Below are 72,089 nucleotides of genomic sequence, written 5' to 3' on the forward strand. Positions count from 1 at the left end.
TTCTATACAATTAATCACTAAATGGTTAGTCAAAATTTAGGAATCAGCAAAAAAAATAAATATATATATATCATTTTGATGGATTATAGAAATCATCTTATTGTAACCAAATGACTCTTTTATAAAATATATATAGATGTACATATTTTGATAACAAGTTGTCAATGGTTATGTTTGAGACTGCATCCTTCGAGTAGAAAAACTGATGTATCATTGCCCCTGTACTTGTAGAGTTGGGGGTGGGACAACATCAACCACTAAATATCACGCTACATTGACTGATCACCTGTGAATGAATGTAAGCTCGAATCTGTGTTACTTTATTTGGAAGGCTTTATTCAGTGGCGATTGAGACGGACCAAACCGGGTTATGGATTCGTCATTACTCGGAATCAAGGCCTATCTCAATATGAGCTTAGCAATGGCCTGGCCTTGGGTCATCTGGAAATGATCAGTCAGGCCGAAATGAGCCATCATGAGCCAAACATGGGTCAGAAGCTCTCCCCCTCGCCTCAGCTGCCCAGTATGACGATCCCCTCTGCATCGGATCGCGGTGTAAATCAATATCTTCACCCATAGCTTCCCAATCGTTTCCCACTTTATGCCTATTTCTCTCTCTCTTATCGCCGCCACGATCCTGCATCCATCGAACAACACAGACTTGCTCTTTCCGCCCTTCACTTTACTCGGCAGAACCTCGGTGTTCACTTCTAGCAGCATTTTAGAAGCTCGCTGAAGACACGAGTTCATTTCATTACTCTTCCCTCTATTGATCACTAGATTTTTGATCCACCAATTGGGCTCTCCATTAGATTTGGAATTGGGCATTTGGTGATCCTCAAAGAACTTTAAGGCCTCGGCACAAGTGTCGCGGAGCCTTATTTCCCCAATTCCACTGGGCAGCATGGAAGGGTACATAACCAGGAGATAAAGCATGTACCTGGAGAGAAGCTTGCTCTCCCGATAATGAGAGAGGTCGGATTCGCTCTTCACTCTCTCTTTATCAGAGTAGTATGATAGTTCGGTGGCAATGTGCCAAGTTAGGACAACCTGGTCGAAATCCCCCTCGGAGGCCCACTTAACTTGAGCGAGGCCATAACCATCGAGTAGCCTATCGAGAATTTCCTGAAGATCCGTGTAGAGCGGCGCGTGGTGCTCCTCAACAGAGAATAGATCTTCCTTGACATGACGGAAGATCCAAGTCTTAATCTCGTTGGATACGTCTTCATGGAGGGTGTAGTGATACTTCTCTAGCTTCTCCCTGATCTTCAAGAACTCAAGCACATTTTGGCAAACCAAGGGCCTCTCTTTACTGCAAAAGCTGAGCAAGCTGAATTGGGCAATCGAATGTGACCACCTGGGTTGTCTAGGCAATCTTATAAAGTTCACGGCACGTCTCAAGGCATGGTTCTTGTCGTGCCTGTGCAACCAAACGTCGCTCCAATCCGAGGAAACCAGCATCAAAATCGAATAGGTTTCGAAGAAAACAATGACGGCCAGCAACAAGTAAGTGATGGCAAGATCAACCCTCGACAAGTGAGACTTTTGGGCCCAAGAGAAGAGCACCAGCACCAACAGAGTGGACGAGAAAGTGAACAAGCGGAGTCGGGGTCCCCACTTGGTGTAAAGCACCATAGCCTTCGTGTGGAGCAAATCGTAGATGAACCCGAGCTCGATCTCAACGATCGTAAAAGCTTTCTCATAATTGATCGCCTTGAATATGGACTTGCTAGTATTCCTCTCATCATGGCTGAGTATCAACTCAACAAAGAGGCACTTGAACATCTGAAGCAGGTCATAGGATTTCACAATGACCTCAGAATCATTCGTCGGATCATCAACATCACTATGAATACCTTCCGGCACTTGGACCTCTATCACCTCATCAGCTTCAACATAATACCCCTCGGCCTGCTTCAAAGTGTACTCCTCCATGAAGCGGGGGTAATTCGGACTCGGATCAGGCGGGGCCAGCATCGACTGCTTGAGCTTGTCGTTGCTTGCCATCCAAAGAGCGCACACTCTCTCCCCGTACTTGACGAGTCCGACCAATGCCATCACCGACGAGAGGTAAGAGAGATAAGAGCTTGTCCAGGCCATGAAGATGATATATGTTGTGGCTGACGTCTGAACCGCTAGGCCAAGGCAGTGCCTGAGCCAGAGTGCATTGTCCTCCAGAGAATAGGAAGTGATTGTGTCAGGGCCACCCAAGAGAATCAGAAGCAGTGGGGACCAGAATGCGAGCAACTTGTCGTTGTCGCCGAGGCGACCACCATTCCTCTCGTTCGCGTCTCCAAGCTTGCTGGAGAGGACGCCGAGGGCGACGGTGGCCACGGAGTCCGCGGTCAGGTACGCAGACCAGACGGCGATCCTGAGCTTGAGATTGTAGCTGGACTTCCGCTTGTGGCCCAAGAAAATGAGTACGATTTGGACCGCTAGTGTGAACACCACCATGGCTCTTAGCTCCCACGAGTTCCAAATTTTCCTCCAGAATTCCGCACGAAGCACCTCCATTATGATCTGTTTTCTGTTTCTGTCACACCCCGATTCCCAGCTGAAAAGGGGATGACACGACCGCCTTCCACTCGAAGGACGCAGCCTCAAACTATCCAAAAGCCAACTCCCAAAAGTCTCGTGGATATCGCTCTCATACTACTCATCGCTAGCTCAAGAACCTTAAAAAAGATTGGAAGGAAATGGGGTGAACAACACAGCTCAGTGAGTAATACATTTCTTCCAAGCGGATCGAACATTCACTATGCATCGTTATAAAATGATATGATAACTCTTCATCTCAAATTCAATATACAATATACATAAAATATCGAAAATACATGATAACTTTCCAACAAAACTCTATACGTATGAAATCAGTCATCAAAACATACTCAACAATAAAAAAACAAACATCAATGGTCTATTCCATTGATTAATTTCATTAATCACACGTCGATGGTCCATTTCATCGACTAATCTAATGCTCATCATCAAACTATAATCACGTTTAACGCCGTGACAAAGGCGACCAAGTTTACCTCCCTTGACTAGGTCTACCACCTATATCAGCCGGCGGTTCGGCCCAGAAGGACGTCCTGACAGTGTGCATACTCCCCCCTCAATGGGTTCTCATCATAGCGATATAAGCCATATTAACCAAAACATTTGTCCAACAATGCACAATCAACACCAAAAAGTTATTTCATAAACCGGTTTTACAAACCGAACTACATAACCTTTCACAATTCCATTTATCGGTTAGAATATATTTCATAAAACATTTTGTAATCAATACGTACAACTTTTACAATTCCTTTCATAAAACATTTCACCAAAGCATTCACAATTGGTCATTTTAGACCATTTCATAAAACCTTCTTAATCCCTTTTCAATCAATTAAAAAGGTAGTAAAAGTTTGATCCAATTTATGCAAGAAACATGCTCTTAATAACTCATACTATATTAAAACTCTACCATTTTCAAAATATAATTTTGTAAATTCATGAAAGAAATAGAACTACTCACCTGGAAATGCCTACGATCAAACAACAAAGATTACTCGAACCGTCGAACTCGCAATCCTATCAAATAAGCAAGAAACAACGTAAAACGCTACCTCAACTACGACTCGGCTAAAACTAGGTTTAGACGCTAACATAACGATTAAAAGGCACCCACAAATCGCTCATTTAAAGCAATTACTCAAAGCCGTCTGCAATGTGAAGCTTGAACGCAAAACTTGATCGCACTATAACTTCTTCCACCGAACCCCGTTCCAAGCGAGCATATAGTCAAAAGAAAGCTCATTCAAAAAACTACAATAACTCCAACTTGGCCGATCCAAAACCGAGCCGAAGAGCGACGAAAATTGGCATGGAAAGCTGCTGGTCGCTACTATTCACCACGCGCATGCAACTTCAAAAATTCGTATTGGGCAAATCGTAAGTCCAAATCAAGTTCCGTAAAATCTCACGGCCCCTCAACACCCTAAGCTACCAATTCTATATATATACGTAGCTCAACGACTCAAAAATCGGATTTCGCAGCTTGAATTTCAACAAACTCCAAAATTATGCCCTAATTCCGAAAAAATACTCCAATTGGACGAACGAGGGGTGCGAGTACTTACCAGGCGTTGCGATACGTAGTTGATCCGAATTGACGATGCTCCCGTGACATGAACCTTTCTTCTGTCTTCTTCTTTCTTTTCTTTCTTTCCCTTTCTTTCTTTTTCTTTCCTCTCTTCTCTCCCCTGCTCTGCGCGAACTCATTTAAAAAGAAAGGAGCCGAGCGTCCATTGGAACTATCCCGTCTCGAGCAACTCCCGCTTTTATCATTACAATACTATTCTCGAAACTTTCCCTCACATCACGGACTGTGATCAAACTGAACTATCTCGCTAGCCGTTTGACTGCCCGATATCTTTTTTTATTAAGCCGGTGTCAGCCTTTAGGGTACATCCTACCCTAATCTTTAGTGTTGAACCATAGCTTTTTGACTTTTCAACGTTTTGGGCTCTTTTTTTTTTTTTTAAACCAAATATTACAGTTTCTCTGAGAAAGAGAGAGGGACCAGTTGGAGGTAAGAATTTGGAAGTTAGTAGGAAATATGCTCACCTGGAGTTAGTTCACCCAGCTGCACTTTAAATATGCTCAAGCATTTGTTCACTTTATAATCAAAAGGAAATAGGCCTGAACACGTCATATTGAAGCCGAATTCCTTGTAAATTGGAAATGAGGAGTTTTCTCGTAAGTGACGTGCAGTGCTTCTTGATCTGGATCGAAAGTATTGTGAAAAACAATTCATCTAACAATGAATAAATAAAACAAAAAAAATGTGATTTAATCGATGTGCAATATATTTTTTCATTATAAATCAAGCAATACAATGCATACTACAACCACACTCGAATCACTTAAACACTCTAAATATTTCTTATCCCTAATGACACTCAATAACTCACATGATATCTTTTCTCACTATTTATTGCGAAACTATATCTCAATTTCGCAGAGGAATTACACAAAATCTTAATAAAAAAATTTCATGATTTCAAATACTCTTGATGTAATTTACGAGCACATTGCACAATTGATTGTCCCGGCCCAAAGCTCCTCTTGCATGCTACATAATGTAATTCACAAAAAAAGTCGCATATTGGATGTAATTCACCAAGAAGAATCACTACTTATATAAGAAGTGGATCCAAAACATGTTACCCACTCAAACTAGAAATCTTTGACCCAAAAAAAAGAAAACTAGAAATCCAAGTCCAATTAAAAAACCCACTTGTTTTTTCATAAGCTCAAAATCAAGATATAATCTTAACAAATAGGTTGGGTGAGGCGTGGTACGAGGCCTAGCTCCGGATGGCCATGCCTATAAAACTATTTGAATTTCTATACAAAATAAGCCGGATTAGGCAGGCTGAGGTGAGAAGCCAAGCCTAAGAAAATTGCATTCCTATATCTGTCTATTTTGCCCCTCGGCTCGAACGGACCGAAGCAGGCCCAATGAACTGACCTCATGTTGATCAATTCTAGTCTTGTCATTGACGAATGGTTGATAATCTTATAAAAATCGAGAAGTTAAAATATTTATTAATTCAAATGGCAAGGCTAGATTGTGAATAGCCTTTGTTGTGCCAAATCATTCAAGTTATATTACACAGGCGCAGTCTATATAGATCAATACTATTATAGCCATTGATTATGTGGGCCTCACAGCAAGACCCACACATTCGGTGGCTATGATGGTATTAATCTACATATAGTATCTACATGACTTCTTATAATGTTAGCCGATTTATCGATGATTGACTTGCGATGAGTTATGTCGGCGGCTTCTGACCCAATTTTTTCTATAATTTCTTTTTTCGCGACTTTTTTTTTGGTTTGAGGTCGGGTAAATTATCAATGATGACAAATTTGTGGAAGGTATCCGAGAAACATTTACAATAATGGAATTGGACAGGGCCAAAAGTAAAGTCTGGAACACGAAGGACGAATGTTGCGGTACTATTAAAGAGAAAAGACTAAAGCCACAAGAATGAAAAAAAAAAAAAAGAGAGAACAAAAACAAATGAAAAGTACTTCAGATTAAAGAAATGTTTACAAATAATTTTTTTTTAAAATGAAATTGGCATTTCAATAAATGAGGCATATTCAATCACTCCTTAGGAACTTATCACATCATTTTATAAATATATTTTTCTACATAAATTTTTCTAATTATTTGTTATCTACGTTGAAATAATGTCGGTCTTAGTTTCGGGAATTGGATTAGACCGGCAAGATGACAATTGATTTGGACCATGACTTTCACGGGAAGAGGATCACATTTATTTTTCCTTTTTCTTTTTTTTTCTAGGTCAAGCGTGATTGGTAAAGGGACCAAAAGATACTGACCCGCTTGTCCATTGATCAATTCTAGTCTTGTCACTGTTGAATGGCTGATAATGACACGAAAACCGTGAAGTCAAAATGTTTATTACTTCAAATAGCAGGTTTAGATTGTGAATAATTTTTGTTGTGGCTCATATGGTATTGGTGTACCTAAACTATTCATGTAATAACTTCTTGTAATGCTAGCCGATTTACTGACGATGAGTTATCACGGTGCGTTTGCGACACAAACTTTTCTATTTTTCCTTAATCAGGTTCCTTTCAATTTTAGGTCGGGTAAGCTAACAATGACGACAAGTTTGTGCAAGGCATCCAAGAAACGTGTGACATTAGGTCACTGGACAGCACCAAAAGTAAGGTCTGGAAACATGAAGGACAAATATTAAAGTACTATTAATTATTAAAGAGAAAAGACCAAAGTCACAAGAATTTGAAAAAAAAAGGTAAAGAAGAATAAAGGATGAAAGTACTTCAGAATTAAAGATATGTTTGCAAATAATTTTAAAAAAATATATTTTTTTATAAGTAAATTGTTCTAAATCTTCATTATTTTAGTTGAAATAGTGATGCCTTAGTCTCGGTGATTGGATTAGACCAATGATAACGAGCAGAATCTTTGAAATTTGCATTTCTTTGCTAGGCTTGGACCATGTCCATGACAATTGATTTGGACCACGACTTTTATGCGAAGAGAACCACATTCTTTTCCTTTTTGCCCTTTTGTCTTTTTTCTAGTGCAAGCAGGTGATTTGGTTAAGGGACCAAGAGATGCCGGATCGATGCTAGCATTGGTGTGGTTGCGTTCTCAAGAGCGGTCCATTTTCATGTTTCATTTCTCACATGTAGGAGGGAATCTGAAAGTTCCTGTCTCATCTGTTGATTTCTGTTGGATGTTTGTTTGTAAAACAAACAAAACAATGCTTTCTCCTTTGTCCCACGTAGAAAAGTTTTGGGTAAGTGGGCCATTTTATAACTGTGAGTGTCTTCTTACTCCTTAAAGTGAAGACAATGGGGTGTGTGCTAGTCTACACAATACCCGCGTGCGGGTGCACGAATAATTGCGCGATTTTGGCGCGATTATTAGGCGCACTTAGCATTTTGCACGCTTGCGCGGCCGCGGTTTAATTAGCTCTAATCCCTTTATTTTTTATTTTATTTCGTAAGGTTATCTCCTTAACCTTTATTAGTTGAAAGGTTGTTTTTTGTTTATTAAATAATTTTCGAAATTATGAAAATTCGGAATTTTATTTATATATATTTTTTATTTTATTTTATTCCGAATTTTACATGTGTCTTTTCAAGACAACTTTTGGAGATTATACTTGTTCAGTTTTCAACCTTTTCCGAAGGGTTGCATTTGTTTAGTTTGCAACTTCTTCCGAAGGAATATCTTTGTTAGCTTTGCAACCTTTCGTGAAGAGTTGCCTATGAAGACCGATTTCTATATATGTCAGTTTTCCGCAAGAAGGAAAAATCAATCAATTTTTCAAGTCTTCTTTCGAAAAACTACAGCCGTCATTTTTCAATTGTTTCCCAGAGAGACCCTGGAGAAATACTAGAATTGCTATCTAGTATTCTCATTTTGAGACTTTGTTGTATCCTGGAGGATTTTTGCCGGTGACCATTAGCAACATTGTGGGGCAAATAAATCCTTAAGGAAAGTGATATCACGCCTCAAAGTCCGACTTGATTGCTCTTTGATTCGAAGCCATTCAAATTTTACAACAATTTCCACCATAATGTGCTCCCAAGATTCAACATTAGTAAGTAAATAGTTTTTATCATAATTCTCTATAGAAGAACTCTTTGCCCGCCAACTATAAACATCTTCTAGGAATGGAAATCGAGGAAATAATGCACGTGTTTTAGTTTGAGAACAGGATGTACAAGGATTATCATTGCATTCGTTGAAGTGGATATAATTGTGGGAAAATTGCACAATTCCCCGGAGCTTTAGGGATAATAACTGTTACGCAGTACTCCTTGAACTTTCATTTTATTACGGCCATTAAACCCTCGGTTAGTTTGTGCAATGCATGCGACTTTTAAGAAAAAAGAAATGTATTTTCATTTCATTTTTTTATGGAATCTCTCATTTACCCATAATTGTTTTAAAAATGAAAAATATAGAAAATGAAGAAAAATAAATTAACTAAAATTTTAATAATATTGAAAAGCATGAAAACATTTTAACTTGATAAAAAATGTCAAATTACAAAAACCGGATAGGCATTATGTATTTTTAAAAGGTTAATTAATATAAAAATGATTGATCGATAAAAAATATTTCACTAGATCACCTTGTATTTCGATTAATTATGTCCTTGTACAGGTTGAGGACATCATTTCTTTTTATAATTTCTTACATATTTTTGTAACAAATCATTTTTTATATTAACTAACCATTTTAAAGATACATAATGACTAACCAGTTCGTGTTTATTCTCATTCTTGAAATATGTTACTTAGTTCTATTAGATTGCTTGCATGCATTCACCAAATTTCAACAATTTTCATTGTTAAATATTGTTTTTAATATTTATTTTTTCTATTATTAGTATTTTAGTTAATTTGGCTTACTCCCGTTTCCTATATTTTTTTTCATTTTACGGCAATTAAGGGTAAAAGGAGATTTCCCTAAAAAAAAAAAGGTGAAAATACACTTTTACCCCTTAAAAGTCATGCTTATTACACATGCTAGCGAATAAAAGTAACCGAGGGTTAACGTCCGCAATAAAATGAAAGTTCTGGGGATATTGAGTAACAACTGAAAGTTCGAAAGTAAATGCGCACTACTCCTAAAGTTTGGGGGTCCGTGTAATTTTCCCTTTGCATGTTATGCTGGAAAATATAATATTCGTATTAAGATCCTAAAATCCCCAACTAATCTCACCAGTTTATAGCCCACCTATCCTCATGCAATCATAATGACAAGCGTTCCAAGTTGTCACGCCCCGTACCCTACGAACACGTAACATCCCGCCGCGGTCGTTAAGAATGCGACTCCCAGGATTCGTCGCCGACCCGTTACCATCGAAATAAGAGAAAATACGCGGAAGCCAAACGAACACTCCATTCAACGAACATTCAAACGGGATAACAGAGAGAGAATTTAAACAAACCAACGAACTATTTTATAAACTTAACATCACATACATCGATAGAATATACAAGCCTTCCTAAAGGCCACAAACCCAGACCACGCATACTCAAAAAGGGATAGGGTGGTCGATCTGCTCCACTACTCTATTCAAAAGAGGAGCTCCCAAAAAAGATAGGGATCTCTAACCCTATCAAAAACCTCCACAACATCCTGGCGGTGCTCCTGGCGAAGCCGGGTCAGATGCCTCACTATAAGAGCCGGACGGCAAGGACTCCCATTCAGGTTCTGGCCACTCGACCCACGCTGGAGGCTCTGTCACCATCGGTTCTGGCTCCGGATTAACTACAGTTCCGTCAGGGGGATCAATCTCCATAAGATCCCATAATCCTAAACCATCGTCATGGGGAACATCAAACCCCTCGAGAGGACCAATATTCTGAGCTCCGTCTCTCAGAAACCAAGCCATGTACTTATGAGCTGTCAAGTACTGCTCTCCATCGTCGACCCAAACCGTGCTCTCATACTTCCGATACTCCCTACCCTCTCCTACTGGGTACTCAGTCACCCAATGCTCCATCTCCGTTGGTACCCCGAAACGAAGCGGAGGCTCAGTCATAATCAAGGTCGAGGGTCTGAAAATGTTTAACAACGGGGAATGAGATAAATCTCAATAAGTAAACTGCCTAAGCCTCGACTAGGGCAATACGTACCTCCGGCACCCTAATCATGCCATTCTAACCAAAAGGTTAAGTTCCTATCCAACGGACAATGGTACCACATACTATGCAAGTCTCAATTTGTATCACAACCATGGCAACTATCAATATGCATAACATCAATAATAATAATCCAGACATAATCAATCATTCACACGAGTCTCGATTATAAGATGAAATCACTTCGGCCCGTCCCATACCGTGCCTCACGATTTTATCCTATAATAAAGCTCAAAGCATACCATATGCACATAACACTCGAAGTTGTCCGGATTATTAACGACCCACCATAGGTCACACCGAACTCCCGCGGTCTTAGGCATAGCCAGCATCACCCCACTACTTTGGGCGTGGCAACGTCCGGATCGAACCCCCGACAAGTCGGGTACCGGACGGCATCCCATTTAGGAGCATCGATCCGGCCTCCACCGCGATCGGCAATGTCTGGGATCGAACCCCCCCCCGACAAGTCGGGTACCAGACAGCATCCAAACTTCCGCCGGGCATCGTCTAGAACTCGTCTTAGACGGAACTTATCATGGTCACACACGTAAATAACCACGCATTGCCAATTTTAATCTTTCTTAATTAGCCAATGCAAGTGTTTATGACGTGCAATGTACTACGAATAAATATGCCATGAATCGCACTCGTTTTCGCATCAAACATCGATATATGATCACGATACGCCATGCCAAGCCAACAATAGCCATAATTAACCACACGATCTTCGTTCTAGGCCACGAAATCATCATCAAACTATACGATCAAGACATAGTCAACTAATCAGCCATGATTAAATAAATTAACCATACGATCAAACCAATTAACCATGCGATCAATTTTAAACAACTAATCCACCACACGATCGTCATTAAACCTTTAATCGACACATAATCGACTAATTAGCCATGCGATTGCCAATCAAAGTCACCCGATCAATCTCAAATCTCTAATAAGCCATATGATTAACTTTTATCACATCTTAATTTAATCTAAACCGTAGGATCAAAATTAGCACATAATCATGATAATTAAGCCCTAAAATTAACCTTAACCATTCTAGAACCAATGGGGGCCATATGATCAAAGTCCAAGTCATCCAATTCAGCCACTACCACATGATTATTGCAGCCACAAGACTAACCCACGAATTTAATTAAAACAATCACTAACAACCATAATTAGCCAAATTAAGCACAATTAGCAACATTAAACATATGATTAAGCTCAAATAACATAATCTACCTATCTTAACATTCAAAACAGCCACATAATTATCAAATCCAGCCACCAACCATTTCTCAATTCAGCTTATGCCATAACCCCTAAATTAACCCCTAAAATAACCCCTAAATTACCCTAACAACCCCTAAACACTATCCATTGGTAACCTACTAACCTAATCAAGGTTTAGGGAGTTACTTACCACTAATATAAGCTAAGAATCAAGCTAAACCCAGCAGCACCAGTCCCGGCCAAGCCAAGAGCTCCGGCGAACGGCGGCGGCCCAAACGGCGATCCGGCGAACGGCGGCTGCTCCGGGTGTGAACGGCGGCTTGCGGGCGGCTCACGGTGGTCCACGGTGGTCCAAGGTGGTCCAAGGTGGTGGCGTGAGGGGCTGATGGGTGGTGGACGGTGGTGGGGAGTGTCTCGGCCAAGAGAGAGGAAGAGAGAGAGAAAAATGAAGAGAGAGAGAGAGCAAGGGAAAAGTGAGGAGAGAGAGAGTGTGTGAGCTGAACATATCTCACCAAAATGGAGGGCTAGGATGAGTCCTTGATGCCCAAGTATTGATCTAAGGGCTAGAAATGCATCTTGACAAAAGGCTTCTAGAAGGGCATTTTTGTAATTAACCAAAAAGGCAAGGGCAAAGTTGACCATGAAGATTTTCGGCCACTAGGGTAAAGATACCAATAAGTCCTTCCACTCAACAAATAAATTCTAGAACACATGGGGGTAAAATCGTCTTTTCTAATTTCCGAGCCTAATTTCCCGTTTTGCGAATTTCGAGCAAACCGATAATAAAGCGAGCTTAATGCGGCGTCGTCAATATAATAATTTTGATATCCTTGAAAGTTCGATACCCAAGTTCGGATTCCAATTCGTGGTCAAAATCGCTCAAACGCGACTTTCGTGTATCTCAAACTAACGGGCGGCTTTTAGGGTTTACGCGTGTCGACCCGTGATTGATTTGATATCAATCCACGTTTAAGTTTACTCGAGCCATGGTGACTTCGGTTGTCATGTAATTACGAGGGTCAATCACTAGTTCCGAACGACACGATCGTTAGAAATTGATTTTGGAACGTTTGGAATGCATACAGTGATTAAACGGCATCACCCGTGACTCAATTGTATAACATTGTTAAATTGTTCCTTAATCATTCTTGGATCTGCCTAAAATGGTCCTAAATATCCCCTCGTCAATTCTTATGGTCGAAGTATCGATCCAGGTTCGAGTTCTTGGGTCGTGCGTATCAAAATCCTAACTAGCCATTCCCTAACGGTTAGTATTCTCAAGAATGGCCAATTCCGAGTGAGATATAACAGAAAGTGCATTGATGATAATATCATTTCATAAATCCCGAAAGTGGGTCGAAATTCAGAATGTCACACAAGTCATAAGTGTGCCACGGATGCGTCTTGTGGCAATTGCCTTCACTTAAACTTAAGAGCGTGATAACACGTTGTGAAGTGTAATTTGATATTAAATCTTTGTCAACATTAAGATTCAACACTTAAGAAGGATTTATCTTTTTTATAAGTGAATGAGGATACCATATAGAATTTTTAGCATAGACATAGTCAACATACAAAATAATAATTCTTCGAATGTTGGTTTCTTCTTTATAACAAGGATACTCACCTTAAGCAGGTAAATCTTGAGCTCGTGAAATGAAACAATGTTGGGTTGGTGATATGTGTATGTTACAAACATTTAATTTGTTTAATGTTAGTTAGAATATTTTTTTAGAAAAATTTACTAATTTAAGAAGCTTTTCATTCAAGAAAGTTGGGTCGACACCCCGCTTCCCAACTGGCGCAGTCCAAGCTCTATCAGGCTTGGTAGTTCTATGTAGAAAATATAATATTTTTCAATCAATGGTTGGTATGAGCAATGATTTTAAGGCTCGATAATAGTCTAAATCCTTTGATCTTGTTCATTGGTACTGTAGAAATTTAGTTAAGTAACTCATTCCAAGTAGGAAATACTCAATAAATAATATATCGGGTATTTTGACTTTCATGGTCGGTTAATAGGTGTACTAAAAAAAACTGGTCGTGCGACATAGGACAGCCGGCGTCCATGTCAGCAATTTCTGGCCTAAATTGGCCGAATAGACTCAATTGGTAACAATGTGAAAAGGTTTAGGACTAAATTGGTTCGATCAAAAGGTTTAAGACTGAATTGGTACAAATGCAATAAGTTTAGGACTTTTTTTATACTTTTCCCAATTTCTTGTAAAGTGGTTTTTCTTTCTTCAGATATAATCACTTAAAATTGAAATGTGTGCCTTAATGCTAGTAGATGTATACGATATGATTAAATCAAATTTAATGTATACTTTTCCCAATTTCATGCTATATGCTTTGTACCCTCTCTCAAAAGTAGTTGGTATATGTATTTTAATATGATGAATGTTGGTGCTTCAATCAAGTTATGATTGGTTAGTTACTTCATGGGCGTTGGTAATGACTATGACATACAAGAATAAATGTTGGTAACTCGTTGAATAGTTAGTAATCTTGAAAGTATAAAGAAATCTTGGTACTTTTTTAAATCAAGCAAGATACTAAGATTAGGTTATATCTTAATGTGATGAATGTCGGTAGATCACTCAAATTAAAGTTGATAATTTCAATAAAAGTTCATAACTTCAAAAGTGTTGGTAAGTCATAAAAAAAAATATTGGTACATTATTAAAATAGTTTAGGGAGTGTTGATACTTTTCAGAACCAAGATAAAATAGAATGATTAAATTATGTTGTTATCTTGACAAATGTTGGTATATCGGTCAAATTAAGATTGATAATTTCTAATAAAAGTTAGTAACTTCCATGGTGTTGGTAAGCCATAAAAATAAATGTTGATAGATTGTCAAAATAGTTGGTAATTTCTTACGTATGAATAAATGTTGGTACCTGTCAAAACTTGTTGATAAGTTACTAACGCATTAAGCAATTTATCTGTCACTTTTTCGTTATTAGTGACATTTAACATTTACCAAGCGTATCAGTGATACATTAATATGGAACTGGGTTCATCTTTTAACTCCACGAAATGTTAGTTACATCCCAACGATTTAAGTTAAGATTGAAGTTATTTCTGTTTCTTTTTTAATGAGTAAACAAAAGAGAAACGACAAGATTGCAACATGACAACATGAATCAAGGGCACTTCAATGATACCTCAAGTGTACCGTATAACGTGATGACGTGCCATCATAATTAAGTACCAGAATATCATGACAAGTCGTAAAATTGATTTACGACATTACGGAAAAATGTCATAACCAAGTGTAAAAACAATTGTAAAAGAAAAGTGAGGGTACGGTACACTAATATACCTTAGAGATTCGGGGGTAATCAAGTTCATAATAAAAGAGAACTTCCAAATTCGACTGGACCAAACAATTAAAGCTCACAGGCGTTCGCATCGAGCATCCATATGAGTTGCCATCCAAGCTTTTGCTTTGATTTTAGGGACGGTCTCAAAGCTTCTTTACTAAAGAGAGAGAATCTTGGAATCTAAAAGCTGCTTTTGTGATGCTTGCTTTTGTGATGCTTGGACAAGGATGGCACTTAAAATATTTGTTTCGAGCTTGAGGAGATTTATGTTCTCTCTGACAAAGTCGGTCGCTTTATTCGGGAGTGGAAAAGAGTAAAAATCAGGTACATTAATGCCAGAGGCTTTACTTTAGTCTTTCTTTGTTTCTTTTTTAAGCTCAAGGAGATTTTTTTTTTACTCTATATGGAAATCTGGCAGTTTGTCAATGATACTTGTTATAGTTCAACTCTTGAATTTTTTCTTTGAAGGGGATGTTTTTGGGAATTAAGGGAAATTTATCTTAGATTAAGTAAACTTGGAAGAAAAACAAGAAAGTCTAACGTAGAATCAATATCTATAATAAGCCTAACGCAGAATCAATATCTTTTTGAACCGACTATCCTTCCATCATGTTGGATTTGAGAGCTTCCTCTTGAAACTCATAAAGGAACGTTGGTGGGGAGAGAAACAGAATACATCTTTGTGCATAAAACAAAAAGCTTTCGTTTATAACATGGGTATTTGAACTTTGCGAGTCGAGTAACTTCAATTGATACACGTAGCTGACCAAACAAAAAAAAAATTGATACACGTAAACCGTCCTCTTGGCTTATGGTACATGTAGGTATGAAAATGATTAACAAGTCAATTTAAAATCAATATCTTTTGGAACCAACTTTCCTTCTAGCTAGGAAAAGGATACCACAAGTGCCATAATTTTTGTACGGTACTCACTTGAGTGTCATAACTCTATTTTTGGTCACTTGAGTGTCATAACTTATATATGGTGCTTATTTGAGTGCCATAACTTTCTTTTCCAATCATTTGAATGCTATATAACTTTTTAATCGATCACTTGAGTGCCAAAACTATTTGAAAACGTCCACCATAAGTGTTATGCCATGTCAAATTTCGGCACTTGGGTGAATATTTTTAAAAAGTTTTGGCACTCAAGTAATCGATTGAAATTTATGACACTCAAATGAACGTTTTTAAGAAGTTATGGTATTCAAGCGGTCGAAAAAAAAGTTATGGCATTTAAGTGCGCGTCTTACAAAAGTTATGATACCTGTGGTGTTCTTAACTCCCTTCTAGCCTTAATGGCTTTGAGAGATTCCTCTTAAAACTGATTGGTAAGGAGAGAAAGAGAATTCATCCTTTTACATAAATTAAATTTTTTTTTTGACATGTGTATAGCTCCTCCATAGGGTGCCAAGAATGCCCTCTAAAGTTAATATGAGTGGTTGACGCTGTGATTTAAAAGCAGAATTTGCTTTATCCAAATTAAGTTATTAGCCACTTAGCTAACCATTAAGGGTTGAATAAATCAAAGGTTTCAAGCAATCATTCTTGAGATAACAATAAATTCAAGAGAAACAAGAAATAACATACCTCACGAGTTACAACATAAGCAAGTAACAAGAATGTACCCGTACTTACCAGTACCCACAAACATATGCAGTCGAGACAAGTGACAGCGATACATTAATCAAGGCGGTTTTATTTTTTCTTTTCTTCTTTTTAAACATAAGAAACTAATAGCAAAAGCCTCACCTATCAACTTTAGTTTTTGGGTTGAAAAGCAACACCCTTGACGACTAGCCCATTTTTCCAATTAGAACTGGTTTCGGATATAGAGAATGTGAGTTCTCCGATGTTTTTGGACGACGTCATGAATTCGCCCATCAAAATGTTCACCGGCTTTCCTCGGGGCGTTTGCTGCAAACTCTCCATGCGCCCCACTTTCGACTCATCCGGTAAAGTAATGTGGAGCTTCACAGGAACGCTCCAACCCCAACTTGACTCAGCCATTGATGCCACCAACGAGACTTCATACAAGGTGTTCGGTGAGAGCACGACCGTTCGGAACTTCCCAGTGATTTCCAGCCAGCACACGTTTCTCAGCTCAGCTTCCTCAACATCCACATTACTGTGAAAATTGAAGTTCAATGTCAGGAGTTGGACTATTGCAGAAGAAGAATTGCTAATGTGTTCATTACCCCGTCAATTTAGACGATGAAATGAAAGAAAAGACAATAGCTACACATGAATTGCTTCGATAGATTTTCCTAGTGCAGATCATATTTGCATATGAAGTGCATTACCGGAACGAAGGGACAATTGTGTTGCACGTGGAATAGAATAGCGAGGAATGAGGTAATCAAGAAACCACTGGCGAAATGAAATATTAAACGGGATCTCAAGAATGCAGAATGAAAACTACATTAGAATGTCCAAGTTAAAAAAACTTGAATGATGGATAGGAGGACTACATAAATGTAAAGCTCATTATACCCCATATAAAGATTCAAGAAATGTACTTCAACAATCAATTTGGTTAGCTTAGTTCATTTTCACCTCAGTGAAATAAGTTTTGGCTTGGACACTCGATATTTATTATTCATATTGAAGTCGCCTTTGTTAAGATGCACGTATTAAGATGTTAGCAATACAGAATCTCGAATGGCACATAGTTCATGTGATAGAAATAATTAGGGATAATTGTTCGGGAAGATGGTCCAAAAAGTCCAAAACCTATTATACAGCAGTCAATTCAGTCTTAAACTTTTCAATTTAGCTAATTTAGTCTTAAACCTTTTGATGATTTTCCAATATAGTTCTTCCGACCAATTTTGGCCGGAAACCGCTAATGTGAATGGTTTTTGCAATTTTTAATAAAATTTTTCAAATTTTTTTCTTTTCTTTCCCTTTTCTTTTCTTTCCTTTTTTTTTTTTCCTATTTTCCACAGCTGGTCGTCACGGCCTTGGCGATGGCTGGCGGAAGTCGCTAGCCACAAGCGAGGGTTGCAACGCCCTCGTCGGCCACAATGAGGACTCATAGGCCCTTGCCTAGATCGGGCGAAGGCTGTGTGGCTAGCGACCTCCATCGGCCATTGCTGAGGACCCGGTGACCGGCGAAGGGAAAGAAGAAAAAAAGAAAAAGGAAAAAGGAAAGAAAATAAAATAAGAAAAAAATTAGAAAATTTTAAAAAAAAATTACAAAAATCATCAACGTCAGCGATTCCTGGATAAAATTGGCCGAAAGGACTACATTTGAAAATCATAAAAAGATTTAGGATTAAATTGGCCAAGTTGAAAAGTTTAGGATTGAATTCATAGGTACAATTGTTTGAACTTTCCAACGAAAGTGAGTTTAACTAGGAATGTTGGTAAGTCTAGACTTGGACCTCGATGACTATATTGTCTCTACAATGAGGTATATTGGTCTTAGGACGCTCCCTAACAACTTTTAAGACTAAAAGGGGTTGTCTCCCCGCATCCAGTGCAGTACAAAACTTATCTTTACGATGGACACCAAATAGACAGACACAAAACACTAATTACTCACTGCATAACGTAAGGGACTGTGCATTTATCAACTGATCTCCTTATCATTCAACGTTATGGAAACTATATCAGAAACAATTACATGCTCGAAAGGCTAGTTGGAAAGGAATAAGAGCACGAGACATCATCGAAAAAGATACTTGAAAGTTAAAATTGTTCATATGATTTGCATCTCAACCTTCCATTTCTTTTTTCCGTTTTCCTTTTTTTTTTTTCGGAATATTGACTCTTACCCGGACTCTTTGACGATCTTCCATTGCCAGTACTGGCGGGTGTCGCCCCATGTAATTGCAAGCTCCCTCGCAAGCACCATGAAGCAATTCTTGTTCAGATGCCTGTCGACCCAGTACTTCCGCAACTATGAAATTTCAAATTCTTAAGTACAATTTCAACTTGCATCAAATCTATATTAAAAAAAAACTCCTTTTTTTATTTATTTAAGTTTAGAATGAAGGTAAGAAAATCGTGTGTGTGTGTGTGTGTGTGTGTGTGAGAGAGAGAGAGAGAGAGAGAGAGAGAGAGAGAGAGAGAGAGAGGCTCACTCTCTTCCCCTCTTGCTGCAGAAACACTCCGTCGTAGAGCTGATCGCAGAGCTTGTCGAGAGGGAAAGTTTGAATGGGCACGACAGAAGCTTTCACGATGGCCACGTAATTGTGCGGAGGTCTTGTTACTCTTGCCTTCCCTGTTTGCTTAGGCGTCTGTGAACCCATCTCTTTGGCTTCTTCATGGATCTCAGCTTCAGCTTCCATGTCGGGAGATAGCCAATGTTGCTCCTGTTAAGGGTGTAGAGAGAGAGAGAGAGAGAGAGAGAGAGAGAGAGAGAGAGAGAGGAGCTACACAGGTTTCTTTATCCCAAATAATATTGATGGAGCCACAATTAATAGTTGTAAAAATGATAATTCAAAAGTGAAGCCATTTCTCTGTGTTTTTCAGTAGAAAATTTTCTGTTGGTCCACTCTTCATCAAAACTTGAAATAAGCACGCTGTGATAGCATGTTGTGGGGCTGAACCATAATTTTTTGAACTTGTGAATTGTCCCAATTTGATTTGTGAGTAAATAGATCAAGAACTCGGGGAATTATCCCTTTAAAATTTGGTAAGGTTTATTAGTGACTTTCATAATAATTCCACCTATCACAATATTCATAAACTAAGTTCACATGGTTATCTGTGTAGGGTTCAACGTAGGGTTTCACAGTTGTTAAAACGCAGCGGAATATATTTGTAAACCGAAACCCTAGAACCCTAGACAGGATCCATTTGTATATTGAAATCGAGACAGAAATTCAATACGTACCTTTTGCAAATCGAGCGTAAATTGACAATTGATTATGTCTAGATTAGTGCTCAAGTGTTGCGCCTCTACCGGTATCCACACACACGAACGGAATTCTCCAACGATCCAAGTGCTAGCTAAAGATCTTGAAGTTCTTTTCTTGATTGCCTTTGATTTTCGAGACTCTCTCTCAAATATATGAATAGAGAACGATTCTCTATCTTAGGGTTTCTCCTGGAGGCACTCTCTCTAGGGTTTTCCCATTGGAGGCGTGAGACTCTCTCACTATCTATATATATATAGCCTCATAGGAAAATAAATTAAAATCTACTTCTTATTTTAAGTAGATCCCGGCGCACAGAAAATATTAATTCAGTTCGCTTTTGTGTGCGACCCTGTAGGTTCACTAAACATTAGCAGTGTGCTCAAAACCCTTTTTGGCCCACAAGTCATAAGCGGTCTCTAGCAAGACATTATGACTACCTAAGTATAATGAATGTCGATTTTCCGACACAACTTAATCCACAACTAATATTAGAGAATCAACCTTGATTAATTCCTAGGGCAGACCACTAACAATCTCCCACTTGCACTAGAACCAATCATATAAACTAAGTCCCTTTGTCACTTGATTTCCGAGTTAAGTATAAGGCAGGACAAATGTCATCCTTATATAACTTAAACTCATTTTCCCGATACCGCAATTAGACTGTCAAAACAAGTAGTTGACTCTTCAACTCATTTGAGCATGGCCATTCATTTCACAGTCTCAACTCTACGGGAGGCCAGGAAATCATACCCTCGTTATATGAGATGGACAAATCCCATCTTGTCTACTCATATCACTCAGCACGATTCATGACATGCCCAGCCATTACCTTTATAATCACCTATTACGGCTGACGTTTGGCAATGTTAAAGCATGCCAATCCATGTCTAGGAAACCATGGCAGACATTATACTCTATGGTTGTGATGAGAAACACTGATGACATTATATAACAATCCTACAGTATTCTCATAGTGGGTCTGTCCAATACAATGTTCTCCAACATGTATTCCATGTGATCAACTTTATATCTCTATATTCATGACCCGTGAAACTTGATCATCAGTTGATTCACATGCTAGTCTCAAACACCATTTGCTTCCCAATGCACAATGGCAATTGACTAGGGACATTTAGAATATTAATATCCACTCTATTGATAGAGTTTCACGATCAAATCACGTATTTGAAGGATATTCAATATTTAGGGGATAAAGATTTCGCATTCAATTATATACTCAAATTAAATCGAAATCAAATATAATATATATATTTTATTAATGAACAATGAAAATGTATATAACATATACTCCCAGTCACATCAAGACCAATTACTAATGTGTCTAAGGCCTAAAGCGTTACAATGACGCTCATGCTTACGTTGTGGAAGAGCCTTCGTCAACGGATCAGCTATATTCAACTCCGTTGCAACTTTGCACATCTTGACATCACCTCTTTCAATGAATTCTCGAATGAGATGATACTTCCTGAGTATGTGTTTGGTCTTCTGGTGAGACCTATGCTGTTTAGCCAAAGCTATGGCCTTATTGCTGTCACAATAGAGGTCCGTTGGATTTGAACTAGTGGGACTGATTCCCAGTTCTTCTATGAACTTTCGAATCCAAACAGCTTCCTTTGATGCTTCTGAAGCAGCAATATACTCAGCTTCTGTCGCAGAATCTGCAAGAGTGTCATGCTTGGAACTCTTCCAGCACACCGCTCCACCATTCACGCAAAAGACAAAACCTGACTGCGATCGAAGGTCGTCTTTGTTGATTTGGAAACTAGCATCAGTGTAACCACTTACAGTGATCTGTTCCTCACCTCCATAGACTAAGAATAAATCCTTAGTTCTTCTCAAGTACTTAAGGATATTTTTGACAAACAATCCGGTGAGGTTCCCCTGGATCGGCGGTATCTACTTGTCATGCTCAATGCATAAGCAACATCGGGACAAGTGCATAACATAGCATACATGATGGATCCCACAGCTGATGCATAAGGAATCCTACTCATGTGGTCTCGCTCATCTTGTGTTGAAGGACACTGAGTCTTGCTAAGACTTATGCCATGTGTCATCGGGAGAAAACTTTTCTTGGAGTCTTGCATATTAAACTTATTAATGACTTATAATGTTTGACCAGAATTAAACTCTCTCTCTCTCTCTCTCCTCAGCTCCCCCATTCGGCAGAACCACCCAGAGCAGCCCCCACCAGCTCTTTCTCCTCCATTTTCTCTCTTTTTCCTTTCTTGTTTGGCTCACCGGAGCTTGTCGCCGGCCACCGGAGCACCGCCGCCGACCACCGTGCCCCGCCGTGGACAACCTCAGCCCCCTCAGCCTCAGCCTTGCCCTGGCCGACCCTTTCTCTCTCCCTTTCTGTCTCTTTCTCCCTCTTTTTCTCTTTCCCGTCCGGCAAAAAGGGCCGCCAGAGCTTCGCCGGAGCTCGGATCGCTGTTCCGTCACCACCCAACCGTCTAGCCTTGCCGCACGACGTGGCCGTACCTGTCAGTACGGAAGTTACTGTTCATCGCGTCTGTACGGTCACTGTTCACGCCGTCCGTACGCCGTCGCCGGGAATTCCGCCGCCGGTTTTACTGTTCACCAGTGATCGGCCACCGTTCCCCGTCGTCGTGACCTTGGATTAGGTGAGTAAAATTCCTAAACCCGGATTATGACTGATAGTGCGTTTTCCTGGACTGGTTTAGGTATTATCGGTGTATAATTCGGACTGGATTGAGAACTGATTGGTGGAAATAAAATCCGAGGAATTTAGTGGGATTATTATAGATAATTATTGGGCTCGGATTGAGGAAATAGCGGCTGTCCATATTTTCGAGGAATGTACCGGATTATATTGGACAGCAAGAGTTATTAGCTGAATGGCCGGGATTACCCAGAATGATTGGCTGTTGATTGATTGGTGATCAATTGTGTTTAATTGTGAAATGCCATGTTGCGTGCTTGTGTGGCTGAATCGTGCGGAGTGTGATCGGCCAATTGATGGCTTGAATTGTGTATTTGGAATTGGGCCGCACGGTATTAATAGGCCAAGTAAGCACGTGAATTGTGAATTAGGCACTGTGGTATGACTTTGATTGAACTGTGTGCCTGTGCCTATGTTATGTGAATGCTCATGTTGCATTTCATGGCACGCATTATGAATGCCGAGAATGAGGCTTGTGATGAAATTGTGTGAGACTGCGTGCCTGTCATGAGCATGTGATCACCTAAAATACCCTGAAGCGTTTTACGCGGGGTTTAGATAATAATAGGTTGTGTGATCACCTAAGGGCCTTCGGGTCGTGACCTTCGGGTCGATACCGTCCTCATGCACTTTGAAGCAGGACGATGCCCGGTACGTCCGGAAAACGACCATCCTCATGCACTTTGAAGCAGGCTCTGGTTCGTAAGGAGATCAGTGTTGCGCCTCATGCACTTTGAAGCAGGCTAGAGACACTGGGCCAGATCGATTGCTGCGCCTCATGCACTTTGAAGCAGGCTAGACGCACCGGGCCGTGAATATTGTTGACTGGAGTCGTAATGAATAATAAATTGGGCGATTGCCAGTGTGCCAGTGTGGGCCAGTGGGCCAGGGGAAATGCACGTGACATGTCGACGACATTTGCATGCATGAACATGCATGGACTGGCATGCGAAAGTGTGAGAATCGGTGCATGAGCATGTGATTGGCATACGGGTGATTATGCGTGCCACGTATGTGCCGTGACTATTATATGTTGATCTGTCTAACCCGCAGGGTCAGAGAATGGTTTGATTATTGTGATTTAAATATTTGTTTCCGGTCAGGAGATTGCATGCTAGCCTAGCCTAGGTTTAGGGGTTGAACTCGCTGAGATTCGTCTCACGGTTGTGTAAACCGAAACTTTTCAGACCCCCGACCGTAAGGATGGAGAGACCACCGCCTCTTTTTGGGATACCTCTGCAGATCCGGCAGTATACTACTACCTATCCCTCAGGAAATGGGGAGGCTTTTGTGAGATATCGATCTGAAGTAGTTGTGAATATAGGCGAGTACTTTTATCAGAAACAAGAGTACGTGGCATGGTGCCACCGGGATGCCAACGGAAATGAGGGAGAGCCCCTTAGGACCTTTGATATTCCGATCGATGATACTGGGTTGATGCAGCCAATTATAGCTGCTGGTGAGGTGATAGACCCTGAGGCCACGCCCGAGTGGATGAGGCAGGAGGAAGAGATGGATGAGGAGCCTGAAGTACTAGCGGAGGACCCCGAGCCTATGGATGAGGAGGAGGATGACGAACCCGAGGCCATGGAGCAGGACATAGAGGAGGACGGAGAGGTTGCGGAGCTGGGATCAGACGAGGAGGGGTTCGAGGTTTACCTGGACCCGGAGTTGGAGCTGGACTCCGAGGACGAGCGAGCTCAGGCCATGGATTCGGAGGAGTCGGGGACTAGCGAGGATGCCTCCGAGAAGCTGTCAGATGATTCTATTGAGTCGTCTGATCCTGACTGGGAGCCATAGAGTCATCCCGTGTCCTTAGCTATTAGTGAGGGCCGCTACTTTTTGGACTGTAGCTCTCTTCCCAAGTTTTTAGCCTGACCTATCTAGCCGCTTACCACTTTTTGACCAAGTGGCTACTGATCGTGTGTACCTTTTGTTTGTCCTTGTAAATATTGTACGAATGGTTTTTAATAGTAATAGAAATGTGTAATTATTTTCTATGATGGTGTTTGATGTGTGGCTATCCTTGGCTCATATTATAGTTGTCTGGGTTTGTTTATTTTATACTTCCGCTTGTGCTTGAAATTTGTATGGGAGTGGGTCGGCGACGCTTCCTGGGACGTCGCAGTCAAACGACCGAAGGTGGGATGCTGGCGCTTCTTGGGGTACGGGGCGTGACACTTGAGGTCCCATGAGGCTGGCCGGCGATCAAATCTGGCCGGCGGCCGATGGCTGAGCTCCACCTCAAATGCTTTTTAAAAAAAAAATATTAGCAAAAGTCCTATACAAAATATAATTTTTACCAAATAGTATTTAGGCCAAAGCTGCTTTCAAATGTGATTTAAAATACACTTATCAAACACTATTTGCATTTCGAAAAATCCCTTTAGCCTAATGGCCTTTGCATTTTGCCAAAATCATTCTCCCAAAGCCGAATCAAACAGGCCCTTAATCTTACCCAGCCTTCTTGTAGTGGGGAAGAACTGTTCTTTCGCATCATTTAGAAGGGTGTTCGTGATGCTACAGACTTGACAAAGTTGATTGGAAGGTATTAGAGTCGAAAGACACAGATCAATTTCATGTCTCACAGGAATTTTATGCTTCAAATTTAATGCTCAAAAGTACTATTGATCATTAACATCTACTAAAGAACCAAGAAAAAACCAGCTTTGACTATCACAAATCTATACTGATGCTCTTACTCTGACTCCAATTTTATTTTTGATAATAAAACATGACAACTAATTACATAACATGGCAAACTACAAGCGATAATACAACAAGGGTATCGTCCATTTGACTATGTGAATCGTATTTTCATGGATGCTGCGTCGTGAATTCAGAGAGAGCAATGAAGTCTCTCACGATTTGTTATGACATGGCCCCTGGTGATATCCTTTATGGTGGGACATCCAGATAGTGCCATCGTAAGCTCGAGCTCATCCTTCAGCATCTCAGTGACCTTTCTAACTCCAGTTTCCCTTTTTGCCGCCAACCCATATACTATAGGCTTTCCTATCTGTAGTAAGAAGACCACTATTTAGGAGAATGTCAACATTTGTCCTAGGGCACTTGTTCAATTGTGATTCAGGTGTTTTGGCAATGTCAAAAGATAGTTTCTACTAACTTGGCACGATATTATCACCCAAATACCTCAAGGGTTTGTTACGATACCCCTTACTAATATAGCAGATAGTCCACATCAAGAAATATCAGGAATGTGCCAAACTAATTATAAAAGATTGTACCAGTACTGCTTGTGCCCCAAGGGCCAATGCCTTGAAAACATCTGTTCCTCGCCGCACTCCTCCATCAACAAAAACAGGGACTTTCCCTTTGACTGCATGAACAACCTACAAACGAAGGTTTAAAAAGTCATGACCAAAATGCTGTTTGATATAGATGACTTGCTGCAGCACAAGCTTTCATGCATTTGTAAAAATAGAGGGAAACAGAATGCCACTGTGCTTTATTTTCAGGGGGCAAAACCGGGTGCATTTACTCTTATCCAGTGTTTACAAATGCTCCAAAATTCTAGAATCTATTATTAAACCTGCCGGATAAAGGAGTTAGTAAAAATACGCACCTCTTCCGTAAGCGATATCGTGGCTGGACTATGATCTAGTTGTCGAGCTCCATGATTTGAGACAATTATCCCAAGACACACTGCTTCCATCGCCTTATTTGCTGCCAATGAGGGCATACAAGCTTGTTGATAAGGTTGTCGAGTATGCAACAACCAATAGTAGTAACAACAGATAGAGTATACTGAGAAGCAATACGAAATTCCAATAGATGAATAAGATGCTTCAATCCAATATCAGAGAACACAAGGTCTTAATAGCAGCCATGACAAAATGAAGACAGACAATATCCCATTACCATCAAAATTCCTAACTCATACGACTTCCCCAACAGAATGACTACGGTGTTTGAACTACCAAACTGAGGCATAATGTTGTTTCCTTTCAAGATGAACTGAAGAATCTTCAAAGTTTAATGCTAGAGGTCACAATCTACAAAGTAGATATACAATCAAACCCCAATTTATCACAAAATTCTCCTGCGCTGTACGGATTTTTTTCAGTTTTACAGTAAGCCTCAAACTGGTTTTCACACTATCCTCACCTTCAATGTCAATTTAATCGTACCCAACTGTTCGCTATGGTGTCAATGTATTGTATAATACTGATGGAACTGTTTATACGGTGATGAACTGGCAATGACGTGGTGCTCACTATAGACCTCATCTAAAATAAAACAACAGCATGCACACGAATCTGCACTATTGAAAAATCCTAGCGAATTCCATCAAATCTAGCACAAATGAGAATGCAAAAATAGATTTTGGCACAGGTGACGAGTTCTCAAGCTGTCATTCTTGACTTTCATTTTATTTTCCTTGTAAATGCAATGATCCATTTGCTCATGTATGCATATGTGGTTAAAATTTTTATCTATTAAAAGAATCAGTGCCAAATTAGATCAAAACAGACGGTCTTGTCAATTGCTACTTATGGCCACGCTACCTGAAAATTGGTTGACAGATTGATTCAAAGCAATTAATGAAGTTCAAGGTAATATCTTCTCAACTCTGGGATAAAATTAAAAGGATCCTTAAAGTACAAAATTTTCCAGGTCTTAAGCCATCTTAAAATAAGACTTCTCGTTTAAGCTAGTGTTTTTAAAACCAAACCAGAAGGTTTTTTAGCCACAGATTTTGGTCGATTTCAATCAGTTCAACCTGGTATGGGACAGCAATTCAGCTCAATCTCTAATCTGGTTTTGGAACACTGGCATAAGCAATGAATATTCTAAGTAATTAAGCTATAGTTCAAATTAAGATACAAAACAGTCTTCAGACGAATCCTCAACTGCTTTTCTATTAGAATACAATCCTAGATCTTACCATCTTCGTTTGTAAGAACTCCCATGATCAGAATCGGCAATTTTGTAATTGATCTCAACCATCCAATGTCCTGCAGCATTGTAATTTAGTTACGTGACAACCAAGATACCAAATAAAGCAAATAGAGACATTATAAAGATCCAGTTATCATTCGTAGATCATGATGACAAACGAAAATTGAATGAAAAAAGTCACCGTAAGATTGCTGTCAAAACTATTTCCACACTGGATGACACTACCTCACACATCTCATTCATTCAGAAAACACGATTCTTTTGATGAAACATCACCCAGAAAAAATTTCAAGGATTAATTACTAAGTAATTTAAGATGGTATGGAGGTTCATCTTTCAAGTCAAAGAAGCATCAAAAGTTGAATCAGCAAAAGCTTGTACGTTTGAACCCTCATCCTGCAAATTGCAGCGGAGGCAAAGGAAAAGGGGAGCGAGAGTGAGAGAGATGTTATGCCAAATTTCTGCAATTAACAAACTATAAAAATTTGAGTCATCTCTATAAGGTTATTTAGGCAGCGAAAATATCTTCAACGGTCAAGCATTGACCATACATTTTCTGTTGCCTCACGTTATCCGGACCCTTTGTTTCTTGTTACTTCACCTCAAGATACAGCGGTAAAAATTATGTTCTCTAAGCAAATGAACTATAAAAACAACTCCTCCAGACACAGATATAATCAAACGGAACAGTTATAGAGAAAAGAGAGCCAATGAATACAATACTCTTTGCCCCAAGGGCAAACTGTTGACACCTAAATTTTGGCGTATCATTTAGTGTAATTTGCATAGAAAATTAGGGATTAAATTTTTAACCCCTAAACAAAAATATTTAAATTGCATAAACATATAGTTTAGGTCCATTTAATTTAATTGCATTTTTTGCATCAGATTGGCAGTGGCGAATGAGCTTAAAATTTCATCGAACGAGACTCGGCTCGCTCGGAAGGCAAGGGCCGGGAATTACAAGTCAAACGGGCTCGGTTGTTTTAATTTGAGTTTAATTCAGCCCATTATGCTTAATTAAATAAAAGCCCAAGTTAAATCAGCCCATTTAAATTAAATTAAACCTAAGCCCAAGCCTAAGCCCATTAGGACTATAGAGCCCATCTAATTGACCTAGGTTAGCATTATATCAACATGTTTAGGTCAGATTTCAAAGGGGGGGGGGGAGAAAAATTTTCAGATCTGATTTTGAGAGCTCAAGTGCGAGAGTGAGAGCTCAAGTGCGAGAGTGAAAGAAAGGGAGAGAAGGGAGGCCGGCAACACCACCACCCGTGGTCGTGCCTCCCATCACGTCGGAGGACCGCCGACACCGTCCCGGTCAGCCACCATCACTCCTTCCCTGTCCGCAAGTTATAGCCGTTGAAGGACCATCGTCGCTGCTTTGCCTCGCCGAACGGCTGTCCCGAGAGGCGTCACTGCTTATTCTGCTTCTCCATGCACCAGCCACGTCTTCTCCGAGGTCAACCGAGGAGCTTGTCAACGCCTCCTCTCCATCCCGTTGGTCCACGAAGCAAGCGGCTACGGCTTTGAAGATTCCCCATGCACGGCGTGCATAAAGACGTCTTCGTTGACCGCTTTCCTCGCCAAGTGAAGACTCTTCCCTGTCCAGCGGCCAATCAACAGAAGCTGCAGGCGGTGCACGTCAGTGAGGCCACAGCAAGCACTTCGTCCAGCGCAAGATCAGTACCACATCACCCGGAACCGTTCGTGCATCGCTGTGAGCCCCCGCCAAGTTGTTGTTCAGCCGGTCATCGCCCCCGCCGTCTTCGACGCCCGTGAGCCACCGTGTCGTCGCCACCACCGCCGTCTCGATCCGCAAAGCCCGATCCCGATCCACAATTCGAATTTGGAAGTTATCTGCAAATTAGGTAATTCAACATTATCCGATATTTTCAGAATATTTAATTTCCTAATATGGGTGTTTGAATATTTCGTGAATATCATGTGGATATTTAGATATCTTAGGATAATGTTCGATATATCCGCAATATTTTTAAATATTCAAAATTAGGAAAACTTCCTAATTTAGCAACGTATCTGGACGACTATCCGACCTTATCCCTAAGGTTCGATACGCGGCGATACGGAAAATTATTATCTTATCCATAACCACTTGGGTACGATAATGATTTTTATCCGCTTTCCAAATTTGAATAATCGGCTTTCCGTCGATATCTATAACCCTATAGATATGACTGATAGTTTGATTTGTATGCCTAATCCGAGTTTGAAACAAATATGGCGGATCGCGTGGACGTTTTGAATGTGGTTGCTATCCTTATTTATTTAATTGCTTTCCTTTTTCAAATAAACAGAAAATTCAAAAAATATTAATTAGATATGAATTAGAGTTTTTGCATGTCTAGGAATCCTAAATATATCTAGAAGATAGAGTAGTTATTTAATTTAAATTAGGACTTGAGATGATTTATTTCCTAGTTTAAATTAAGTAATATTCTAATCTTAATAGATTATTCAGGTTATTTTATTACTTCGAATTTCCATGAAAATCCCAAGAAAAGAAGAATGAATTGTTTTAGGATAGATTAGGATAGATTGTATTCTTAATTTAAGTAATTCATTACTTCGAATTTTAATAAAAATCCTAAAAAGAAATCATGCTAGGGTAGATTAAGTCATCATAGTTTGCATGTTAATTTAGGCATTTTTCTTATTCCGAATTTAAATTGAGAAAATACCAAAAATAATCATTCGTCTTGTCATTAGAAATAGGTCACGTCGTCGCACGACATATAGTTTGCATGCTAGGTTGCATTAATCGCATGTCATTTTCGCATGTCATTGCATATAGGCTAGATTTCATTTAAATAAGTGAAAATCCAAAAAAGAAATTGAGTGAATTGCTTGTTAATTAGAAATCATATTAGGGTGTCAATGTGATTTTCTAGCTAACAATGCAGATGCTTACGTTGCTTCCAGGTAAGTAATTCTTCCAAACTTGCAATTTATTTAATGCTTTTCTGGGTGTTAAATTGGTGGTTTGCGCACCCACATGATCACCTCACATGCTAGTGACTAAGTTAAAATGAATCCAAACTGTCTACCAAAACATTTTTTTTTTTGAAAAGAAAAGGTACCGAAAGGGCGTTAGACTAGACCTAGCGTAACCAAGTCCCCGAGCTTAGAATCTCTGGTTCGTAGGAATAAAACATATCTCCCTATGTTTTATTTAGGTTTCTAATCGACCATCACAAATAGATTAGTGGCGACTCCAAGCATGAAAACTTTTGCATGTTAAAAACTTAAACCCTAAGTTGCGAATTGGTAGGGCTTGAGAGGGCCCGAGTTAGGCTTAGTCTTAATAATCCATTAGCCTGAGAGAAATTTTAGGTCGCGACAGTTTGGCGACTCCGCTGGGGACTTGAGTTAAATCTCTTAGTGGACTTAGGCCAGTTTTTCTTTTCAAAAAATATTTTTGTTTGGCAGCGAGGATCCCAGGTACGTCCCTAACATTTTAGGTGTTAAATGTTTTTGCAGAATGGGAGGTATAAGGGGAGACGTGATTGTTAACCCTTGTTTTGCAGGGAGGTGTTTGGATGTATGGTTTATTTTATGCACGAAGCGCTGTTTGATATAACATGTTGTGCATGCCTTGCATTTACACTACACCGCACACACTACCCGCTGCCAGACCTGGGTGGCACAGGTTTAGGATGGTAGCGAGAGACAGCGGACACCCCGACCACACCCACGTGGTACGGGTCGCCCTCCTTGGTCCCGAAAGTTCTTTCACGGTGTCATTGAGTTCCCACCACGGTTGCACCCTTTGCAACCCGGGTCGGCTCCTTGACTAAGCCGGAGTAAGGGGAACCCCGGCCTAACCACAACCATGACTGGTTTAGCCCGGTAATCCTCGCGTCTCCATTTTGCAAGCCAGAGTCTAGATAGAAATCGAACCTCACATTTCATGCGCATGTCTATGTGATTGCCATGGTCCTATCGGGTAAAGTAAGTTTTCTGAACCTTTATTTCGCAATTTATTTATGTTCCGTATTTTCTTTGGTCGGTCCATGACATTAGGTCGGTCGTGAGTCTTGGTCTATACACTATGGGAGGGGCAGACATCCGGATTCTTGATGCTCCTAAGGACGAGCTCCGTGCCTGGTGGAATCTACTCAGTCCGACCAACCGCAAGCTAGTTGAGGGCCACATCGGGAGGCTGCTCCCCCTACTGGAGGTCAAAGTCCGTACCGGCCTCGTTCGAGCATTAGCGCACTTCTGGTGTCCCGAGACCTCTACCTTTATATTCGGTAAGCACGAGCTCACCCCGACATTGGAAGAATATAGCGTGCTCATTGGAAAACCATTGGAGTCGGAGTTAGTCACACCACCTTTGGGAATTGATTCTACTTTAATGTTGGCTGAATTTTTGAATGTTGGAAAAGATGAATTGGGAAAGTTTTAAAAGCAAATCGCGGCACATGTCCTTTTTCATTCCTGAGTCAGTGTTTTGAAAAAGCCACATCTTTTCAAAAGGGAAAAATCTTTTTGTTAGCATTTTTCGGGTTCGTGATTTTTCCTCACTGTAAGAATGCATGTAGTCCGTCAATCGCATGGTTGGTCCAACAAGTCTGTCTTGAAAAGAATTTTGGCAACACCATTTTAGCCGAGACTTTCATTTCACTCACTAAATTTAAGCAACATGTTGACAAAGCGTTTCATGCCCCCCTCGAACTTTTGCAAATTTGGTTTTTGTCTCACATAAAAGGGTGTGGCGATTTACTCACAATATCCGAGCTTAGTGATTCTAGCCATCCCATTTTAAGCTATAAAGAAAAACAAGGAAATGCACCTGATTATCATTATTCCGAATGGATCATTTTCATGAAAAACGCTAGACCCCAAGGTTTCCATTGGCATGCTAATTGGTTCAAGGTCGAGGAAGCTCGGCTTACGTGTAATGGTGTTGGACCGGTGCCACTTTTGGGCTTCACTGGCACAATCGAGTACTACCCTGCCAGAGTGTCCCGACAGTACCAAATTCTCCAAGGACTCCCTCCGGCGTTACAGCCGGAACTCCTCCGGGTCGACTTCGCCGATGATGATAAAGACCACGAAGGGACCGTAGCTCAGCTCAATAAGATGTGGAAGAAGTGCCGTGTGTTAAAGATAGCTCGGCCCGAAGGAGAACTAAAGGGAGAGCAGAAGTCCTATTTCGCGACGACCCAGTACATTCGACGGCACAGAATCCCGCAGGATTTGCTCCCGAAGATACCCAAGGTGCCTCTCAAGTCCGCCAATCGCTCAGAGAACAAACGCCTCAAAAGGAAGGCCGAAGAAGCTGAAGAAAAGGCAGCCAAGATAGCTCGAGCTTATGAGCAATTGAAGAAGGAAGTCGCCTCCCATATGTCTATAGATCAAGCTAAATAATAAGCTCGAAGTTCTTTTCTCATTTCAGTTTCAGTTTTTAAATTTGTTTAGGAATTGAGTCATTTGTCTTTATATTCAGTTCAATTTCAAGTCATTAATTGGTGTAAAAATTTTCACCATTTCAATAAAGGGGTCTTTTCAATTCAAAGCGTTTAGACCAATGTCATGGATCGGCGTATGATTTTGCTTGGCACTTATGTATGCCTGTTTCGTTCCGAAATTAGGTAACTACGGACCGATCACGATCGCCCATTCGTACACGGTCGAGAGCCAGAATGGCCGATCAAATCGACTTGCAAGAGCGTGTTGTTGGTATGGAAGACCAGATGAAGCAACTTGTCATCGCGATGCAACAAATGTCCGCTGAGATCAAAGCTCTTCGGTCGATCCCTGTTCCGGCATCCCTCGAAACATCAGTCCCAAAGCAGAAAGTTAGAAAAAGTGTCGATGTTGACGGAGATGACGATATTCCTGATTTAGAAGATGACCCCGTCCAGATTATCGACAACAAAGACAAACCTGACGAACGAGTCAACAAGCTTGAAGAAAGAGTGAAGCAGCTGGAAGGTTCGCAGGATTCACCTTCGATCGATCTGTCCCTGTACTCACAGATCAAAATCCCAAAGAAGTTCAAAATGCCAGATTTTGATAAGTACAATGGCACCACATGTCCAAAAGCCCACCTGCAGCTCTATCACGTACAGATGACTTCGTATGTTGACAACGAACTCCTGATGATCCATGCCTTTCAAGCAAGTTTGACGGGTCCTGCTTTGAACTGGTATCTCATGAAGAAGATAAATGGCCTCAAACTTGGAAAGAAGCCAGTGAAGCATTCTTAAAGTAGTACAGATTCATAACGGACATCATTCCTACCCGTGATGATCTCGAACGTGCTCAGATGAAAAAGACTGAGTCCTTCAAAGACTATGCTATCAGATGGAGGAATTTAGCTGCTCAGGTTGTCCCAGAACCCATAGACAGTGAGTTGAAGAGGATGTTCGTAAAAACTCTCCCGTTCGAATACCGTAATCGGATGGTTGCCATTCCGGCTGACAACTTCAACCAACTCATCCCCATAGGCGAACAGATTGAGATAGGGCTGAAAGATGGATGGTTTGTCGAGCCGTCCTCCTCGACCAGAAGATTTGGTGCGAGAAAAGAGAAAGAACCGGCAGCATGAAGTGAATGTGGCTTATAACCAACCGAGCCGGCGGAATACTAACTCCGCCCCAGCAATCCAAGTAGCGGAAGCTCAGCAACAAAACTCGGGTCGTCAACCTTTTCAAAGGAGGAACAACAAGAGGCAATTCACCTCCCTCCCCGGGTCGTTGTCTCAAGTATTGGCAGTACTTCAGAAGAAAGGCTTGCTTACTACTGAGCCAAAGCGGCCCAATCCTGAGCGGTTCTATAACTTCGACCCGTCAAAGAAATGTGATTATCACATGGGTGAGCTGGGACACTCAACCGATGATTGCTATGTCCTCAAGCACCGAATCCAGAACCTCCTGGACACGAGGGCTTTCTCATTCCAACCCGCTAAGCCGAATGTTCAGAATAACCCACTCCCCGACCACGCGGGCAATGTGAATGCCATTTTTAGCTTCGATGTTGGTCGAATTAAGAATGTCAAGGTGTATACTACGGACGTCTATGGCGAGTTGGTGAAAGCCGATTATTACCCGAGTAACGAGACCCTTCCCCTGGCTGTCATGAGAGAAAGAATCTCAAGGATGGTAGAAGCTGGGATGATTGTTTATGCTGACCACACTGGCATTGTTTCCACTATTTCTGAAGTGGTTATTAATTGGGAAGAAGAGTTTGCTACATTGAACACCGGGAAGGACAAGTTCGACCCTTTGCTTGAAGACATGCCTCCGCTCGAAGACGCATCCGATGATGAAGAGATCGTAGTAAGCACGCCTACAGCTGATGAAGGGATAGTGATCGAGATACCTCAACCACATGAGTACAGTGATAATAAGGCGGTCCCTTGGTCTTACAGCCTCGATGTCGACTTGGTTACCAGATCTGGGCGTACCTATAGCCAAGCTAATGCCCAACCTGCAAAACCTGTTACTGATGAAGAAGCCAAAGAGTTTCTAGCTGTGATTAAGGCTAGCGAATACAACATAGTTGAACAATTGCGCAAGATGCCCGCGCAAATCTCTCTCCTTGAACTACTCCAGACATCTGTCAAGCATCAGAAGGCCCTAATGAAGGTGTTAAGTGAAGTCCACGTGCCAGAAACGATCGATCATGATAAATTGAAGGAATTTGTCGGTTCTATACTCCTCAAGGACCTCATAGCCTTTTCAGATGAAGAGTTTCCTCTGGAAGGGAGGGGGCATACCAAGGCACTTTACATTTCTGTCAAATATAAGGCCTCGCATGTAGCCCGGGTACTCATTGATAACGGATCAGCCTTGAATATCTGTCCTTTGGCGACTTTACACCGCCTCAAGATAGACCCTTCTAGGATAAATTCTGCAAAGACCTCTGTGCGAGCCTTTGATGGAACGAAGAAAGAAGTAATGGGAGAAATCCACCTTGACATACAGATAGGACCAACGATGTTCAACATCCTATTTCAAGTTATGGACATTCCCACTGCATTTAATTTTCTCGTTGGGTCGTCCATGGATTCATACTGCGGGAGCTGTGCCATCCAGTCTACATCAGAGGGTGAAGTTCGTTGTGGAGAGAAAATTAGTCACAGTCCACGGTGAAGAGGAGCACCCAATCTACCACGCAACGGCTATCCCCTATGTTGAGCCGGATTGCAAAATAGAATCAAGCTATCAGTCGCTCGAGCTCGTATCAACCATACATGCATCGAGAGGATCATCACCGCCCATTCCTGAGGTGTCAAATGCTGCAGTCATGGTTGGAAGAGTAATGGTGTCCCATGGCTTTATTCCGAGTGAAGGTCTTGGTAGGAATGGTCAAGGTATTCGCCAACCGGTGAAAGTCTCTCGAAGGCCCCACACTACTGGGTTGGGATACCAGGGGTCAAACGGGCCAAATAATGGGGGACGTGGACATGAACGTGGACGCGGCCGAGGTCGAGGTCGAGGAGATGGATATAATAGACAGCGATCCGAAGAAGAGCCGAATGGAATTACCCACAACAATGGAGAGCTTGGGCATGGTAGGTTGCTTCCACATATCCGCACCACATTTCTGGGCCCTACAAGAATGATGCATGAAGAGAAAGAGGTGATCGACACTTTGGGGCAACCGAGCGGCAAGTTCGATTTTTATGTGAAATACTCGGCGCCCCCGAGCTTCTATGTTAACCCCTGTGACATTGTCCCGGATGGATGGGGAGGTATGGATGATCCAACACCTCTAATGACAGAAGATTATGATGATGCAATGGATGGAATCACTGCCCTGTTTGATGATTTCTTCGTTGGAGCTATCGAGGAAGGACCGTTAGAGGGAATGGGCACAGGCCCACAAGAGTAAAACTTTTACTTTTTCGCACACTCCCTTGCGTGGGAATTTTTACTGCTTTTTAGGACTTGCCCCGTTTCGGGCGCTGCTTTCCATTTTCATTTCTAGGATTTGATTGTTGCAATTTCCATTCAATAAATGTAATTCATTTTGAAATAATCAAATGAAATTACAAGTTATTTTCGTTTTGAGGACATGTTGAGGTACATCAAACCTGCCCGGTAATGATATCCAACCGATAAAAGAAAATATAGTCCAAGGAGAATTCTGAGGCCTGGGCTTCTTCATGTTCCTTCGTGTTACAATATTTTTGAAAAGAATTTCAAAAAAAAAAACACAATTTAGAAAAAATGCAAGGTTTACCCCTGTTTGTCCTTTTGAATCCCTTACTTTATGTTTCAGGGGCAATCTTATGACGCGTGAAGGTATGGGAACGGTCCAATCTGATGAATTATGTGCCGCCGAGCCTGATCTTGATGACACCAACGAACTCGAAGATTCCTCGGATCTTGAGCGCGATCTAGAGCATCATGAAAGACCTAAAGTCCTGACGGTAGACCAAACTATCATCGTCAACCTAAGTGATTCCGGAGAACCCAAAGAGGTGAAGATAGGGGCAACCCTTCCCGAAGGTGAAGCAAAACGCCTGGTCCAACTGCTGAAGGATTACCAGGATATCTTTGCATGGTCGTATGCCGATATGCCGGGTTTAGACCCTTCTATCATGGAGCATAGTCTACCTACTAATCCAGGCATGCCGCCCAAGAAACAGAGGCTACGGAGAACCAAGCCTGAACTTTCGAAGAAAATAGAGGAGGAGGTCACGAAGCTTTTGAAAGTGGGATTCATCGAAGTCACCCAATACCCCAGCTGGGTGGCCAACATCGTGCCAGTCATGAAGAAAGATGGTCGAGTTCGGGTTTGCATCGATTACCGCGACCTAAACAAGGCCAGCCCTAAAGACGATTTCCCTTTGCCACACATAGATGTTTTGGTGGACAGCACCGCTGGGTTCGAGCTGTTTTCCTTCATGGATGGTTTCTCGGGTTATAATCAGATAAAAATGAAAGACGGCGATAAAGAAAAAATGGCGTTCATTACCCCTTGGGGGACATTCCATTACAAGGTCATGCCCTTCGGCCTTAAAAATGCCGGGGCAACATATCAACGGGCAATGGTGACGCTTTTCCATGACATGATGCATAAGGAGATCGAGATCTATGTCGATGACATGATTGTCAAGTTTCAACCCGGAGAGAGTCATGTTAATTCCCTGAAAAAGTTGTTCGACAGACTCCGTGAGTTTAAACTCCGTCTTAACCCGGCGAAATGCATATTCGGAGCAACCTCGGGCAAATTACTCGGGTTCATAGTAAGCAGCAAGGGCATTGAAGTTGACCCTTCCAAAGTGAAAGCTATATGTGAGTTACAACCCCCATCGACCGTGAAAGAAGTGCGAAGCCTCCTGGGTAGGTTGAACTACATAGCCCGCTTTATTTCCCAGCTCTCTGAAACTGCTAAGCCATTTTTCAAACTTCTAAAGAAGAATGCTCAAGTAGAATGGGACGATGATTGTCGGGAAGCGTTTAATGAATTAAAACGGTACCTGATGAAACCACCAGTACTAGTCCCACCAATGCCGGGCCAGCCTTTGATCCTTTACCTCACGATTCATAGCGAGTCTCTGGGTGCGATGCTAGCCCAGAAAAGTCCCGAAGATGGAAAAGAGCGAGCCATTTATTACCTGAGTAAGAAGTTCACCGTCTCGGAGTTGAATTATCCTGAAGCCAAGAAGACTTGCGCTGCACTAGTATGGGTGCTCCATAGGCTGCGACAATATACATTGCATCACCAGACTTTGCTTGTGACTAAGAATGATCCCATCAAGTATTTACTTGATCAACCAGCTTTGGTAGGGAAGTTAGCCAAGTGGCAGATTTTAATTTTAGAGTTTAATGTCCAGACGATGCCACAGAAGTCAGTTAAAGGCCGAGTAATTGCTGATGTGTTAGCCGAAAATCCTGGAATCCCTGATGATGATAGATATTCCCCAGAAGATCGCATTTTGGTAATAAAGGAAGATACATGGATCATGTTTTTTGATGGAGCTGTAAACTTGGCTGGTTCTGGCACTGAGGCAGTTTTAATATCCCCAGATGGGCAACATTATCCAGTAGCAGCAAAGTTGGTGTTCCCATGTACCAACAACATAGCCGAGTACGAAGCTTGCATCCTTGGACTCCAAGCTGCAGTGGAAATGGGGATAGCTAAGTTGAAAGTGTTTGGTGATTCCGCTCTGATTATTCTCCAAACTGTAGGGGAGTGGAAGATAGAGACACCAAACTGGTGCCGTACCATGAATACCTCGAAGAAATCATAGAGGAATTCGAGGATATCTCTTTTGAGTACTTGTCGAGGTCCCATAATCAGTTCGCCGACGCGCTAGCTGCATTATCATCCATGCTGCAAGTGACTGGTGGAATAGAGGTAGAACCCCTGAAAATTGAAGTCCTGACAAAACCGGCCTACTGTATGGTTGTAACTGGAGAACCTGACGAGAAGCCATGGTATTATGATATCATGAGTTACATCCAGAAACAAGAATTTCCTGAGGGAAGCCCCCCGGCTGACAGGAAGTACATAATGAAAATGGCTTCAAAATTCTTTGTCAGTGGTGAAAAGCTGTACAAAAGATCTTATGATTCGATCCTACTGAGGTGTGTAGATGCGGCTGAAGCTACCAGAATCATGCAAGAAGTACACGAGGGAATATGTGGTCCACACATGAATGGTCACATGTTAGCAAAGAAGATCATGAGGTTGGGTTATTATTGGCTTGGCCTTGAAAGTGATTACATCCAGCATGTTCGAAGATGTCATCGCTGTCAGGTTCACGGGGATAAATTAAATGTTCCTCCGACGGAATTACATCAGTTGTCTGAGCCATGGCCTTTTTCAGTGTGGGGTATTGATGTAATTGGCCCAATTAATCCCAAGGCATCGAATGGACACCGGTTTATCTTGGTCGCGATTGATTATTTCTCCAAGTGGATTGAGGCGGCATCTTATGCGAACGTCACTGCAAAGAATGTTGTAAGATTCATTAGGCGAGACATAATCGCTCGTTATGGTGCCCCTGAAGCTATTGTCACCGATAATGGGACAAATTTAAACAACAAGTTCATAGATCAGTTGTTCAATGAGTTCAAGATCCAGCACTTGAATTCATCTCCCTATCGTCCACAGATGAATGGAGCAGTTGAAGCTGCTAACAAGAACATCAAGAAGATCCTGGCCAAAATGGCTGAAAACTATCGTGACTGGCATGAAAGGTTGCCATTTGCACTAATGGCGTATCGGACTTCCATCCGAACCTCTGTTGGGGCGACACCTTTTTCCTTAGTGTATGGCATGGAACCCGTGGAAGTAGAGATCCCTTCCCTGCGAGTCTTGTCTCAGGTGGAGTTATCCGAGGCGGAATGGATGCAACAAAGGCATGAGCAGTTGAACCTAATAAATGAGAAGCGATTGAAAGCCATTTGCCACGGTCAAACCTATCAGCAGAGGATAGCTAGATCCTTCAACCAAAAGGTGCGTCCAAGACATTTCGAGGTAAATGACCTAGTCCTAAGGAAGGTACCGCCGTCTTTCCTGTTCCTCGGGGTAAATTTGCCCCAAACTACATTGGTCCATATGTGGTTAAAAAGGTGCTTCCTGAGGTGCCCGATTCTCGCAGAAATGGATGGTCGTGAGTTCTCCAATCCCGTTAATTCGATGTTTGTAAAGATGTATTATCCTTGATAAAACCCGACATTCCGCAAAAAGTTTCCAGTGTTTGGCTTTATACCTTTGAATTGCAAACATTTCACTGATGAATAAATGGTTTCAACCAATTTCAAGTTAAGATATTTGCATTGGCTTTAATTTCTGCATGGTTATTTTGTCGATCAGTATCATTGACTTCAAAGGAGAAGTCTATTTAGACAATCTGATAACTCATGTGGAATGACTTGAATGTGTCGAATGAGATACATCGGGATGATGGAAGGCAAGCCCTATCCTATACATAGTCCCATGCACTAATCCCCAGTGAGTTGAGCGGAAAAATTTCATGTTTGTAAGGTAAAGGGTTATCTCGCAAAAGGTATGGCAACCGAAATGACGAGAGGTGGTTCATTTCTCTATCCCAAACACTACAGGTTATCCATTGTTTTGCCACTTTGAGCCTAAACACTTGGAGAAATTCTTTCAAATTACCTCTGTCAAGAATTACCCTACATTGGGGCAAACTGGAGGTAAGTCAGCATTATAAGGTGAAAAATGAGTAGAAATTTTCTTGCTCTCACTTGCATCAATCTTCGAGTGTTGCTTTTTTCAGATGAATTCACACGAAATTCAAGTGCCTTAGGATGACGAAGAGCATTTCTTTCTCTATCCTATACACACTTTATCCTTTGCTAAGCCCAATTAAGCCTGCAAATTCGTTTCTTAAAACCAGTTGGTGATCATCCCCCACATTGGGGCAAGGTAAAAGTTGTCACCGCCGAGCAGCATATTCAGAATGTCAATCGAAGGCAATTACCCCTGGAAGTCTAATGTTGAATCATTCAGTCAGAGTATAGTTGGCCAACATATGCATTGTAAACAGCGTATGTCAAGTGTAAAAAAAAAAAAAAAGAGTTCAGTGGGCAAGAAAGAGCAGTGTGCCTGGTAAAAGCAAGGCCAATGCCCAAGGATGAAAGATAAGTGTATCAAAATCATCCCCAGTGGGATAATCATAGTCCTAAAAATTTAAAGAAGTGGTGAATTCAAGCCCAATGAAGCATTCGCTGAAAAGACAACTCCCAAGAATGAACAAGAAGACCGGTGACAATGCCAAGATGATCACCAACTTATTCACCCCAATTATACACATTTTGAGCCTAATGATCTATTCATTTCTCAACCCATGAGCCTAGCCTACGTTACGTCCCTTGTAAAGTCTCTTCAGATTAAGGCACTTGAACTAACGAAGGATTCAGATATTTATAAGCTTAGCTCGAAGAAGTGCGAGCAAGTCCATTTCTATCTCGTTTTGTAGGGTTCTTGACTTGTAAACCCGGAGACGATTGCGGAGTATTCTTCTTTCAATAGCCTTGACTCAAAGAGTCCCCTTTTGCTAAGCCATTGACCAAGCCCACGTTACGGTCCTGACAAAGACCTCTCAGATTGGTAAGGTCGTACCGCTTGCGAGAATACTCGGACCCTTGTCCACATGATGAAGGTGAGATGGAGTGATTCTCATAAATCAGCCTTTTTCAATGAGAATGAGAGAAAGCCCTTTTAGATCGGAAGTCCCTCATTCGGCATTTTCAAGACACCCACATGTAAGTTCGGATTGTCTTGTCATGATTGTTCCCCAGCGGAGTTTGTAATACTGATTTGACAAAACCATTGTGCATGAAAATCAGTTGAAAATCATAGTGCATGTGTATATGTGTTCTTGACAGTGTGCGAATGCATATTACATGTTACTTAAATCCGTGTCTAACAGGAGACACACCTTCAGAGTTGGAGATATCGCCAGGTATGTATCTCTATCCCTAGGATGTTTATGACTATCTAGGTGTCCCTAACCTGTTCGAGCAATCGTCAGGACCCACATTTGATCATTTTTGCGATCTCTAGATGCCTTTGATGATGTTTAGGTGTCTATTGATCAAGCTTTTTCAGGTACCTCGATGATATCCGGTACTTTGTCAAGGAACCCTTGAACACTTGGGCTAGCCCCTTTGTTCACCAAATCACGATTTTCATACAATCTCGAGAAGATTCCCCCGTTACTCACCTATGAGCAGGTATAGGTGAGGCGGCCAAATCTTTGCATATGAGCAGGTATATGTAAAGGTCGGAATTCTCCCCAAATCTTAGGTATTCCTCCGCTACTCGCCTATGAGCAGGTATAGGTGAAGTGGCCAAATCCTTGCATATGAGCAGGTATATGTAAAGGTCAGAATATTCTTTCAACCCCAGGTGTTCCCCCGCTACTCGCTTATGAGCAGGTATAAGTGAGGCGGCCAAATCTTTACATATGAGCAGGTATATGTCAAGGTCGGAATATCCTCTTGACTTCAAAAGTTCTCCCCGCAATTCACTTATGAGTAGGTATAAGTGAAGTGGCCAAATCTTTGCAAACACCCATGGAGATGTATAGGTAGTTGGTAAAGATCGGAACTGTTCTCACGAATCCAGATGATGATTGGATACGTCGAGCTTTCTTCGTGTGTTTTGACTTAACTGCAGATCACCGAAGTTCATCAACGTATATCAGGCAATACCTATGGAAATGAGCCCAGACATTTGCCAAACAACATACAAAGTTCGAGTCGTGCCTCGAATTGCGCTATCTCACTCCTGTCAGGTAAGTAATTCCAGGTATGTTTTCCACTCATGTTAGCATGCATCATTTCTTAATGCATTTTAAAATGGGACTCATAATCCCGACAAAAACAACATTCATTGCATTTGCATGGTTGAAATTTAGGTATCATTTAGTCTTTGAATGTAACCTCTACGAGCTCACCTTCAAAGAGAGGCAGCTGTTGACACCTAAATTTTGGCGTATCATTTAGTATAATTTGCATAGAAAATTAGGGATTAAATTTTTAACCCCTAAACAAAAATATTTAAATTGCATAAACATATAGTTTAGGTCCATTTAATTTAATTGCATTTTTGCATCAGATAAGGGCGAATGAGCTTAAAATTTCATCGAACGAGACTCGGCTCGCTCGGAAGGCAAGGGCCGGGAATTACAAGTCAAACGGGCTCGGTTGTTTTAATTTGAGTTTAATTCAGCCCATTATGCTTAATTAAATAAAAGCCCAAGTTAAATCAGCCCATTTAAATTAAATTAAACATAAGCCCAAGCCTAAGCCCATTAGGACTATAGAGCCCATCTAATTGACCTAGGTTAGCATTATATCAACATGTTTAGGTCAGATTTCAAGGGGCGGGGAGAAAAATTTTCAGATCTGATTTTGAGAGCTCAAGTGCGAGAGTGAAAGAAAAGGAGAGAAGGGAGGCCGGCAACACCACCACCCGTGGTCGTGCCTCCCATTGCGTCGGAGGACCGCCGACACCGTCCCGGTCAGCCACCATCACTCCTTCCCTGTCCGCAAGTTATAGCCGTTGAAGGACCATCGTCGCTGCTTTGCCTCGCCGAACAGCCTGTCCCGAGAGGCTGTCACTGCTGTTGCTGCTTCTCCATGCACCAGCCACGTCTTCTCCAGTCAACCGAGGAGCTTGTCAACGCCTCCTCTCCATCCCGTTGGTCCACAAAGCAGCAACTACAGTTTTGAAGATTCTCCATGCAGCGTGCATAAAGACGTCTTCGTTCAGCCGCTTTCCCTCGTCAAGCTGAAGACTCTTCCCTGTCTAGCGGCCAATCAACAGAAGCTGCAGGCGGTGCACGTCAGTGAGGCCACAGCAAGCACTTCGTCCAGCGCAAGATTAGTACCACATCACCCGGAACCGTTCGTGCATCGCTGTGAGCCCCCGCCAAGTTGTTGTTCAGCCAGTCATCGCCCCCGCCGTCTTCGACGCCCGTGAGCCACCGTGTCGTCGCCACCACCGCCGTCTCGATCCGCAAAGCCCGATCCCGATCCACAATTCGAATTTGGAAGTTATCTGCAAATTAGGTAATTCAACATTATCCGATATTTTCAGAATATTTAATTTCCTAATATGGGTGTTTGAATATTTCGTGAATATCATGTGGATATTTAGATATCTTAGGATAATGTTCGATATATCCGCAATATTTTTAAATATTCAAAATTAGGAAAACTTCCTAATTTAGCAACGTATCTGGACGACTATCCGACCTTATCCCTAAGGTTCGATACGCGGCGATACGGAAAATTATTATCTTATCCATAACCACTTGGGTACGATAATGATTTTTATCCGCTTTCCAAATTTGAATAATCGGCTTTCCGTCGATATCTATAACCCTATAGATATGACCGATAGTTTGATTTGTATGCCTAATCCGAGTTTGAAACAAATATGGCGGATCGCGTGGACGTTTTGAATGTGGTTGCTATCCTTGTTTATTTAATTGCTTTCCTTTTTCAAATAAACAGAAAATTCAAAAAATATTAATTAGATATGAATTAGAGTTTTTGCATGTCTAGGAATCCTAAATATATCTAGAAGATAGAGTAGTTATTTAATTTAAATTAGGACTTGAGATGATTTATTTCCTAGTTTAAATTAAGTAATATTCTAATCTTAATAGATTATTCAGGTTATTTTATTACTTCGAATTTCCATGAAAATCCCAAGAAAAGAAGAATGAATTGTTTTAGGATAGATTAGGATAGATTGTATTCTTAATTTAAGTAATTCATTATTTCGAATTTTAATAAAAATCCTAAAAAGAAATCATGCTAGGGTAGATTAAGTCATCATAGTTTGCATGTTAATTTAGGCATTTTTATTATTCCGAATTTAAATTGAGAAAATACCAAAAATAATCATTCGTCTTGTCATTAGAAATAGGTCACGTCGTCGCACGACATATAGTTTGCATGCTAGGTTGCATTAATCGCATGTCATTTTCGCATGTCATTGCATATAGGCTAGATTTCATTTAAATAAGTGAAAATCCAAAAAAGAAATTGAGTGAATTGCTTGTTAATTAGAAATCATATTAGGGTGTCAATGTGATTTTCTAGCTAACAATGCAGATGCTTACGTTGCTTCCAGGTAAGTAATTCTTCCAAACTTGCAATTTATTTAATGCTTTTCTGGGTGTTAAATTGGTGGTTTGCGCACCCGCATGATCACCTCACATGCTAGTGACTAAGTTAAAATGAATCCAAACTGTCTGCCAAAACATTTTTTTTTTTGAAAAGAAAAGGTACCGAAAGGGCGTTAGACTAGACCTAGCGTAACCAAGTCCCCGAGCTTAGAATCTCTGGTTCGTAGGAATAAAACATATCTCCCTATGTTTTATTTAGGTTTCTAATCGACCTACCACAAATAGATTAGTGGCGACTCCAAGCATGAAAACTTTTGCATGTTAAAAACTTAAACCCTCAGTTGCGAATTGGTAGGGCTTGGGAGGGCTCGAGTTAGGTTTAGTCTTAATAATCCATTAGCCTGAGAGAAATTTTAGGTCGCGACACAAGCTTTGCACAAGAGAAGCACAGAGCTCATTAAATAAATCTCCACTAGGCTGAGCCTAATACCATGATATCCACAAACATCAATGCCATAGTGAGCATTTCTTTTTGTTTTGCTACCTTGCTAATGTCAAAGAGAGTTACAAACTCCGAAAAAATAGAGCAGCATATAACAGGGTACGCAGATAATGACGAAAACTCCATGCCCATCAAAGGAGATTGGTCAATGAGATATTAGTAACATAGATATATCCCCATGCATAAATCTCCATTGTATAGGTAAAATTATATTGCTATTGACAGATCCTCAAATAGAAAAGAAATCATTCACTCACAGAGACAACTTGAGTTGAGAGTAGACCTTCAAAATTCTTCAACTGAGGCGCTACCATTCTGTGATAGAGAGAGAGAGAGAGAGAGAGAGAGAGAGAGAGAGAGAGAGAGAGAGAGTTAACTGTACCCGAACTTTGTTTTATGACCATGATATCCATGCCCCAACGGGGGTGGAGGAGCAAGACAGGGAGAGGAAAGCATTTTACTTGTTCTTTATGTCTGCCTCCTTCTGCAAGTCTGGGAACATCGACAGTATGAACAATTGCTTTGTATCCACTTCTTTCAGCTCTTTGTACAAGCTGAGCTGTAATATCCCGTCTCTTGTATACCTGCATAAGGAGATGCACTCATTATGGAGATGAAATCTTAATGGAGAATATACAAAGCCAAGAAAACTGGAGATTCTTAATCAAACATATGCTTACATATATTTGAAAGAATCGAATGGCATCACAGCTGGACGCGACCTCTTCCACAGTGCACATAGACATATATGAAAGAATCTAGAGTAAAAAGTTGAATTGAGTATGTTATAGCAGAAAAATTAAGATAAAAAATATTTGGTAATATATTACCATGATGACATTACATGCAGCAGCTGCTCTTGCGGTAGTAACCTCTCCTGGAAGATGAAAAATTGCATCACTAAAATCAAAACAAGCAAACGTATGAAAGAGCTCCTCCAAGAAAATTCAGGTTTCACACCTTCAGGATGTGCTAACTTATGCAAAGCAGTTGGAGCAATCATAATGGGTGCAGCAACATTATAGCCCAATATAGTAGTCGACAAACTAATTTTGCTCACATCAATGAGGATTCTCAGCCTAAACCTGCCAGAAATACATGTGTTGAGAATTAACAAACAACATAATATGGTTGGTGCAGATTTTAATCTGACCAGCATTCATTAGGCATTACGTTATTCTGCGAAATGCTTCCACATTTTCTTTAAGTGTATACTGGTCTTCCGCTCCACCTGCATAAAAATCATAGTACATTTTCGGAAGGGCTTGCCTAGCCAATTCTTGATACTCATTCACGTTGACAGGATCCTCGGCCATGTTTCCTGAATGAAAATATAAAGTGTTATTAACTCAACAGCTTAACAATTTCTCCTACATGTGACTCCGCGAATTTTGATTGTCAACAAAAAGGCAACAACAATAGCCCTGCAAATACTCTTCCCTTCATATATGGTCCTGGATCAAGATGCAAGTTATAAACAAAGTAATCGTTAGTCAATTGAGTTCAGTTGAGATTGACTTTGAAGATGAGGTATGTGCTTTGATTCTATTATCCTCATTGCCTGATAGTTGGAATACTACTATTACTGCTGTTAGTAATTCCTCTGGGTTAACAAGTTTAACTTTTGATGGTGTTCGAGATTTAATTTTAAGTGAAGACATCCGTAGAAGAGAATCTGGTGAACATATATCTACTGCCTTAGTAGGTGAAAATAGAGGAAGAACTGGTACACGTGTTAGTAGAAGTAGTATAAACATGAATAGACGAAGTCCGTCTAAGACTGGTGGTGGCGTCTATTGGAGCTGTGGCAAGAGCGGGCATCTTAGAAGGGATTGCTTTAAGCTGAAAAACGACAAGGGTAAGGAAATTAGAGTTGAGTCTACGGATGATGTTGCAGCTATAGCAGACAATAATTCTGATGGTGTTGATTATGTCTTGTCTGTCACTAATGATTTGTTGTTTGGCGGATGGATTATGGATTCTGATTGTTCTTTTCACGCTACACCAAACAAAAACTTGTTTACTACTTATCAGTGCACGGATAGTAGTAAAGTGCAGTTGGGTAACAATTCTAAATGCGACGTTATTGGTGTTGGTGATGTGAAAATCAGAATGCATGATTGTATTGTATGGACATTGACTAGAGTGAGGCATGTTTCAGAGTTGAAAAAAAATCTGATTTCCTTAAGTGCCTTGGATTCAGCTGGGTGTCGATATACTTCAGAATGTGGAATTTTGAAGGTTCTTCGAGGTGTTTTGGTGATAATGAAAGGAATCAAGCATAGCGGCCTGTATGAACTTCAAGGTGAGATAGTGACGGAATTCGCTGCGGAGACGTCGGATACATCGATTCGAGAGTCTAAATTGTGGCATATGCGTTTGGGGCACATTAGCGAGAAAAGCCTGAAGGTTCTAAGTAAAAGAAATTTGCTGTGTGGTTATGTAGCTAACGAATGGAATGTATGTAGGTGCTGTGATTTAGATTAACGGCGGAAAATGCAATTCAGTACGGTTGTAAGAGAAACCATAGATATTGCAGAATTAATTCACTTAGATGTTTGTAGATTGTCTCGATTTTCTTCGAGGAAGAGTGTCAGATTTATGTTAACAGTTGTTGATGACTACTCAAGGAAGACATGGGTGTTTGTGCTTAGACACAAGTTTGATGATGTTGTCAGGATCATGCGGTTAAAGGCTTTGATTGAAAAGGAGACTGGTAAAACGATTAAGCAGGTGCAGACTGACAATGGTATGGAGTTTTGCTCGAAACTGTTAAACGAATTCTACATGAAGGAAGGCATAGTGAGACACCGCACTAGTGCCAATGAACCACAACAGGTTGCAGAATTGATGATCAGAACATTAATAGAGACGACCCATAAAATACTTTCTAGTGCTGGTATGGCTAGGAGATTCCTGGCGGATGCGCTTAGTACGGCAAGCTACCTGAAGAATAGATCCTCATCGACTGCGATTGGATGTCGGACTCCCGAAGAAGTGTAGTCAGGTAACGTTGCTGATTATTCTGTTCTTAGAATACATGTTATGTTCGAGTTAGTGATGGTAAGCTTGATGGAAGGGCAATGAAGTGCATGTTCCTAGGTTATGCACAAGGTGAGTGGGGCTATAAGTTGTGGTGCCTGGAATTAAATTCACCTATTGTCAGTAGAGAAGTTACATTTGACGAGTCTCCAGTACTTCTAGGTCGGAGTGTTTGTGGCAGTGTTCATACGGATTTAAATGGTGTTCAACTTGAGGTGGAGTTGCAACCAGAAACTCCTGAGGTAGCAAGTACTAGCGAAGTAATTGACATAGATGGTGCTTGTAGTGAGGTGGAGCCTGTAGAGCCAACAGTTGCTGTAACTGCTGATATTGACAAGGTGTGTATTTGATTTCCTGACAGATATGGATGCAATGTTGGTTTTGCTTTATCTGCGATTGAGGAGGTTGTGTCAGAAAATCCTTGTAGAGTAGTTAAAGTTGTATGTGGAGTTGGTGTTCTGATGAGGTCCACGGTTATGGCAAAGTTCAAGCAAGACTTGGACTTGGAAGATATCTGTGGCGGTTGAGCCCATTGAGGGCTGTGGGAGAGTAGTAGCGAAATTCGGATTCCATCAAAGCGATTGTGACTTGGCTCAAATGTCGAGTCAAGGTGGAGATTGTTAAAATATATCTCAAGTTTGAACCCGAAACGAAAATCTGAATATTTCGAATTGATATTTTGCGGACGTCCGAAATCGAGCATAGCAAAATACGATAACTGTTCTTTGGCAAGTTAAAGTCCGCGAAGAAAGAAAGAAAATATACACACGAATTGGTTTCTACGTTGAAGTCAAAGTTGGAGAAGTCTGATTGTGTCAGAAAAGGAAAGTCACAATTCTGGACTTTGTTTCCTAATCCCAGTCGGTGTGGACTCCTTATTCTGGACTTTGTTTCCTAATCCCAGTCGGCGTGGACTGCTTTGACTGAGCAACAATGGACTTCTTTACTCGGTGCATATATATATATATATATATGGCTCGTGCGTTGGTTTTGTGTGGAGCTCTGTTGTTGATGCAGTCCTCTTGAAGCGCCGCTTGCCTGCGAGTGCTTGGCAATTGGTTTCGTTCGTGAATTACATCCATGAAGAATTAGTGTTCAACCTGATTAAATTTTGTGTTGAGATTTGTGTACAATTCCTTCGCGAGATTGAGAGATTATTTCGTGAAGAATCATGGGGCTAAATACTGCGTGAGCTATTGGATGTAATTGGGGCTTGAGAAACACTTAGAGTGTTTGAGTGACTCGAGTGTGGTTGTAATCTCCGTTGTATCGCTTGATCTATAGTGGAATTCCGTGCTGCTCTCCCCGTGAACGTAGGTCACTACGACTGAATCACGTAAATCTGGTATCCGATTTATTTTCTTGATCTGTCAAATTTATTGTTCGATCGCTTGGCTTCCGCAACAGTCTTTGATAAAAATTTCTTTCTTACTTGACATGCAGTAAGGTAACATCACCACGTTTGTGTGGATTCTTTATGGTCTAAACTATACTGTATCTTTCTGCATCTGTAGGATCCATTCCGCAAACAAGAGCAGAAGCAGACCGATGCACAACCATTGGCCAAGTGATTAGAGGGAGGTGAACTTCACTCATTTCATTTTCTTTATCTGGGTTCCAAGTTTGGCTCTGGGGAAATGTATATGACTTGGAACCTCTTACCAGATTCTGCGGGACAATGTTTAATCTGGTTTGTCAATGTTCTTGAACCTTGTGTTGGAATAAAAGGCTAAAATTAAATTTCATTGGAGTACATGCAGGAATAATCGCTGTTACCTGCTGGCTTGGGCTACGAAGGTAGAAGTAGCAGCTAACAAACACAGTCCCCAAGGCTGCAGGAGGATAGTAGAGGATGACTTGGGGCAAAAATGTGCTCTCAGGACTTCACGAACACAGGAGCATCCAATCCATTAATCACTTCCAAAAAGTACCCATGTCTGTAATTAATTTTACCCAGCCTTCTGCTGGTGGGAAGCACTGTTCTTTCGCATCATTTAGAGGGGCATTCGTGATGATACTGACTTGACAAAGTTGCTTGGAAGGTAGTAGAGTCAAAAGACACAGATCAATGACATGTCTTACAAGGATTTGATGCTTCAAATTTAATGCTCAAAAGTACTATTTAACATTGACATCTACTGATGAACCAAGAAAAAACCAGCTTTGATTATCACAAATCTGTACTGATGCTCTGACTCTAACTCCAATTTTATTTTTGATCTTGAAACATGACAACTATTTACATAACACGGCAAACTACAAAGCGATAATACAACAAGGGTATCGTTTATTTACCTATATGAATCTTATCTTCATGGATGCTGTAGCGCGAATTTAAAGAGAGGAATGAAGTCTCTCGCGGTCTGTTATCACGTGGCCCCTGGTGATATCCTTTATGGTGGAACATCCAGATAGTGCCATCGTAAGCTCGAGCTCATCCTTTAGCATCTCAGTGACCCTTCTAACTCTAGTTTCCCCTTTTGCCGCCAACCCATTTACTACAGGCCTTCCTATCTGTAGTAAGAAGACTGCTATTAGGAGAATGTCAACATTTGTCCTAGGGCACTTGTTCATTTGTGATTCAGGTGTTTTGGCAATGTGAAAAGATACTTTCCACTAACTTGGCACAATAGTTTTACCCAAATGCCTCAAGGGTTTGTTACGATACCTCTTACTAATATAGCAGATAGTCCACATCGGGAAATATCAGGAATGTGCCAAACTAATTAAAAGATTGTACCAGAACTGCTTGTGCCCCAAGAGCCAATGCCTTGAAAACATCTGTTCCTCGCCGCACTCCTCCATCAACAAAAACAGGGACTTTCCCTTTGACTACATGAACAATCTACAAACGAAGGTTTAAAAACAGTCATGACCAAAATGCTGTTTGATATAGATGACTTGCTGCAGCACAAGCTTTCACGCATTTGTAAAAATAAAGGGAAACAGAATGCCACTGTGCTTTATTTACAGGGGGCAAAATTGGGTGCATTTAGGATGTGCATGGCAATGATTCTGTACTCGGGAACTAATTCTGCTCAGAAATGATTCTTTTTGATTCCGTGCCCGGGAATAATTTCTATGCATTTAAAGGCGCTTGGTAACTGCCCAAAATTTCTATTTTTGGAACAGAAAAAGAACAGAAATGCATTTGGCAACTACACAAAATTTCTTTTTATTAATAATATTTTAATAATATTTTGAATTTTTTAATATTTATTTCTCTTTTTTTTCTTTTTTTTTTCTTTCTTCCCCTTCCCTTCCTTGGCCATGGCCGGTCACCGGCGCTGGTGACCGGCCACAGGCCAAGGCCGGCGAGGGAGTCGCGGCCCTCCCCGCTGGCCTCGCCGTCGCGACCCATCTCCCTCGCTTGGGTCGCGATGGCGAGGTCGGCCTCGCCATGGTTGGTAGGGGTGTGCATGGTTCGAGTGGGTAGTTCCCACCCCGGAACCGTGGACCACCCGCTACAGGACCGGTTCCAAAAATTTGAACCGAGAATCGCCCATCTGATCCATGGACCTGCCCGAGAACCGGACCGCCGGTCCTGTCTGGTTCTTGGGCGGGTCCATGGAACCTGTCCCAACAAGTTTTCCAAGACAAATAAAAAAATAATCTGTGGACCAACATCGGATCAACAGAATAAAAAGAAAAGAACATAACTTTTCATATAATTCCTACACTATGATCGATTATATTAACCATATCATCCATAAATCAAGTGGGTACCCATCAATTATTGGGAAAAATGACCAAGGTATCCCAACTACACAAAAGCTTCAGACATGATAATAAATTTTCTTCTTTTTTTAAAATTTTTTTGGTCAGATTTTTTAATTAAAAATTGAAAAAATAAAATATATTATTATTATATTACCAGTCCGGTCCGGTCCGGTTGGGCAGGTGGACGGTTCCACACTGGGAACCGGCCCAAACAGTACCGGTTCCAAAAAATTGGAACCAGGAACCGGACCGATTCCCTTGGGAACCACCGGTTCCGGTCCGGTTCTGGGCGGTTTCGGGCAGTCCGGGCGGGTCCCAGTTCTTTTGCACACCCCTAATGGCTAGGTGAGGCCTCGCTATCGTGGCCGCGAGCCGCCTTCACCCAGGCGGCGAGAGGGGTCCTCGCCGAGGCCACGAGCCGCCCTCGCCAGATCTGGCGAGGGTGGCGGCGAAGGTTGCCCAAGCGGTGAGGGGGACCCTCACGGTTGCTAGCCACCGGCGAGGGTCGCGACACCCTTGTCGGCCCTGGCCTGCGGCTGGTGGCCGGCGACCGGCCATAGGCCAGGAAGAAGAAGGAAAAAACCAAGAAAAATAAGAAGAAAAGAAACTGATTCTCATTTTTGTTCCTAGAATCAAAAAGCTACTTTTTTTTGCTTCTTGATTCTGTTCCAAAACTGATTCTGGGAACAAATTTTTGCAAATTTGTGCCCGGGAACAAAAAATTAAACAAATGGAATTCTGTTTCAAAACTGATTCTAGGAACAAAAGAACAAAAATTATCACTATTTGGTAAGTTGTCATGCGCACCCTTACTCTTATCCCGCATTTGTAAATGCTCCAAATTGTAGAATCTATTATTAAACTTGCCGGACAAAGGAGTTAGTAAAAATACGGCAAAAGGACACTACAAATGCTATAAGTTGTGTACAGAGATCACTTTGGTGCGATAACTTTTTTTCGGATCACTTTGGTGTCAACTTTTTTGAAAAACGATCACTTTAGTACCAATGCTGACATGGCCGCCGTAAATCTGACGTGACTCTTTTTTTATTAATATCCAATGCTGACATGGCTCGCCGGAAATCTGACATGACTCGCTGGAAATCAACTTTTTGGCCGGAATTTTGGCTGGAGTCACTAAAGTGATCTCTTTTCCTCCGACTTGGCACCAAAGTGATCCGAAAAAAAGTTATGGCATCAAAGTGATCTCCGTACACAACTTATGGCACTTATAGTGTTCTTTTTCCGTAAAAATACGCACCTCTTCCGGAACTGATATCGTGGCTGGACTATAATCTAGCTGTCAAGCTCCATGATTCGAGACAATTATCCCAACTGCACCTGCTTCCACTGCCTTAATTGCTGCCAATGAGGGCATACAAGCTTGTTGATAAGGTTATCGAGTATGCAACAACTAATAGTAGTAACAACAGATACAGTATACTGAGAAGCAATATGAAATGTCAATAGATGAATAAGATGCTTCAATCCAATATCAAAATGAAGACAAAAAATTCCATTACCATCAAAATTCCTAGCTCATACGACTTCCCCAACAGAATAACTATGGTGTTTGAACTACCAAACCAATTGAGGCATCATGTTGTTTCCTTTCAAGATGAACTGAAGAATCTTCAAAGTTTAATGCTAGAGGTCACACTCTACAAACTAGATATACAATCAAACCCCAAGTTATCACAAAATTCTCCTGCGCTGAACGGATTTTTTTTAAGTTCTACATTAAGCCTCAAACTGCTTTTCGCACTATCCTGACCTTCAGTGTCAATTAAATCGTACCTAACTGTTCGCTATGGTGTCAATGTATTGTATAATACGGATGGAACTGTTTATAGGGTGATGAACTGGCAATGACGTGGTGCTCACTATAGACCTCATATAAAATAAAACAACAGCACACACACTATTCTGCACTAATAAAAAAACCCTAACAAATTCCATCAAATCTAGCACAAATGAGAATGCAAAAATAGATTATGGCACAGTTGACAAGTTCTCAAGCCGTCATTCTTGACTTTCCTTTTAAATACAATGATCCCTTTGGTCATGTATGCAAATGTGCTTAAATACTTTAAGGACAGTGATTGACATCACATATCAAAGTATCAAAGATCTATGGCTATTTCTCTATCTTCATCAGTAATCAAATTTCCCCAACAATAGATTGGCCTGAACTATAAAGAATTCTTGAATTGATTAGGCGGGCTATCTCTTTTTACTATTTACTCTGAGTCATTGTTTAGCATTATCCGCATTCTCCAAATACAGTAATCAATTACGTGTGGAACTGCATCAGACTAATATCTCTTAATCGTTTTTTATTTGCCTCACCAAAATGCACACAGGATTTCACAAGGTGAATACAAGATTCGCTCAACATCTAATGCGGCCAGAAAGTCCAGAACGGTCAATTGAGATTTCACTCCTAGTTTAATTGACCTTGCTATTCTTGGGAGATTTTTTTTCACCTAAATTGCATAGTTTGGATTTTGCATCAACTATTGTCACGACTAATGCAGAACGAAGAACAAATATTCAATTCAAGTAAGAAATAAATTGTAGAGCTTAAACCTGAGCACAGAAAACTCATGTGGTTCGGTAGTTTGTCTTCTTAAGGAGAAGTCAATGAGAAGGTTCCACTGTAATCGGCAAACAGAAGATTTACAATGGCTTATTCATACTAGTCAAGTTTTTTCCACTCCTAAATAACACCCGAATCCACAAGAATCAATTGCCAGAAAGGATCTTTCTCACTCTCCTTTCAAAAGCTCTCTAGCATTCTTACAATATAGGTATTAAAATAAAAACAAAAAATAGAGTTTAAAACGCGTTTGGATCAGGTCCGTGTCGGGGGCTGGGTGTCCGACCAAGATAGGCCCGGACATCCGGGCACTATGTCAGAAAACAATTTCAGTTCTGGAGGTTACACGGGTGTCTGGCAACCCAACCCACTTCTTGCCAGGGTGCCGGCCTAGTTGCCTAGTTTATCCAAGCGCTTGGGGTGCCGTCTTCTCACATCCTCCAGTGGTCTGTCTACAATTCCAAGCCCCCACGAACCCTTTCAGTGTCCCGAAAACATCAAACTTAAGTTGATTCCAAATCAAATGAGATTAACTTCGAGCCATAATCAACAAATCTCCACCTTGACGAGAACTTCAAATTCATCCTCATCAGTTGTCATCTCTCTGATGCCACCTTGGGCTCCTCACCTGCTTTAGATGCCGACCTAGTTTGAATAGTATTGGAACTTGGTAAGTGGAATAGGGTTCAACAACACGTTCTGCTGGTTAATTTGTTGTGTGCAATTTCTTGACAGATGCGTTTCCTGTGACACAATATCACATAAAAATGGTACCTAACATCAATGTGTTTCATCTGCTAGTGATACATATGATTTTTTGTCACAGTTTATCGCATTCTGATTGTTGCAGTAAAAAACACTCTTTTCTTATTGAAATCCTAGATCACCGAGCAAAACTGTGAGCCAAATAACTTTCACAATTGCCTCAGTTGACGCCATATACTCTGCTTTAGTTGTCAACAAGGAAACTATTGGTTGTAATTATGGTTTCCAACTGACTGCAACAACCCGCAAAACCGATCACATTACTTGTAAAGGATCTCCGTCCATCCAAGTCACCAGCAAAGTTTGAATCCACATAACCTATTATACCTCTCGGAGCCCGTCTCTTCCCAAAAGTCAAACTGACATCTATTGTCCCTCTAAAAAATCTCATCATCTATTTCACAGTTTCCAGTGTTCCTTTTCGGTATTACGCAAGGAACATATGACATATATTCCTACTCATATATGACGATGGACCAACATCAGTCGAAATGTGACATTCTGAAATTCGACCCACTTGGGATTTATGAAATGAATAGTTTATGGACGTGCTTGTAGTTAGATCTCGCTCGGAATTGATCACTTCGGGAATACTAACTGTTAGGGAAAGGCTAATTAGGGATTTAAATTTGCGCGACCAAAGAACTCGATCGTGAACCGACTTTCGACCATGAAAATTATCGAGGTGACATTTTGAGCCAATGTAGGCCGATCCAAGGATAATTAAGGATTAGTTCGCCATTGTTATACGAGTGGATCACGGGTGATTCCGCTTGACCACGAAATGAATTGACGAATGACCCTAAACCTATACCAAACGATTGTGCCCATCGGAACTAGCGATCGATCTTCGCGATTAAGTGACAACCGAGGTCATCACGACCCGAGTGAACTTGAACATGGCTTGATTTAGTATCGGCCACAGGTCAAAAGTGCGAATTTCCCCAAAAGCCGCCCGTTAGTCTGAGATATGCTCAAGTTACGTTGTTCAGAAATTAGTCATTAATTAGAGACCAAGTTGGGCATTGGAAATTTAGAAAGTCACGACAGATCATTTGGACGACGTTGTCATTTGCTCGGGTAGCCTCGGATTTGCCCGAATTCTTCAGAAAAATCGAATTTCGGCGAGAAATGGAAAATGACCGTTTTACCCCTGGAGGTTTGTTAAGGCCAAGTGTATTTGGGAAAGGGCATTTTGGTCATTTCGCCCTAGCCTTAGAAATAGAAGTTTTTGGACAATTTTGCCCTTGGATTTTTTGTGAAATCCCCAAATTACCCTTGGATATTTTGGAAAAGATTCGATCTCGGCCGTTGATCTCAAGATAAGATCGAATCTTGGCCATTGATTTGATTTGTGAGAGAGGGGCATGATGGTCTTTTGGCATCTCAATTATTGGCCTTGGACTATTTAGTCCAAAACTCTCTCTCTCTCTCTCTCTCCTCACTCTCTCACCTCTCTCGGCTCACTCCCCCTCTCCCCCCTCCGGACCGAACCAGCCTTCCTCCACCGTGACCGTGGCTGTCCGGCCCAGCCAGCAGCCGCCGCCGCCCTCCTGTCCAGCCGGAGCAGCCGCGCCGGAGCAACTCACCGCTTGCCGTGGCCGCTCGCCTAGCCCAGCCGCTCATCCCACCGTTTCTCTCTCTCTCCCCTGTTGTGCCTCATCGAACCACCACCAGCCATCACTCGGCCTAGCCCAGCTGAGACAGATCAACCGCTGTTTGCCCAAGCCGCCGTGCGGCCGCCGCACGCCGCCGCACGCCGCTGTGAGGCCACCGGCCTGCCGTCCCATTTCACTCTAGCCGAGTTAGCCTAGAGTCGGGTAAGTCACTCCCTAAACCCTATTTAGGATGTCGGGTATCGATAGACGCGATTAAGGGTTAAATCGGGTTAATTAGTGACGATTTAGGGGTTAATCGATGACCGTTTAGGGGTTATATTGGTAGACGGATTTGGGGACTTGAATCGGCTGAATTGTGGGTGAATTTGTGATGTTTCGGGACTGAATTGATGCCAAATTGAATGCTGGAAATTGGGACTCGTATTGGCGAGCATATGGTTCGATTTAAGGGCAAAGGGTGTCGGTTTGGTGCGTTGTGTGGTGGCTGGATTGTGATGCTTGTTATGACTTGAAATGAGTTTAAAAATGCCAAATTTATGCTCACGATGTTGGCTGCGATTATGGGCCCGTTAGTGGCCTTGTATGTTTGTTGAATCGTGAGCTGATTGATTTAAATGTGGGCTATTATGTGCGCGCATGGGCTGAATTGATTTAATTGGTAATTGGCCACGATTGAGTGTCGATTGAGCATGAAAAATGTGTGTGGTTTGGTGCGTGCACGGGCCAAGTGTGATTGGCTAATATATTGGCATGTTGGTGTCGAGTAAGTGGACGAGTGAAAAATTATGTGTGGTGCGGTATGCATGGTTACGGAAATCCTTGAGGCGGTATCATTACGTGGGGAATTGATCCGTCCTAAGGCGGTACCATTACGCGGGATGATGCCCGGTATTACCGGAGGACGGCCAACCAGAGGCGGTACCATTACGTGGGTTATTTTGTAGGTGGTGGGTGTTGAGCCTGAGGCGGTACCATTACGCGGGCCCAGAAGTGTTGTAAATATGAGTTGGTCGTAGTGAACCTGACGCGGTACCATTACGCAAGTCACTGGCAAATTGAGTGGAAAAGATGAGTTGATCCTCGTGAACCTGAGGCGGTACCATTACGCGGGTCACTGGCGAGTTGAGTGAAAAGAATGTGATGAGGTAGGAACAAATGCGTGAAATGTAATTAGAATGTGCATGTGATTGGAAATTGTGCTATTGTGGCTAACGCGCAGGTTGCACGTAGAAAAGGCCCAGGTGAGTGTAAATTGTGTGCCTGTTATGTGATGGCTGAGTGTGATTGTGTTGTGATTGTCTGGAGGTACGTGATAGCCTAGGTGGGGTTTAGGGTGTGTGCTTATTGAGATGTGATCTCATGGTTGTTTCAACCAATAATTTCAGAACCTCGGCTTGAGCAATGAATCTCCCACCGCCGCCACCTGAGCGTTTTGGAGTACCGATGCACACCGACCATAATGTTGTAGAGTACCCGATAGACGATAATATGACCTGGATCAGGCATACTTCCGTAGTCTGGGTAGACGTAGGGTTACCCTTTTGGCAGGTCCATACCTATACCGCCTGGCACTTTCGGGACGGGGTAGATGAGTTTGGCCCCGTCCGTGGCTTCGATGTACCCTTTGATGGAGTTGGGGATTGGGATCCATCAGCCATACCCCCTCTTGATGGCGAGATGACTAGTTTGGAGACTAGTCTAGCGCAGTTCGAACTTCATCCTGCACCTGCAGCACCTAAGCCCTCAGGGGTCGAACAAGATTCGGAGCTGGAAGAATCCCAAGCAGGGTATAATTCGATGGATGTGGATCTCGAGGTGATACTAGAGGAAGAAGAAGACCCTGAAGCAGAACCTGAAAAGGCCCCAGAAGTAGAGCCTGAAGAAGAACCAGAGGACGAACCCGAGTATGAGCCAGAGTACGATCCCTGTAACAGCCCGAATTTCGATGTAATTCCGGGATCAATAAAATTGACATTATTTCGCATTTCATTTTAGTAAGTCTCGCTCAGAGCTGATCACTCTCGGGATACTAACCAATAGGGTATGGCTAATTAGGAAACGGTACGTGGACCAAGGACTCGATAGTGAACGGGACACCGATCTCCAGATATGATGAGGGAATATTTTGGGCCAATGTGGGCCGATCTTAGGAAAGGTGATGGATTTGGTTTGGCCAACGATGTACAATCGGATCGCAGGTGATTCTGCAAGACCGAAAGCGCACGTGACCAACCAGTCCTGAACCTGAACCGAACGATCGCGACCTCTGGAACTAGTGATGATTTCTCATTCTCTCAATGATCGGGACCGTCGTAATTCGAATAACCCTAAGTCGATACGCGTATGTCCTAAACAGCCGCTCGTTAGCCAGAGACCCTGAAATTGAAACTCGAGCGAGTTTTGATCACGAAATTGGGCCCGGATTTCGATGTCGATTTTCGACGGCTTAAGAGACTATTTTTGGGAATCTAACGTCATATCACGCTGGCCACACATGTTTGGAGTTAGTGCGAGTAAAAATTGGAATTTCGGTCCGGGGATGAAAAATTACGATTTTGCCCCTCGGGACGCCAGCGTTGCTTTTCAAGGCCAAATGAGGTTATTTTTCGAGGCCGACGCCATTTTTGGGTGGCCACGCATACCAGGAGTCGTTATGGCCAAAAATTGGAATTTCGACAAAAATTGAAAAAATAATATTATTTTATTCCCAGAACTTGGCAGTCAATTTTCAAGGGCTTAAGAAGCTATTTTCGCGATTCCGATGCCATATTATGTTGGCCACGCACATGGAGGGTTGGTACTGGCGAAAAATGGAATTTCGCCTCGGGACCGGAAAAATGACGGTTTTGCCCCTAGGCCGTTTTCAGTTCCGAATATTCAGAAAATTTTAGGGTAATTAAATATGGATTATCAGCTGCATTATTGGGCCAAAGACCATTTTACCCTTCACTTTTTGGATAGGGATGGATTAGAACCGTTAGATTAGGGGCGTTTTGGTCAAATCACGCGGATCGGCGACACGTGGCGCCCTTGGTCCACCATATTTGACTGCTTGGACCAGCCCACTCTCTCTCCTCCTCATTCTGGCCGGTTCACTCTCTTTCTCCTCCCGAAATCTCTTTCTCCCTCTCTTGTTCTCTCTCGGCCAAGCTTGGCCGGAGCTAGCCGCCGGCCACCGGAGCACCGCCGCCGACCGCCGTGCCCCGCCGTCGACCACCACAGCCTCCAGCCTTGCCCCTGTTCGACCCTTTCTCTCTCTATTTCTCTCTCTTTCTTCCTCTTTTTCTCTCTTTCCCGTCCGGCAAATAGGGCCGCCGGAGCTTCGCCGGAGCTCGGATCGCTGTTTCGTCGCTACCCAGCCCGTCCAACCCACGTTATGCACGCCGACCGTACATGTCCAGTACGGTCGGATCGCTTCACCGCCGTCCGTACGGTCACTGTTCGTGCCGTCTGTACGCCGTCGCCGGAATTCCGCTGCCGGTTTCACTGTTCACCAGTGATCAGCTACCGTTCCCCGTCGTCGTGACCTTGGATTAAGTGAGTAAAATTTCTAAACCCGGATTAGGACTGATAGTGCATTTTTCTGGACTGGCTTAGGTAGTATCAGTGTGTATTTCAGACTGGGTTGAGGACTGATTGGTAGAAATTGTTATCGGGAAAATTTAGTGGATTAATGAGAATTATTTGGGGAGATTAATTGGATTAAATGACCATTTTAGGAGCCCATTGGTGGAATTGCCGGGTATGTCCGGGTTTACTGATTGTATGTAATTCGTGCTTAATTGTGATTGATTGAGTACTGCTATGTCACATGTGGTGTGGCTGATTTTTGTGGAGTGCGAATGGCCACTGTTTGGCTTGCAATTAATTATTGAATTGTGAATCGCACATCAGACCACATGGTATTAATTGGGCCAATTGAGCACGTGGTGTGATATTGAGTGTTTGAATTTCATTGGTGCTCATGGTGCATTGCATTGCATAACATGGACACGCATTATGTATGCCTAGTGTGAGGCATGTGGGGAAATTGTGCGAGAATGCGTGCCTGCCATGAGTGTGTGATAACCTAAAATACCCCTGGCGTCATACACGCTGGGTTCGGATAATAATAAGTTGTGTGATCACCTAAAGACCTTCGGGTCGTGACCTTTGGATCGATACCGTCCTCATGCACTTTGGAAGCAGGACGATGCCCGGTACGTCCGGAAGACGACCATCCTCATGCACTTTGAAGCAGGCTCTGGTTCGTAAGGAGATCAGTGTTGCGCCTCATGCACTTTGAAGCAGGCTAGAGACAGTGGGCCAGATCGGTTGCTGCGCCTCATGCACTTTGAAGCATGCTAGACGCACCGGGCCGTAAATGTTGTTGACTCGAGTCGTCGTAATAAATAATAAATTGGGCGATTGCCAGTGTGGGCCAGTGGGCCGGGAAATGCACGTGACCTGTCGACGACATTTGCATGCATGAACATGCATGGACTGGCATGCGAGTGTGTGAGACTCGGTGCATGAGCATGTGATTGGCGTACGTGTGGTAATGTGTGCCACGTACGTGCCGTGATTATTATTTATTGAACTGCCTAACCTACAGGGTCAGAGAATTATTTGATTGTTGTTGCATTATGGTTTCAAATATTTATTTCCGGTCAGGAGATTGCATGCTAGCCTAGCCTAAGTTTAGGGGTTGAACTCATTGAGATTCGTCTCACGGTTGTGTAAACCGAAACTTTTCAGACCCCCAGCCGTAAGGATGCCGAACCCGCCGCTTTTTGGAATACCTGTACAGATACACCAGTATACCAGTACCTACCCCGTAGGAAATGGGAAATCATACGTAAGATACCGGTCCGTGGTGTTTGTAAACGTGGGAGAGTACTTTCATCAGACCCAGGAGTACGTGGCATGGTGCTTACGAGATGCAGACGGAAACCTAGGGCAACCCCTTAAGACTTTTGATGTGCCGGTCGACCAAGAGGGATTGATGATTCCACGAATGGCTGATGGTGAAATAGTCAATCCTCAAGATGTGTATGACGTAGACGGCGTGGATGAGCCCATGCATGGGGAGCCTCAAGTAATCGCCGAAGATCATGATCAGCTCGAAGACGAGGAAGAGGAACTCGAAGACATGGACATAGATGATAAGGAAGAAATTGGAGAGGTCGCCGAGGTAGGGTCCGATGTGGAGATAGGAGCTGAGGAAGATGACGAGTTAGGTCTTTATCTGGACCCAGAGTTGGAGCTGGATTCGGAGGACGAGGGGATCGCAGCCGAGGATGAGCAAGCACAGGCCATGGATTCGGAGGAGTCTTCAGAGGAACCATCGGGCGATTCATCGGAGTCCTCAGACCCTGACTGGGAGCCCTAGAGCAGGCCGGTACCCTGGGGAGTAAAAATCGTCTCTTTTTGAATGGCGATCCTACCCTAGTTAGCCTAACCACTAGTGCCACTTACCCTTTTTGTTATAGTGGCAGTTGACTGTTGTATGTTTTTGGAGTTGTTTAAAAAGGATAGTGTAAAAAGGGTTTTTACTATAAGAGTACAGGTGTATATTCTTGTTTGATGGTTGTTCTACCTTGGTCTCACGTGTGTTGTTTTGTATGGGTGTATATATATATTTATATACATTGTTTCCGCATGTGCCTTATCTCTGATTGGGTTTTGGGTTGGCGACGCATCCTGGGAGTGTTGCATCAGAAACGACCGGAGGTAGGATGCTCGCACCTCGTGGGGTACGGGGCGTGACATCCCAGTTTGAATTGGTATCAGAGCAAGGTCAGCTCGGTCCAATCTGGTCGAAGCTTGGAGTGATAAGGAACGATGAGACCATGGGTAGCCAGTAGGGTGACCTTGTGTGCTACATGCATCTCCTGACAGTTGTGTTTGATTGAGTGCTTACTGGGATGACTCGTAAAGTGTAGGTGCGGCAGGACCTGAGGTGAGTACGCGAACTCCTTGGGTGATGTGTTGATTGGTTCTTATTAAGCCGCATGCTGATTGTTTTATTGTTGTTTGATACCTACCTAGGACTTAGACTTGGATAGATTGGTTTAAGTCTTTAATTCCTTGATGGAATTATAGCAGGTAGTGTATAGCCGGGTAGCAATATGAGTAGAAGAAAGGGTAAGGAGCCCCAAGGTCAGCCTAGTTCAGAAGGCCAAGAGGGCCGAGACCGCCGACTAGAGGACATTATTCAAGCTCCAAGTAGGAGAAGGGGGAAAGAGCCCCAAGCCCAGGCTAGCGAGGGAGTCCGGGAGGCTAGAGATCCCAGGTTTGATGAGGTAATGAATACCCTACGGGAGATAGGGCATGTTATGGGATTGCAGGCTCAGGAAAGGGCCGCAGCTTATGCTCAGGCAGCTGAGGCTGCCCCGATAGCTGGTAATGAAAGAAATCAGGCCAATCCAGGGCAGCCCAACCAGCAGGGGTTAGACTGATGCCCCATCTAGTGGAGCAATTTATGAAATTGAAGCCGCCTAAGTTTATGGGAAAAGGTGACCCCGAGGCTGCACCGAAGTGGGTAGAGGAACTGGAAAAGGCGTTTGAAGTGTTGGGGTGCACCGAGCAGGAGAAAGTGACCCTAGCCGTTTATCAGTTGCAGGAAAATGCGAGTGATTGGTGGAAGGCCACCAAGGGAAGAGTATTTCCGGAAGGTATCGCCCAGACTTGGGCCGTGTTTACTGAAAATTTTTATGGGAAATACTTCTCGGATAGTGCCAGGGAAAGGAAGATAGCAGAATTTGTGCGACTCCGCCAGGGTCAGCTGACTGTCGATCAGTATGAGGCGGAATTCGCTAGATTGTCTAAGTTTGCGCCGATGATGGTGGAACATCTCGAGGATAAGGCACGAAAATTTCGAGAAGGATTGAGACCTGACATTCGTACCCCTGCTAATACCGTCCAATCTGAGAAACTATGAGGACATCTATGGTAGAGCTCAGGCTCTTGAGCGGGACCAGGTGGATAAGACAGCTGCATCTGGATCGCGGTTTGCCGAGATCAGAGACAACCGTCGCTTGGGAAAGAAACCTGTAACTGGGAATAAGAGTTTTGCCCCACCCGCCAGGCAGAATATTGGGAAGCCAAGTAATCATTGAGTACTAATGATTGATCCTCGCAATTACATGACAATCGAGGTCGCCATAGTTCAAGTGAACTTAAACGTGGTTTGATTTAGTATCGACCACGGGTCGAATGTACGAATTTTCCCGAAAGGCACCCGTTAGTTTGAGATAAGATCAAGTCGAGTTTAATTGAGTTTGGCAATTAAATAGAAACTGAGTTTGGGTGTTGGAAATTTTGAAAGTCATGACAGAGTAATTTGACGACATCAGAAGTACCGTGGTTAGCTTTGAATTTGCTCGAATTCGTCAGAAAATTGGAATTTTGGAAGAAAATGGACAATGACCGTTTTGCCCTTGAGATTTTATGAAGGCCAAGTATAAATGAGAGGGGCATTTTAGTCATTTCACACTAACTTTAGAAATATAAATTTTTGGACGATTTTTCCCCTGCACTTTTTGTGAAATTCCTGTTTTACCCTTGGATATTTTTGGGTAAGGATTGATCTTGGCCGTTGATCCTTGGATAAGAACAAATCTTGGCTGTCGGATGGAAAGTAGAGAGAGGGGCAAGATGGTAATTTTCTTTGGGGGAAGGACACCAATTATTGGTGCCTTAGTATATATATTTTCTTCTCTCTCTCTCCCCCTCATTCCCACGTTTTTCCTCTTCCTCACCCCTCTCTCGGCCGGCTTCCCTTTTTCCCCTCCTCCCGTGACCGTGGTCAACTGGCCAAGCCCGCCGTTTAGCCACCGTGCGTTGCCGCCGCCGCCGCTCGCCGGAGTCGCTGCCTTGCCGAGGCCTTTGCTCTGCTTGTTGGGCTTTTCTTGCTTAGGTTTAAGGCAAGTTTCTCTCTAAACCTTGGGTAGGATGATGGGTTGTTAATGGATTGATTTAGGGGTTGATGGAAGTGATTATAGATGGATTAGAGGAGAGCTTGATCCCTTGTTGTGTTCATGGATGTTCATGTGGCTGTTGGATGATAGTTTGGACATGGTGGAATGAGTTTTGGCGGTTGAATTTCGGTAGAAATCAATTAGGGTTTGAATCCTTGAGGTTTGGTGTGATTCTTGGATTCGCGGTTACTGTACCCATCCGGTTTGCTATTTTTGTGGAGAATTGTGTGAACCGAGTTTGAGGAAGTTTTTTTCATGAAAGTTGTTCCCAACATCTTGAAGTATAACATATTTTAAATTTGGAATTTTTGGAGGCCATTTGGGTTGTACGAAAACCCATTTTCAGACCGTCTTAAAACTGGCCGGAACACTGTTCATCCCGACCTTCTTGTCTTGCCGAATTTTTATAAAATTTTTCAGATCTATTTTCAATATACTTCCTTCACAAAATTTGTTGGCAACTTTCCTTTCTATGACATATAAAAATTTCAAATCTTTTCAAGGTGATTTGGGTGTTGAAAGAAATGTATTTTGAGGACAAAATAGTCTGTTAGAGCGAACTGATTCTGGTTTGGTTTCGAGGGACAAAAAGGTATGGTTGCAGATTGAACCGGATTTCGTGTTCTCATAAGAAATGTTTATCAAGATGTTTTTTGTGATATATCTAAAATTTAGAATTTTTGGAGGTCGTTTACTATTTATTTTGATGGGATTTCGGTCACGGTGTAAACTGCCTAGATTTACCCTGATTCTATGGATGTTCATTTTTATGAGCAGAATGGTGGGGGTGTCAAGGTTGAATAGTTGCTGCCCTCATGACTGGAATTAATGCTTGAATGTGTGTTGTATGAGTTGATTGGAGGGTGGTTGGTGATTACCTAATTGTGACCGTGTGCGTGGAAGGGCTTATGGATTTAATTGAGGGGAAGTGGCTTATTCGGCATGTGCGTGTGGATTGATCAGTTTCGTGGCTGAATGGTGGTTGATTGACGGCCTAAATGGTGGTTATGCACGTGTGACTTGATATTGAATACTCGGTATCCATGTTGATTGATTGGTTGATTTGTAATGATTGATGTCGTTGAAACTGAGGATGATTTGGTGGTGATCATGGGTTGCGATAGAGTTGACATGCATTATGTGAGCATGTGGTGTGATTAACACGCGAAGTGAATGCATTGCATGACATGAGTGATCACTAAAAGCCCTGAGCGGCAAAGATAAAAAGTGGTGTGATGGTGTGCTCGTGTGATCACCTAATCCCTGATGCGTTTTACGCGGGGAATTGAACCCGTCCTGAGGTGTGTACTGTAATGCGGGACGATGTCCGGTATTACCAGAAGACCGCCAACCTGAGGCGTGTACTGTAACGCGAGTTGTGCCGTAGGTGGAGGATGTTGAGCTTGAGGCGTGTACTATAACGCGGGCAAGAGACATAGCCTGAGGCGTGTACTGTAACGCGAGCTAAGGAGTGTTGTGAAAATGAGACGGTTGTTTATGCCGTAGGTGGAGGATGTTGAGCCTGAGGCGTGTACTGTAATGCGGGCAAGAAACATAGCCTGAGGCACATACTGTAACGCGGGCTAAGGAGTATTGTGAATATGAGATGGTTGTATGTGGACCGTGGATTGAAAGTGGGCCTGAGGTGTGTACTGTTACATGGGTCACGAATAATCTGGGTACGTGTGATGCATAGTGCTTGATTATGGGGTAAAAACTGCTAGGCATGGTATGGGACGTGCCCAAGTGGGTTTTGCCTTATAATCGAGGCACGCACAACTGTGATGTATTGATGCATGTGAATTCTTATTACATGCTTTGGTTATGTGATATGGTTAATGCATCATTGTGGCATATATGTGTGTCTAAGCCAGGTAAGAATGCCTATGATTGTATTATGGCACGTTTATTTCAGTAGCCTTGTATGTTTAGGACGATCCGGAGGCAACGTATTCGCCTAAACGAGGTTTAGGGAGCTTACTTTCTGAGTTATCTCAACCCCCCGTGATTAAATATTTTCAGGTTTGGGGTGACAAATAGACGTCACATAAGGATCAGAGACTAGGGTCGATGTGGGGATGGATGAACTTTCCGCTTTTGGATGCCTTGCTATAGAGGAGTTTAGGTTAACCCAATCCTTCTGTATGTGCGGTTGGTGGCAAGTCACCCTCAGGTTGGGCTAGTAAATTGTACCGAACTTGGGTTAACAGTGTGTTTATGAAAGTTGTTTTGTTGATGTGTATTCCTGCTATCTCATTGGCTGTCCCGAGTTATATGTGATGTTGATAGGGTGTTATAGTTCGCTTTTGCATGCGTATGATCGTTAGTGAATCGATCGGGTCGGCGATGTGTCCTGGGACATCGTACTCTTAACGACCGTCGTGGGATGTTCACGTGCTCGTCGGGTTCAGGGCGTGACAGCAGAAGGTGAACAAGCCTAGAATGAGGAGTTCGGTAAAGCTTGGAGGTACCATGGATAGGTGATTAGTGAAGTAGAGCCACGATTGCCAATATGCTTGGAGGGACCAGAAGACTGAAGCTCGAGTAAAGTTGATGTACTTTGCTAATATCCAAGGAATTCAAAGTATGAAGTGAAAGATTGGTGAAAACTAGACAGACCTTTATGGAGATGAACAAGTCATGAAGAACGGAAAGTTCATGGAAACTTGGAGGTACCAGACAAGGTGAACAATTTATATAGTCTTGGATCACTAAGATACTGAGGAAGACCAATGGATAGCAATTGGATATAACTAGGAAATGTGATATAATCAGAGCTTGATATCAACAGGACATAAGTTGAAAATCACCAGGGTGTAAGCTAGATATCAGCAGAGTACTGTGTAATATGGATATTAGTAGAGTACTACGATCGCTTAATATAAGTAGAAGCCTGGTCAAAGTATGATATCAACAGATAACTACAAAGCTAGATATTAGTGGTGACTATGGATATAAGTGGAACACTTATTCTACCTGCGACGTCAATCTTGTCACGAACTTCAAAATTATTATTTTGAGATATTTTATCTCATCCCTTAACAACTAGTGATTTGGAATGGATTCCTATTTTAGAAGATTTTGACTGACCATCAATCTTAAGATTATCCATGCAGAAAAAATCAATTATGCGAGATATCTTGATTGATTGACAATTATCTCAAAGGCAAGATATTTTCTACAGCTGGAGCTACTCTATTTCTAGAAACCAAGATTTGATTGTATGGGCAACCAAATCTACTGGAATTCTGATTGATAGACTTCAACGGCTAATTGATCTTCTCAATGATGTCTAATGGTCTGATTGGAGATTGATCTTCTTGAAGATTGTCCAATGAGAAGATCAGATGTGGAGGAGTATAAAAGGAGATCAAGGCACCAAAGAGAGAGATGGATCAAGAGTTCATAAATCCAAATTTAGAGAGAGCTTTATATCCTTTACATTGTCTTATGAGAGTATAAAATTGCAATCTTTCAAAAAGTGTTGGCAGTGTTATAATTTGTGCTTTAGTGTGAGATAGTGAAATCTATCAGCTTAGGTATAAGCAACACCAGCTTCAATAAGATTTCTAGTAGAATTCAGCCAGTAGTCTATTAGTGTGAGAGAGTAGACGTGGGCTTATACCAAGCCGAACCACTATAATCTCTGTGTGCATTGTTCTTTATCTCTTTGCTTATATTCATTTACTGCCTGATAGAAGCATTGCACTATATTGCTTGATATAACCAGTTTGTGCTTATATCAACACTCTATTTTACCTGATTCATCTTACATCAAACTTGACTGTTTTAATTCCGCAATATATGTCAAGTTTCTTGAAATCACCTATTTAGCCCCCTCTAGGTCATATTGTTAGTTAACATCACTAACCATAAAAATGTGAGTATAATCCACAAACATTATCCTCCAATAAACCACAAATCAAATCCAAAATCATCTCATAAATGGGGTTCACAAACCAAATCCTATAATCTTTAACAATTCAATTCATCAAATAGAATAAATTTCATAAGGCATTTCTCAAGCCATTTTAGAATTTATTTCATAAACTAGGTTCACAAATCAGAATGTATAATCTTTAGCAAAACCTTTCATAAGTTGTTTCTCAAACCATTCGCAATTAACTGAAAAGTAGTAAATGCCCGATCCAAATTTAATGCAATAAACATGCTCTTTCTTAAGTCATAATATATCGAATCCCTATCACTTTCAAGACATGAGTTTATAAATTTTTCTAAGCACCACCTGTCTAACAATGACAAAACCAAACAACGAAATTCTCTTGAGTCGACGACTTGTAATCCCATCAATTAATTGAAAAACCAAATCAAAATCAAGTAAAACGCTACCTAAACTACGATTCAACTAAACTAAGTCTATTCGTAGATAGACAAATTCTACGGGCCAACAAAAAGCTTGCCCAAAGCAGTTATCCATAGTTGTCGGTTTTGCATAGCTCTTGCACCTGAACTTTAAAAAACTTATTCAGCTCAAATCGTAAGTCAGAAATAATTTGTCAAACCTTACGTCTCCGCAACGCCCTAAATTATCATTTCCATATAATTTTATAGATTAATAACTCTTAAATCGAGCCCCACAATCGCATAACTTCGAATCTATAGCTTAACTCCGAAAATTCCTCTAATTACATGAATAAAAGGTTTGAATCCTTAGCCGGCGTTACGAAATGGAGTTGATCCAGCTTGTCAGGATGTCTGAGGCATGTATGCGTGAATTTATCCTCTCATTTTTTCTATGTTCTTTTCTATTTGTGTTTTGCACCAACACCTCTCCTCTTTCTCGTTCTTTTCTTATTAATTGAGGCTTGTCTTTTTTTTTTTCCACCTATCCAACCTTTTTGACCGGCCAACCACAGCTTCGCTCTTCTCTGTTTTATTCAACTATTACATTTTATGACCACGAGGACACCTCTAGCAACCTTCAAAGTCACTTTGACGATAGCCTAATGATTCCAATGTACCTAAAGAAATCGGATTCTTCTTCAGCTCAGCTTGTCGAACATCTCGCAAACTTCAAATGCTCCCATCATGCATCCTGATCGACACTAAGCCAATTCTGACGACTTTGCACTCAACGTCGTTGTCCATAAACACTGCACCATCTCTCAATCTCAAGCGGCATATGCATCCAGAATCCATGATCAACTCTTTTCCACTAGTAAACACACATTGTTGAAAATATGTCTCGGGTTTGAGGTCGAAAAGGAAAATTTCCTAATTCAAGTAGGTTTCCTATTTTGAATGGGTTTCCTAGTTGGAGAATGTTTCCTAAAAAGAGGTTTCCTATTTTGGATCCAATTTTTACCTATATATAAGAATTCTTTGTGATGTGTATCAAAGAGGCCTCTTTGTGAATTACCCCTGAGAGCTTTTAATGTTGAAGCCAATTGAATCTCGTGGTAAGATTTGTGTAATTCCTTCGTAAGATTGAGAGATTAGTTCGAGAGGAATTGTGGGGCTGAATACTATGTGAATTATTGGGTGTAATTGGGGATTGGGAAACACTAAGAATGTTTGAGTGACTCGAGTGTGGTTGTAATTTCTATTGTTTTGCTTGATATATAGTGGAATTCGTTACTGCTCTTTCCATAGACGTAGGTTACTACGATTGAATCATGTAAATCTGGTGTTCAATTTATTTCTTTATCCCGTTTATTTTATTATTCATTCACTTGCTTCCACAATAATTGGTTTCAGAGCTAGGCTTAGCTGAGTTGAAGCAAATCGATAGCGATGGAAATAGGAAAGGTGAAAATCGACAGATTTGATGGAAAGGATTTTGGTTTATGGAAGATGTAAAATGAGAATTATCTATACTAGAGGAATTTGCACTTGCCTCTATCTGGGGAGAAATCAAAGTCGATGAAGCAAGCTGAATTGAAATTGCTGAATAAAGAAACATTGGGTGTTATTCGGTTGACGTTAACTTGAAACATCGCATTGGACATTGTGAAAGAGAAGACCACAATGGAATTGATGGAGGCCCTGTCAGACATGTACGAGAAACTCTACGATCAACAGTGTCTACTTGATACTATTGGGATTTTGTGAAAACATGCATAGGTAAAATAAATTGGAATTACAATGGAAGCAAAACCCATACATGTGTCTCCAAAGAATTGTTCATGCATTTTAATTAAAATTTGTAAAGACGAAAGAATAAAATAAAATGAGGGCTAATCAGATTACCCTTGTAGCATGCCCAAAACAATTTGGTGCTGATGTTCTTTAGTTCCGGTTCCACAAACGTCGGACCTCTAGTTCAGACGCACCATGATCCAGATGTTCTTCAGTTCCAGCCCCACAAACGTCAGACCTCTAGTTCAGACACACCACCAATCACACGTCAAACGGTAGGAAGAATTTGAGAGAGTTCACCACTTCAATTGTGCTAGCAATTGTTCTTGTGTGTGTAGAGCATTTGATAGATCTCTCTCTCTTTCTTTCATCCATCTTAGATCCAATTTATTTAAATCAATTCGGTCATTTACTCTGAAACCATTTCAGAGAATAAATTCAGCCATTGACTTTGGACATTGATTCTGAAACCGTTTCAGAGTATTATTCTGGGCATTAATTTTGTAACTGTTATAGAGCATTAATTCAACCTTTAAGTCTGAAACCGTTTTAGAATATTAATTTGATCGTTGATTCTTAAAATTGTATCAGAACATTAATATGACAATTGATTTTGAAATCGTTTCAGATCATTAATCTAGCCATTGATTCTAAAACCTTTTCAGATCATTATATTGGCCATTGATTTTGAAATCGTTTCAAATCATTAATCTGGCCATTGATTCTGAACCCGTTTCAAATCATTAATCTGACCATTGATTCTGAACCCGTTTCAAATCATTAATCTGACCATTGATTCTGAACCCGTTTCAGATCATTAATCTGGGCATTGATTTTGAACTTGTTTCAGATTAATAAACTTGCCATTGATTTTGAAACCATTTCAGATCAGGT

At 41.7% G+C, this 72,089-nt stretch overlaps 4 protein-coding genes, 1 long non-coding RNA gene and 2 pseudogenes across 5 annotated transcripts; 2 read left to right on the top strand and 5 right to left on the bottom strand.

Moving 5' to 3' along the window:
* Window positions 1–309: 309 nt before the first annotated feature.
* Window positions 310–2,514, bottom strand: LOC115661813 (uncharacterized). Its single transcript, XM_030584014.2, has one exon. The coding sequence runs from the start codon at window positions 2,512–2,514 to the stop codon at window positions 400–402; it is 2,115 nt and encodes a 704-aa protein (XP_030439874.1). The 3' UTR covers window positions 310–399.
* Window positions 2,515–16,434: 13,920 nt separating this feature from the next.
* Window positions 16,435–19,161, bottom strand: LOC115661814 (protein PHLOEM PROTEIN 2-LIKE A1-like). The gene is made up of 3 exons (XM_056307239.1): window positions 18,880–19,161; window positions 18,571–18,695; window positions 16,435–16,919 (listed from the first exon to the last, which is right to left on the bottom strand). The coding sequence occupies exons 1-3, from the start codon at window positions 19,084–19,086 to the stop codon at window positions 16,553–16,555; spliced, it is 699 nt and encodes a 232-aa protein (XP_056163214.1). The 5' UTR covers window positions 19,087–19,161; the 3' UTR covers window positions 16,435–16,552.
* A 5,780-nt stretch (window positions 19,162–24,941) lies between these two features.
* LOC115661815 (peroxisomal (S)-2-hydroxyacid oxidase GLO4-like) lies at window positions 24,942–27,354 on the bottom strand. Its single transcript, XM_030584016.2, has 4 exons — window positions 27,276–27,354; window positions 25,953–26,053; window positions 25,615–25,719; window positions 24,942–25,385 (listed from the first exon to the last, which is right to left on the bottom strand). The coding sequence occupies exons 1-4, from the start codon at window positions 27,352–27,354 to the stop codon at window positions 25,206–25,208; spliced, it is 465 nt and encodes a 154-aa protein (XP_030439876.2). The 3' UTR covers window positions 24,942–25,205.
* Window positions 27,355–27,610: 256 nt separating this feature from the next.
* Window positions 27,611–46,707, bottom strand: LOC115694642 (peroxisomal (S)-2-hydroxyacid oxidase GLO4-like; annotated as a pseudogene).
* Window positions 46,708–49,946: 3,239 nt separating this feature from the next.
* Window positions 49,947–50,175, top strand: LOC130136820 (uncharacterized). Its single transcript, XR_008815540.1, has 2 exons — window positions 49,947–50,013; window positions 50,098–50,175. It is a non-coding gene; the product is annotated as an uncharacterized LOC130136820 (long non-coding RNA).
* A 591-nt stretch (window positions 50,176–50,766) lies between these two features.
* LOC115694643 (peroxisomal (S)-2-hydroxyacid oxidase GLO3-like) lies at window positions 50,767–53,530 on the bottom strand (annotated as a pseudogene).
* A 10,044-nt stretch (window positions 53,531–63,574) lies between these two features.
* Window positions 63,575–64,057, top strand: LOC130136826 (uncharacterized). The gene has a single exon (XM_056307203.1). It carries the CDS (start codon window positions 63,575–63,577, stop codon window positions 64,055–64,057), a length of 483 nt encoding a protein of 160 aa, XP_056163178.1.
* Window positions 64,058–72,089: the final 8,032 nt, after the last annotated feature.

This window comes from Syzygium oleosum, unplaced genomic scaffold (assembly GCF_021117445.2).
Source record: "Syzygium oleosum isolate NSW1041296 unplaced genomic scaffold, Sole_v2.1 Sole_v2.51, whole genome shotgun sequence".
In the NCBI taxonomy this organism is placed as follows: Eukaryota; Viridiplantae; Streptophyta; class Magnoliopsida; order Myrtales; family Myrtaceae; genus Syzygium; species Syzygium oleosum.

Coding starts and splice junctions, on each gene's coding strand:
- LOC115661815 (XM_030584016.2), bottom strand. CDS start 27,354: ATGCTGCAGGACATTGGATGGTTGAGATCAATTACAAAATTGCCGATT. Junction 26,054..27,275: donor AGTTCTTACAAACGAAGATG/GTAAGATCTAGG, acceptor CCTCATTGGCAG/CAAATAAGGCGATGGAAGCA. Junction 25,720..25,952: donor CGATATCGCTTACGGAAGAG/GTGCGTATTTTT, acceptor CTTCGTTTGTAG/GTTGTTCATGCAGTCAAAGG.
- LOC115661813 (XM_030584014.2), bottom strand. CDS start 2,514: ATGGAGGTGCTTCGTGCGGAATTCTGGAGGAAAATTTGGAACTCGTGG.
- LOC130136826 (XM_056307203.1), top strand. CDS start 63,575: ATGCCCCATCTAGTGGAGCAATTTATGAAATTGAAGCCGCCTAAGTTT.
- LOC115661814 (XM_056307239.1), bottom strand. CDS start 19,086: ATGGAAGCTGAAGCTGAGATCCATGAAGAAGCCAAAGAGATGGGTTCA. Junction 18,696..18,879: donor TGCAGCAAGAGGGGAAGAGA/GTGAGCCTCTCT, acceptor GAAATTTCATAG/TTGCGGAAGTACTGGGTCGA. Junction 16,920..18,570: donor AAGATCGTCAAAGAGTCCGG/GTAAGAGTCAAT, acceptor CAATTTTCACAG/TAATGTGGATGTTGAGGAAG.